Here is a 52,081-nt window from a genome sequence, read left to right as displayed (position 1 = left end):
CAAAGCAATTTCTAATTAAGTTGTCATAACTAAGAAAGACTAATGGAAATTGTTGCGTTGATTTTTTTTTTGTTGAGGCTAAACGTTTATTTTTTGAGTGTGTATGGAACGTGAGGAGGAGGAACAATCTGGCATCTTCCAGCCACAGCCTCCGTGTTCCAGAACAGATTTAATTAGAAAGCACCTACAGGTGTGTCTTACTGTTAAGTAAATGACTCTAAAGGTGAAAATACAAAAAAAAAAAACATTACTCGGGAAGAAATTACCCAATAAAAAGCAGGACGTGTGGAGTTATTTCCTTCAAATGGAGTTGAAAGTGTTTGCAGGGTTGTCACAGCTGTTGCTTGTGTGTGTTGGAGGGGATGATGATGGAAAAATGATGAAGAGTGACAGCTGACAGATTGCCGATGCTTCCACCTGAGGTCATATCTCCACCATCTTTAAAAGCACATCTGTGCAGAAAAAAGTCACATCATTACCGAGATCGTGTACACTTGAAATATTCTATATCTCAAGGATGTGTGTGTGTGTGTGTGTGTGTGTGCCCTTTGGCTTTAGATATGCTGTTGCTAAAAAGTGTCAGCTGCTACTGGCAAGAGATGAAACTAAACGAAGTCCAAGTCTGCACGAATACAGATATTTTCAAAAACACACATTTTCCCCTCTCTAGTGTCAAAATATGTTGAAAATAGGGGCGGCACGGTGGTCGAGTGGTTAGCGCGCAGACCTCACAGCTCGGAGACCAGGGTTCAATTCCACCCTCGGCAATCTCTGTGTGGAGTTTGTATGTTCTCCCCGTACTCCGGTTTCCTCCCACATTCCAAAAACATGCTAGGTTAATTAGCGACTCCAAATTGTCCATACGTATGAATGTGAGTGTGAATGGTTGTTTGTCTATATGTGCCCTGTGATTGGCTGGCGACCAGTCCACAGCTGGGATAGGCTCCAGCACCCCCCGCGACCCTCGTGAGGAAAAAGCGGTAGAAAAAGAATGAATGAATGTTGAAAATATTTAAAGTGTATCTATTGTGTTGAGTTGTGGACTTCTATAGAGCAGCTACACACAATAACCAGCACAGAAAGCTTTCTAGATTTTCCAGAATCTGCACCTATTTCAGCTGTATTTCTATGACTTTTGTGTTTCCTGTGAAAACGGTCTCTTTTAATTTATAAACAGTGATTTATCTTTTTAATGTCCACTTTAGGGGTGGCATGGCGGTCGAGTGGTTAGCACGCAGACCTCACAGCTCGGAGACCAGGGTTCAATTCCACCCTCGGCCATCTCTGTGTGGAGTTTCCGGTTTCCTCCCACATTCCAAAAACATGCTAGGTTAATTGGCGACTCCAAATTGTCCATAGGTATGAATGTGAGTGTGAATGGTTGTTTGTCAATATGTGCCCTGTGATTAGCTGGAAGTGATATCAGGCATAGAGTTGATCCATTTATCTGACTAACATGAGTAGAAAATATTTCCTTTACTGGAGTATTGCCAAGCAGTCATCCACTAAAATTGTTTTAGCCACAATAATGTCTAAACTTGTGAGGATTCTGTTAAAGGGCGGTACACAAAAATAAATAGATGCTTCTGCACGGTGGATGTGAGAAACTAAACCACAGGTCATCTAAAGACATTAATTCCATCCAGAGCCTTGGAGGCTTAATATAAATGTCCTGCAGATGCGATTGTCCTGAAAGAGTCCCTGACTGCTTATCAGCCACTCCCAGATAGCAGACTAATTGACTTCCATTGCAGATACTTCAGATAAACTCCTCTTCTGGGAACACAACAACCACCAGACGCACAGGCGGGAAGAAAACTGTATCGTATGTGCATGCAGTGCTACCTTGTATTGTATTTATCCTAGAAAGAATTATGTAAATATCCAATTATTATTCTAGTATGAACTCATTCATTCATTCATTTTCTACCGCTTTTCCTCACGAGGGTCGCCGGGGGTGCTGGAGCCTATCCCAGCTGTCTTCGGGCGAGAGACGGTGTACACCCTGGACTGGTCGCCAGCCAATCACAGGGCACATATAGACAAACAACCATTCACACTCACATTCATATCTATGGACAATTTGGAGTCGCTAATTAACCTAGCATGTTTTTGGAATGTGGGAGGAAACCGGAGTACCCGGAGAAAACCCACGCATGCACGGAGAGAACATGCAAACTCCACACAGAGATGGCCGAGGGTGGGGAAAGACAAAATAAGAAGCCAAAAAGTTACCACTTCCACACAAAATAGGAGGAGAACTCATTCATTCATTCATTTTCTTCCGCTTATCCTCACGAGAGTCGCAGGGGATGCTGTAGCCTATATCAGCTGTCTTCGGGCGAGAGGCAGGGTACACCCTGGACCGGTCGCCGTCCAATCACAGGGCACATATAGACAAACAACCATTCACACTCACATTCATACCTATGGACAATTTGGAGTCGCCAATTAACCTAGCATGTTTTTGGAATGTGGGAGGAAACCGGAGTACCCGGAGAAAACCCACGAGAACATGCAAACTCCACACAGAGATGGCCGAGGGTGGAATTGAACCCTGGTCTCCTAGCTGTGAGGTCTGCGCACTAACCACTCGACCGCCATGCCGCCCCTAAAGTGGACATTAAAAAGATAAATCACTGTTTATAAATTAAAAGAGACCGTTTTCACAGGAAGCACAAAAGTCATAGAAATACAGCTGAAATAGGTGCAGATTCTGGAAAATCTAGAAAGCTTTCTGTGCTGGTTATTGCGTGTAGTCGCTCTATAGAAGTCCACAACTCAACACAATTGATATACTTTAAATATTTTCAACATTCATTCATTCATTTTCTACCGCCTTTTCCTCACGAGGGACGCGGGGGGAGGAATTGAACCCTGGTCTCCTAGCTGTGAGGTCTGCGTGCTAACCACTAGACCACCGTGCCGCCCTAGTATGAACTCAAAACACATTTTATAGACATGAGTAAGGATGGAAGGGTCGACATCTTTGAACTTCGCTACTACCTATTTGAATACAATAATGTTATCAAACCACAATTTTCTTTGGCCCCATGGCAAGTTATTTTGCAGTCACACTTATTTGGGTACTCCATTATGCGGATTGATGCAGTACACACAGTATACAATACACAGCATACAATACAGGTGTATAAAGTGTGCTACTTTGAAGTCAGCAAGAAGAATAACAATAACAATAACAATAACAATAACAGGAATAATAATAATGTACTCCTGTATGTATGAATGATGATCATCTGCATTGAAAAAGACAAGAAAGTGTCAAAAAACTGACATTTCTTACAACACGTTCACGCTTTGATACCTTTTAAGATTGATGAATGTTCCCGCCGGCATTGTGGATCATTCCATCCATCCATCTATCCATCCATCTATCACTGCAGGGACCTCCGTCCTCGTAAAGTCATGTGTCTTTTATTTGTTGGAACAATGGTGTTCACCATCTGTCTCCTTAAAGACATTGCTGTCAGTAGCTGGCCAGCTTGTTGAACAACAGTCAGCATGTACTTTACTTGATGGAACAGTGTGTATACATTTGCACGCGTATATCCTCAGATACATGTGTATTTAATTATCTATTCATTTTCATTAAAAAAAAAACATTACCGGTATTATTATTGGTTTTAGTATTATGATAATTATATAGGCTAATGTAGAAATATGTACAAAAGTTTGTGGACTTATGTGCAAAAGTTGTGCCGGGATGTGAAAAATGAATATTTACAGCTGTTACGCCTAATAAAATAGTGTAAATAGCAAATACTGTGGTCCATGTAGCAAACATGCTAAACATATGCTAATAGATATGCTAGCTTTTATATACTTCAAAAAAAACTTTATGATTTTAAGCTTACAAAAATAAAATAGTGTAAATAGCAAATACTGTGGTCCATGTAACAAACATGCTAAACATATGCTAATAGATATGCTAGCTCTTATATACTTCAAAAAAACTTTATGATTTTAAGCTTACAAAAATAAAATAGTGTAAATAGCAAATACCGTGGTCCATGTAGCAAACATGCTAAACATATGCTAATAGATATGCTAGCTTTTATATACTTCAAAAAAAAAACTTTATGATTTTAAGATTACAAATATAAAATAGTGTAAATAGCAAATACTGTGGTCCATGTAGCAAACATGCTAAACATATGCTAATAGATATGCTAGCTTTTATATACTTCAAAAAAAAAACTTTATGATTTTAAGCTTACAAAAATAAAATAGTGTAAATAGCAAATACTGTGGTCCATGTAGCAAACATGCTAAACATATGCTAATAGATATGCTAGCTTTTATATACTTAAAAAAATCTTTATGATTTTAAGCTTACAAAAATAAAATAGTGTAAATAGCAAATACTGTGGTCCATGTAGCAAACATGCTAAACATATGCTAATAGATATGCTAGCTTTTATATACTTAAAAAAAATTATGATTTTAAGCTTACAAAAATTAAATAGTGTAAATAGCAAATACTATGGTCCATGTAGCAAACATGCTAAACATATGCTAATAGATATGCTAGCTTTTGTATACTTCAAAAAAAACTTTATGATTTTAAGCTTACAAAAATAAAATAGTGTAAATAGCAAATACTGTGGTCCATGTAGCAAACATGCTAAACATATGCTAATAGATATGCTAGCGTTTATATACTTATTACAAAAATGAAATAGTGTAAATAGCAAATACTGTGGTCCATGTAGCAAACATGCTAAACATATGCTAATAGATATGCTAGCTTTTATATACTTAAAAAAAACTTTATGATTTTAAGCTTACAAAAATAAAATAGTGTAAATAGCAAATACTGTGGTCCATGTAGCAAACATGCTTAACATATGCTAATAGATATGCTAGCTTTTATATACTTAAAAAAAACTTTATGATTTTAAGCTTACAAAAATAAAATAGTGTAAATAGCAAATACTGTGGTCCGTGTAGCAAACATGCTAAACATATGCTAATAGATATGCTAGCTTTTATATACTTCAAAAAAAACCTTTATGATTTTAAGCTTACAAAAATAAAATACTGTAAATAGCATATACTGTGGTCCATGTAGCAAACATGCTAAACATATGCTAATAGATATGCTAGCTTTTATATACTTAAAAAAAACGTTATAATTTTAAGCTTACAAAAATAAAATAGTGTAAATAGCAAATACTGTGGTCCATGTAGCAAACATGCTAAACATATGCTAATAGATATGCTAGCTTTTATATACTTAAAAAAAACTTTATGATTTTAAGCTTACAAAAATAAAATAGTGTAAATAGCAAATACCGTGGTCCATGTAGCAAACATACTAAACATATGCTAATAGATATGCTATTATACATAAAACTTTATGATTTTAAGCTTACAAATTTTTCACCTTACATGGTTACTTTTTTAACTTGTTTTTTATGATAATTATATAGGCTAATGTAGAAATATGTACAAAAGTTTGTGGACTTATGTGCAAAAGTTGTGCCGGGATGTGAAAAATGAATATTTACAGCTGTTACGCCTAATAAAATAGTGTAAATAGCAAATACTGTTGTCCATGTAGCAAACATGCTAAACATATGCTAATAGATATGCTAGCTTTTATATAGTTAAAAAAAAACTTTATGATATTAAGCTCACACATTTTTCACCTTACATGGTTACTTTTTAAACTTGTTTTTTTTAAGTTGGTGTTCTTGTGTAAAGATGAATGAAGAATTAAGAATAAAGAGTTTTTAAAGTATCGAAGGTGTGAAGAAGAGGGGGATGGCGTGATGATGATGATGATGATGATGATGAAGGGGACCTCGTGAGCAGACTGGTGAGGAAGATCATCAGGAGCAAGTCGTGTTTTTCACATCTTCAGCGGAACATTCTCACATCTTTTTTTCATCTTTTTAAATTTTTTTTTATCACGGATTCAGAGGTCGAACAGTTTGAAAGAAGACCAAGAAGACCAAGACCAGCTCGAACGGGGCGCACGTGAGTGCTACCCGACTAGCTAACAGCGCACCGAGTCCCAGTTGAAGTCCTCATCTCCAACACAACATGATGTTCTTTGGGACTCTGTTTGTTCTTTTCTCCTCCGGTAGGTTCCATAATTCTATTCCTTTATGCTCGTATTTTTGGCTTCCCCGAGTACTGTAGGTTTCATTTCCATGGAATAATTATCTTTCATTGTAACAAACATTATTAGTAACGATGACGTCATTCAGAGCGATTGAGGAATGAAGCAGTATAGGACCACAATGTTGATATCACACAATTAATTTACCTTGAATATGTTGAAAAGAAACTAAAACAAGATAGAAGGAAAACAAAATTTAAAAAAGTCTTCAACCCCCCCCCACAAAAAAAACCAAAAAAAAAAACAGTAATCCAGGTTGAGATAAAACACATTAAATTTTCAGCATGTTTAATGAGTGCTGACTTTTACATTTACTGCTTGGTAATGGCTGTGGTCAGACACAAATATGCCGACAAGGCATTCTATATAGTCTCTATTCTACACCACATGACTTCGCAACTCAACTTCCATGTCCATACAGTACTACAAATACTAAGTACTAATCATTATTAGTAGTATTATTATTCTTCATGCGGACCATTTATCGGCAGCAGCTTTTTGTTGTCGTTTCCAGCGTATTTTTTATTAATTTATATTAATATTAATAACATACAAAAAAAAACAACAAAAGTTGAGAAAAGTAAAAAGGTGTAATGTAAGGAGATACTACAGCTACTACTACTACTACTACTAATAATAATAATAATGCAGGATAGCTTTAATTTTTTTTAGCATGCGACCATTGATGGACACTTTCACTCCACTTGACTTGAATGCTGTGATGGAATCAGTAGTATAATATGTAGTATAGTTTTGTTCTTGCTTTGCATTGCTCAAATGTTGATAATTTTTTGTTTTGTATTTCAGACACTGATTTGGAAAAAAATTACATCTTTATTCAAATGCACGTGGAGGAAAAAGAATTAAATTACTAAAAAAAGCGAGATGAGGAACAGATACGGAAGGAAGTTAATATACAGAAAGTAGAAGAAGAAAGTATGGAAAAAATACACTCTTTGAAACAAACTGCAGCACCAAACCAAAAAACAACAAGGCACAGAGACAACATGTTATTTATTTATTATAATATTAGGACATTTTTTTTTTTTCAAAATTTTCATTTGTACATTTCATGAAGGAAATGTGTATTGAGGCAATTCTTTAATAACAATCCTTTCTGAATGTCCCTAAATAGGCTTTTTACTCACAAACATTTAACATTTAATTTAATTTAAAACCAGTATCATAAATAAACAAATCTTATTTTCAGATGACACAAATAAACAAAAATATGTTAGTGTGAGAGGTCTCACTTGCTCACATTTTGTATTTTCTGAACATATACGGGTGAGTTTTTAGAGCTAATATGCTAATAATAAAGAAAAAATATGCTTGCTGACTGTATTTTTTAAAATAATGGCCAATAGTTCCCAAATTGATATCCCTTTACATAAAATTGGATGTAATTATTGTTGTAGTTGCACATCGAATTGTTTACCACAAAGATATTTCCCCTACTTATTATAGATTAAAAAATTATTTCCATCTGTGATTAAATGCAATTAATTGTGAGTTAACTATAGACAAAATGTGATTAATCACAATCAAATATTTTAATTGATTGACAGCCCGAAAAAAAATTCCACTCTATGCTGCTAAAATGACATTTATTTTTTAGAGCTAACATTTATTTTTTAGAGCTAATATGCTAATAATAAAGAAAAATAGTAATACAAAAATATGCTTGCTGACTGTATTTTTTAAAATAATGGCCCATAGTTCCCAAATTGATATCCCTTTACATAAAATTGGATGTAATTATTGTTGTAGTTGCACATCGAATTGTTTACCACAAAGATATTTCCCCTACTTATTATAGATTAAAAAATTATTTCCATCTGTGATTAAATGCAATTAATTGTGAGTTAACTATAGACAAAATGTGATTAATCACAATCAAATATTTTAATTGATTGACAGCCCGAAAAAAAATTCCACTCTATGCTGCTAAAATGACATTTATTTTTTAGAGCTAACATTTATTTTTTAGAGCTAATATGCTAATAATAAAGAAAAATAGTAATACAAAAATATGCTTGCTGACTGTATTTTTTAAAATAATGGCCAATAGTTCCCAAATTCATATCCCTTTTCATAAAATTGGATGTAATTATAGTTGTAGTTGCACATTGAATTGTTTACCACAAAGATATTTCCCCTACTTATTATAGATAAAAAACTTATTTCCATCTGTGATTAAATGCAATTAATTGTGAGTTAACTATAGACAAAATGTGATTAATCGCAATCAAATATTTTAATCGATTGACAGCCCTATAAAAAATTCCACTCTATGCTGCTAAAATGACATTTATTTTTTAGAGCTAACATTTAGTTTTTAGAGCTAATATGCTAATAATAAAGAAAAATAGTAATACAAAAATATGCTTGCTGACTGTATTTTTTTTTAAATAATGGCCAATAGTTCCCAAATTGATATCCCTTTTCATAAAATTGGATGTAATTATTGTTGTAGTTGCACATCGAATTGTTTACCACAAAGATATTTCCCCTACTTATTATAGATAAAACTTCTGATTAAATGCAGTTAATTGTGAGTTAACTATAGACAAAATGTGATTAATCGCAATCAAATATTTTAATCGATTGACATCCCTAAAAAAAATTCCACTCTATGCTACTAAAATGACATTTATTCTTGTAAAATTGTAACTTTTTGTAGAAAACAGAAAAAGTAACACTTTTATTTCACAGCTATTCAACTTCCTGTACTTGACTTATTCTGTATAGTACACACAAATTTTCATGATCACATTCACAGCGTTACTTCATGATGGAGCTCACCGACCCCGCCAATATCTGTCTATCTGCGTCACATTGTTTATATATCGTTATGTCTTTTGTGGGGTCATACATATTTTCCCGATACAATCCTGTGCGGACAGCTTGTCCAAAATGGTCATAAACAAAAGCTTTTGGTGAACACGACCTAAAAGGAGCATCGACAGCAGGTGCGCAGGCTGAATAGAACTAATAAGTGAAATGGCTTGAGCTCACCCCATCCTGCTGTTCTTACTCACGCTGCCTTGACACCCTCTAAGTCTCCACAGCAACCCCCACTTCAACACCACTCCCTGATGACGACCCCCCCCCCCCGCAATCCTCCCCTCCTCCAGGGTAGCAATATCATCAATATCTTGCATGTTCTTCTCCTCATAGGTGTATTGCCTTTCCCAGTTCCCAACATCACTTTCGCTGCCTTTGCAACTAACTGCGTTGAAGCTCATGTGGAGTGTTCCATGGACCCCCAATGCAAAGACTTGTACCAGGGCTTGGAGCTGTGTACCGCCGATACGTCTGTGGCACCAATGGGGGAGCAGGCAGTGACTGAGTGCCTTCAACAACAGGATGCTCTGCTGGCCAAGCAGCCTTCTTTGTCAGCTTGCAAGTGTCATCGTGGCTTCCGCAAGGAGGAGCAGTGCTTGCAGATATATTGGAGAGTACATCTGCTGCAAGGTCAGTCAGGGACCGGCGGAGGTTAGTGAATGTCAAAGCAGGTTTGTAGTAAAAACATAAAATACCTTCAATTCTAACCCAGAGCTAAAATGACAAACAACCATTCACACTCACATTCATACCTATGGAACTATTATCATTGTTCATTCATTCATTTTCTACCGCTTATCCTCATGAGGGTCGCCGGGGGTGGACACCCTTTACTGGTTGCCAGCCAATCACAGGGCACATATAGACAAACAACCATTCACACTCACATTCATACCTATGGACAATTTGGAGTCGCTAATTAACCTAGCATGTTTTTTTTTTTGGAATGTGGGAGGAAACCGGAGTACCCGTAGAAAACCCACGCATGCATGGGGAGAACATGCAAACTCCACACAAAGATGGCCGAGGGTGGGGAAAGACAAGATAAGAAGACAAAAAGTTACCACTTCCACACAAAATAAGAGGAGAACTCATTCATTCATTCATTTTCTACCGCTTATCCTTACAAGGGTCGCAGGGGGTGCTGGAGCCTATCCCAGCTGTCTTCGGGTGAGAAGCAGGGTACACCCTGGACTGGTGGCCAGCCAATCACAGGGCACATATAGACAAACAACCATTCACACTCACATTCATACCTATGGACAGTTTGGAATGTGGGAGGAAACCAGAGTACCCGGAGAAAACCCACACATGCACGGGGAGAACATGCAACCTCCACACAGAGATAACTGAGGGTGGAATTGAACTCAGGTCTCTTACCTGTGAGGCCGCTGTGCAGCCCTAGATAATCAGATTATCCTACAGTAGTTACTTCAATCCAAGTCATGTGTTTGTATGGATTCACTGTAAAACTGTTTATTATAGTTTCTAGGGATTAACATGGGACTTATTTCCACAGTGGAGGATGACATGGAAATATCTCCGTATGACAACACACAAATGGATACTCGTATGGCCTCCTTAGTGGCAGGTAAAACACACTTTGACATGTTTTTGCAGTAAAGTGGTCCTAGTAATGGCACTTCTAGAGAAAGTATCATATATTGTCATATATTGTACTATATGTGTCATACATTTTGCCCAGCCTCAACATTGTTGCAAGTAGACGTGGAAAACCAATGCTTGAAAGCAGCTCAGGACTGCGGCCTGTATGAGAAGTGTGGTGCTTTGCGATCCGAGTACGTTCTCGCCTGCACCAAGAAGGTACCAGGAAGCGATCGATGTAACCAGCACAAGTGTCACCGGGCGCTGCGGCGATTCTTGGAGAGAGTACCAGAGGAGTACAGCTTTGGTGTCCTGTTCTGCCCGTGCACTAACACTCTGTGTGGCGAAAGGAGGAGGAAAACCATCGTACCTTCTTGCGCCTACGAGGAGATGGACGACTTGCAACCCAACTGTCTCCATCTACAAAGCTTTTGCCGCAAGGATGCTCTTTGCAGGTTGGTTTTTACATTTTAAACCAATCTAAATCCATGGTTCTCAGACATTGTGGAGGAGTTGAAGTATCTCGGGAGTGAGGGAAGCTCTCGATGGAGCCATCCATCTACGTTCATCCCCTCTTCTATGGTCAAAAGCTTTGGGTAGTAAATCAGTCAAGGTGGCTCCAGCATCTTCTTGCATCTCACTCAGACACAGAGATACTTGAACTCCTCCTGCATCCATCTTCTATGCTGGAGCCTATCCAAGCTGACTTTGGCGGGGGTGCACCCTGGACTGCTCGAAAGCCAATTGCACACTCACCTTCATAAGTATAGTCAATTTCGAGTCATGTTATTTTAAGTCTAGAAGGCTCTAGTAATGTTAAAAAAAACATATTTAGAAGAACATAAACAGGTTTTCTGTGCTCGAATCCATCAGAATACCCGTATAATATTCTTCCTATTGTGCAATTAATAATACAAAATTACAAAATTACTATGTTCATGCTCACAAACACACCTTCGTGTTTCCAGGTCAAGATTAGCCGATTTCCTTCAGAACTGCCAGCCATCAACAACAAGCAACGGTTGTCTCAGGGACTCAGCAGGTCTCTGCCTTCGAGCCTATGCAGGACTCATCGGTATGGATACCCTCTACATTTGTTTACATTACGTTTATAACAAATTGATTCATTTTTCTTAGAATTTGGAAAAAATTGCTGCATTTACACATGATATAGTACTCTGGCGTCCCCCAGGGAGAGACACCTCACACAAACCACATTCGACCTGGTTTGTTTTTTCCAAAACCGCTGTACCTGGATTTCTCAAATCTGAACTGGATTATGGAATACATGCTAAACATTCATTTGAAAATATTTTCAGATTCAGTTTAAAAACCACTTTAACTCGACATTTCAAAATCTGCACTGGATTACATTACAGACTTTGAAAGTTCATAAAAATTGCAATCAATTCAGATTTGATCTGATTAAAGATCTGATTTTTTGAGTTAAAAAAAAAACACTGTGCCTTCTCAGACCTGAACTGGATTATGACACAAGGATTCTGATTTGTGAAATCGTTTATCGTCTACCGTTTAGACCATATTAGAACACACGCAGTTAAAAAAAAGGCTGTATACAGACTTCTCAGATCTGGACTGGATAGATTAATGATTTACAAAAACACAGTTTCTGATTAGTGGAATATTTCTATTTGTGAAAATGCAATAAAACACTGAGACCACTTTAGAACTGGTCTAGTACGACAACAACTGTGCCTGGACTTTTCAAATCCGGACTGGATTACGCAACAGTGGCTCAACATTCATTATGGCACAGTACCTAGACTTCTCTTCTTCTGTGGTTTTCGAACTAGACCGGGTTTAAAACGTTGTCTTTAATGCATTTTTTTTCCAAATTAGAAACTGTTTTTATTACATTTTACGATCTGTAGATGACTCCAGTTCTAGATCTAAGAAGTCTAGTCATCCATGTACATACAGTAAACCTCGGATATATCGGATTCAATTGTTCCCACTGGTTTTGTCCGATATAAGCGAAATCCGTTATATGTGTATACCGGAAAATGTCCGTTTTACGCATATATCGGATTTACATCCGGTATATGCGTAAATCGGATTTTATGCGTTATAAAAAGGCACTTCCTTGACTATGTTTCCAATGTACCTGGACTGGGCAATGAAAAGAGACGTAAGGTAATGAGAATGTAACTTTATTGGACTCTGAGCATAACAAATTGTTAATTAAGCTAGGCCCTGTTACGCCCGTCAGGCCTATGTTGTTTCCAATAGTGAGGTTAAGATCTCATTCACTGCTGTGCTAGTATTATTGACGTCACTCACTTTTATATTTGTCCTAAATCTGGAGCCAGGAGAAAGACAATAGCCAGTGACATCAACAAGATTAGCATAACGATGCGGCCATCCGATATATGCGAGGGAAATTTAATGGAAATGCATTGGAACGGGACTGGAGATTTTGTCCGAAATAGGCAAAATCCGTTATAAAAAATCCGATATATGCAATGAATTTTTATTGGAAATGCATTACAGAAAAATCGGTTCTTTTTTATCTGTCGTTGTGAGCGAATTTCCGATATATCCGAGTCCGATATATCCGAGGTTTACTGTGTATTGCAGGTGCCCAGGGTGTTATCCAATGAAACAAACCCACAAATTAACTACTAATTAACCCCCCAAAAAATATGATAAACAAATAAATAACTAGAAAATATTATCAAGTAATCCAAACAAAACAACAACAACAAAAAATAAATCAACAGATATTAGAAATTTAGGAACACACTAATAAATAGCTCCTACAAATGCATTTTTCCAAATCAGAAACTGTTTTTATTACATTTTACGATCTGTAGATGACTCCAGTTCTAGATCTAAGAAGTCTAGTCATCCATGTACATACAGTAAACCTCGGATATATCGGATTCAATTGTTCCCACTGGTTTTGTCCGATATAAGCGAAATCCGTTATATGCGTATACCGGAAAATGTCCGTTTTACGCATATATCGGATTTATATCCGGTATATGCGTAAATCGGATTTTATCCGTTATAAAAAGGCACTTCCTTGACTATGTTTCCAATGTACCTGGACGCGCAGGCAACGCTGCAAACGCTGCAAATGACGTCGTATAGCGGCCTGTCACGATTCGGCGAATCGGAGCGCCACAATGCGGCCATCCGACATCTGCGAGGGAAATTTAATGGAAATGCATTGGAACGGGACTGGAGATTTTGTCCGAAATAGGCGAAATCCGTTATAAAAAATCCGATATATGCAATGAATTTTTATTGGAAATGCATTACAGAAAAATCGGTTCTTTTTTATCTGTCCGTTGTGAGCGAATTTCCGATATATCCGAGTCCGATATATCCGAGGTTTACTGTATTTTGCAGGTGCCCAGGGTGTTATCCAATGAAACAAACCCACGAATTAACTACTAATTAACCCCCCAAAAAATATGACAAAACAAAACAAATAACTAGAAAATATTATCAAGTAATCCAAACAAAACAACAACAACAAAAAATAAATCAACAGATATTAGAAATTTAGGAACACACTAATAAATAGCTCCTACAAATGCATTTTTCCAAATCAGAAACTGTTTTTATTACATTTTACGATCTGTAGATGACTCCAGTTCTAGATCTAAGAAGTCTAGTCATCCATGTACATACAGTAAACCTCGGATATATCGGATTCAATTGTTCCCACTGGTTTTGTCCGATATAAGCGAAATCCGTTATATGCGTATACCGGAAAATGTCCATTTTACGCATATATCGGATTTATATCCGGTATATGCGTGAATCGGATTTTATCCGTTATAAAAAGACACTTCCTTGACTATGTTTCCAATGTACCTGGACGCGCAGGCAACGCTGCAAACGCTGCGAATGACGTCGTATAGCGGCCTGTCACGATTCAGCGAATCGGAGCGCCACGATGCGGCCATCCGATATATGCGAGGGAAATTTAATGGAAATGCATTGGAACGGGACTGGAGATTTTGTCCGAAATAGGCGAAATCCGTTATAAAAAATCCGATATATGCAATGAATTTTTATTGGAAATGCATTACAGAAAAATTGCTTCTTTTTTATCTGTCCGTTGTGAGCGAATTTCCGATATATCCGAGTCCGATATATCCGAGGTTTACTGTACTTTTGAAGCAATGACTCTTTGACCTTTAGGTACCATCATGACTCCAAACTACATCGGGAACGACTCTGCAGATGTTTCACTGTCTTGCAACTGCAAAGGCAGCGGCAACCAGTGGCAGGAATGTCTGAGATTGCAACGCATGTTCACGCACAACACCTGCCTGCGTGAGTGTCCGAAATATACAACACACAAACCAAAGAACCCGTGGATGGTTGGTTTAGCATTTTTGTAAATGCCCCCTTTAAGGTCAGAGTAGAGTTTAATTTAACTGTGTATGTGTTACTGGAAAACAATAACAGGGTTAATAACTGTTATTTTTAACACCGTTGCTTATAAATAATGCTGTCAATGTACACAGATCTGCACGTCCAAACAAGCCCGTACGTGTACGCCTATGCACTTCCCATAAACCTTACTCATTTATCAAGCTGCCTCCAGCTGAAACAATAAAGCCGCCAAAGATATATGTAGCTTCACACCTACTCACAACATTGGCCAGTAAAGCGCACTCACACACCGAGAGAGGAAAAAAAAAATCATGATTTGTTTTTTGTCTCCGTGCAGGTAATTCCATCAATTGGATGGGGAACCCTGGCTCTCTGCCTGGAGATGTAACGCCCCCTCCTGCTCCTAGACCCTCCCCGCTGGTTCAGGAAGATGTCATGCTGAGCAAAAACCACGTACCCTCTGACCACCACATTGTGAGTATACACATGATCACATTTTAGCCTTGAATGTATCTCAGATAGCATGCCTGTTACCTCAAACGGTGAGCGTGCAGAGACGGACTATGGGTCTCAGAGGAGACTCCAGGGTGACCTAGGGATTAGATTTGATTAGATAGAACTTTATTGATCCCTTGAGTGTGATCCCACGGGGGAAATGAAGGGTCTAAGGTTGCTCCCGTTGGAGGTGGCTGGAGAGGGAGAAGTCACACACTGCTGCCATCAACCAGCCAGACGTCAATGAACTGAAACCATACTGAATTCTTTGACGATGTTCAAATATTTTGACTTGTGGGCCGCATTGAGTTAACAAAATTGCCCGGGCGGCCAGAACATACGTATATTTAACATATACATTATTTGTATAATTTCATTTGTCACATTTTTCAGGAGCACTTTAAACATCAGAACACATCAAACTCATTCATTCATTCATTTTCTACCGCTTTTCCCTCACGAGGGTTGCGGCATGTTTTTTTGGAATGTGGGAGGAAACCGGAGTACCCGGAAAAAAACCCACGCATGCACGGGGAGAACATGCAAACTCCACACAGAGATGGCCGAGGGTGGGGAAAGACAAAATAAGAAGCCAAAAAGTTACCACTTCCACACAAAATAGGAGGAGAACTCATTCATTCATTCATTTTCTACCGCTTATCCTCAAGAGGGTCGTGGGGGGGGGGGGGTGCTGGAGCCTATCCCAGCTGTCTTTGGGCGAGAGGCGGGGTACACCCTGGACTGGGCGCCAGCCAATCACAGGGCACATATAGACAAACAACCATTCACACTCACATTCATACCTATGGACAATTTGGAGTCGCCAATTAACCTAGCATGTTTTTGGAATGTGGGAGGAGACCGGAGTACCCGGAGAAAACCCACGCATGCACGGGGAGAACATGCAAACTCCACACAGAGATGGCCGAGGGTGGAATTGAACCCTGGTCTCCTAGCTGTGAGGTCTGCCAGTTTGTATGTTAAAAGTTGAAATACTTAGAAAGCAACTGGCGGGCCGGATTCAAACGCTTGGTGTGCCGAATGTGGCCCCCTTGGCTGTAGTTTGCCCACCCCTGTTCTAGACGGTTGCTCATATTAGGCCCATTTTCGGTGCTTTGTATTGGACTCCTCTAGAGCTGCTACACACAATAACATAAAAAGCTTTCAAGATCTTCCAGATTCTGCACCTCTTTCCGCAGTGTTTCCACTGACTTCCTACTTCCAACCCAAACAGTTTCATTTACTCAACAAATGCCCACTCTCAAGCGCTCCCGAGGACTTCTGGAGACTAAGTTCATATACTGAGTGCAGGCAACCTGTTTGGTTGTCTTTTTTTTAGTAAATAGGACATCCGACTTGCAAGTCATGTTGCCAGTTTGTATGTTAAAAGTTGAAATACTTAGAAAGCAACTGGCGGGCCGGATTCAAACGCTTGGTGTGCCGCATGTGGCCCCCTTGGCTGTAGTTTGCCCACCCCTGTTCTTTGTATTGGACTCCTCTAGAGCTGCTACACACAATAACATAAAAAGCTTTCAAGATCTTCCAGATTCTGCACCTCTGTTTCCACTGACTTCCTACTTTCAACCCAAACAGTTTCATTTACTCAACCCATGGCCCACTCTCAAGCGCTCCCGAGGACTTCTGGAGATTAGGTTCACATCTACTGAGTGCAGGCAACCTGCAGCCCATATAAGAATTGCATTGATGTCAGTAGAACAGAAAACTTCTTTCAGGACTCACAAATACCAAATACGCAAACCTCATTTCTAACAAGAGAATACAACATTTGATGGTCAGAAAAGCGGAAAAAGCATAAAAAAAAGCTCTTTAATATAGAAAAGGTGGTGAATGAAAATGTATAAAGGTTATGTATTTAAGATATGCCTTTATTCGTCCCTCAGTGGAGGAAATTAGTATATATTTGTATATTTGACAAACTGAACTCTTGTTTCTGCTCATCAGGTGGTGTACAACGAGGACAAATCCAAACAAAGAAAGGAGCAAGATGAAGGAGGTCAATTCGATGTCATCCCGCAGTACTTGGAGAGGGCCACCGTCACCCACCTGGGACCCTCTGTCGCTGGGGTGGCTGTCCCCGTTGTTGTTTCCTTGCAACTTTTCCTTCTGCTTGTTTGTGCTGCACTGACTTGGCAATAGAGCAAAAGATTGACGACATGTTGAGAGGACAGAGGTCTACACTGATATTCATAAGCCGGACAGGTGAAAATGCTGGATTGATGCGTGTAAAGTGTACAGAAACCCTTCACTCCAGGTGTGGAGCATCACATTGTCTTGTATTTTTACCCCCCCCGTGTTTATTCTCAAGCAGCATGATCCATTCATTCCGCACAAAACCGTCCCGACTGCCCTATTGTGCTCTCTGCTTGATAAATATGTACACACTATAAGGAACACTGAAAGCTTTTAAGAAACATTGTCAAGTGTTAGCGCGACATCTGTCATTGTTGGGGAAAACAATGCTATTTATATAATAGTTACCGTACAGAAATGTGGCGGTAAAAATCAATATACAAAAATATATATTAATCAATCAATCATTGCTGTTTTGTGCTTGAAAATCAAAACATATGCATATTTAAACAATTTTTTTCGATAAATTAAACATTTGAAGTATATGTAGGGGTGTTATTTCATGTCCAGAGGGCTCTAATAATGTTAAAAGCTATTTAGAAGGTTTCTATGCTCTATGAAAAGATTTTATTTACAAATAAAGAATCCTACTTTGTGGAAATTCACTTATAATGTTTGGGTCTGGAACAAATAAAAAATACAATCAACAAACAAGGGATTACTGTTCTTATTTTTATCAAGAAAGGGTGTGTGTATTGCCACCTGGGCTGTGAACCTCGGGCCCGGTGTGCCAACGGCTACCGTGCCAGCACCTAGCAAGAACGCCTCAAGTACCGAAAAGGTTGATGCAGTCCCATAGTGTCCCCACATCATGCCATGTGTCTATTTGCCTTTAGACATGAGTAAATTAGCTAAAATGCTAACATGCTAACAGTCATCACGCTAGCACTTAGCAAGACAGCCTCAAGGTTAGATAGTGCCAAGGTTGTCCTATAACACCCCTATATCATGGCATGTGTGTATATGCCTTTAGACATGAGTAAATTAGCTTAAATGCTAATATGCTAACGGCTACCATGCTAGCACCTAGCAAGAGAGCCTCAAGTTTAGAAAGTGCCAAGGTTGTTGTATAACCTCCCTACATCATGCCATGTGTGTATTTGCCTTTAGACATGAGTAAATTAGCTAAAATGCTAACATGCTAACAGGCATCATGCTAGCACCTAGCAAGAGAGCCTCAAGTTTAGAAAGTGCCAAGGTTGTTGTATAACCTCCCTACATCATGCCATGTGTGTATTTGCCTTTAGACACGAGTAAATTAGCTAAAATGCTAACATGCTAACAGTCATCATGCTAGCACCTAGCAAGAGAGCCTCAAGTTTAGAAAGTGCCAAGGTTGTTGTATAACCTCCCTACATCATGCCATGTGTGTATTTGCCTTTAGACATGAGTAAATTAGCTAAAATGCTAACATGCTAACAGTCATCATGCTAGCACAACATTTTTATGCATTTTATTGCAGTATTAGCAAGAGTAATGATGTCATTATTTCATTCAAGACCCGCCTCTTCTTAGGTTACTTTTCTGTGTTTATCAATAAATGTGCAAATTCATCCATTTTTACTTAAGAAAATGTTAAAAATGATTGGAATCATACATTTATAATACAGTTCACGGACAAACATGAATAATAGAAGCCAAAAAGTTACCACTTCCACACAAAATAGGAGGAGAACTCATTATTTCATTCATTTTCTACCGCTTATCCTCACAGGCATTGTGGGAGGTGCTGGAGCCTATCCCAGCTGTCTTCGGGTGAGAGGCAGGGTACACCCTGGACTGGTTGCCAGCCAATCACAGGGCACATATAGACAAACAACCATTCACACTCACATTCATACCTATGGACACTTTGGTCGTCACCAATCAAGCATTAGCATGTTTTGGAAACCGGAGTACCTGGAGAGAACATGCAAACTCCACACAGAGATAGCCAAGAGTGGGATTGAACTCATGTCTCCTAGCTGTGAGGTCTGGACGCTAACCACTCGTCCACCGTGCAGCCCTTCTGACGTGTTGTCATGTTTAATATGGTGTTAAGAATATTTCACCGGCCAATTAAGGAATTAATCGCAGGGCCTAAACGGCCCCTTGTGCCGCACTTTGGACACCAATGACTAAACATGTTTTTTAATTAATTCACATGAGATTCAAGGCGCTTTTTTTTTTGCACTGATGTTAAATAGAGCGAAATGATGCGTTCAGATGCGTCTTCTTTTCAAGTCACACACCTGGCGAAGGCGTGGAGACACGTGTCGTGTATAAATAGTTTATGTTTTGCGTGAATGACAGCTTGACCCCCCCGTCCCTCCCCCAGCACCTACCCTCCTCATCCATTATCCCTGCAGGTGATGAAAAGACAGGTGATGTTCAGGGGTGTATTTAGTCATTTGGGGGGTCTAAAGTAGTCATTCAGGCACTGCAAGGTGGGCAGCAGCTAGTTACATACTGTATAATATTCCTAAAAAAATTATATATTCACCCTCTCACACTGTTAAACATTAAGCACCTTTTGAATGTGTGATTATTGATCTTGAACGGTGATAAACACAGCCAGGAGGTTATATAGGAGAGGATGAGTAAGCGGAGAAAGCAAAGTAAAGCTTTTAATCTGCAAATGCAGAAGCATAATGTTCATTTAAGCATTAAGGGAAGGTATCTCGCTGGTTGGTATCTTCTTAATGCTCCTAAAACATTGATGAGGGCTGATAACAACAAGGGAACAAGCTAATCAAATTATGGAGGGAGGGGGACACAAGCTACATGTGAAGTATATGCAGTACAATACAGCTTTACAATATAACTTTATTGATTTAGAACGTTATGACAATTCCAAGGGCCCATGACAAACAAGGGCCCAAGTACATAAATAATAATAATAATGCTATAATTTTGTGATCTGGTTACGATTTTTTTATATAGTCAGAAAGCGATTAAAACAATCTCTTGTATTTGGTATTAAATGTCAAAGATCTACATTTCCCAAAAGTAAACTCCAACAGTCTATTGACTCAACACCCCCACAGGAATAAGAAATGGTTTGATCCACTACGGCCTTCAGGGTGCTTCTTACCTGTCAGTCGGTATTTTCAATTTCATTCATTCATTCATTTTCTACCGCTTTTGCCTACTAAAATAGTGTCTGGGAGTGAAAAAGGAAAGTATAAACGAAAAGGTTGTCAATATGTAATCCGTTTTTGGCTGTGTGTCGTGGAAATGAACCCGTTAGCTTAATCTCCACAATGAATTAAGCTAGCAGAATTTTAACATTTTGTGTTAGCCTACATCTCGCTCCTTTTTAACCAACATTTTGGTCATCGTCATTATATAGGTACAAACAAATGTACATTTAGTTGTACCAGGCATTAAAATTGATCTGTAAACTGAAGAAACAAGGGTGGTGTCAAAGGTTTTTCGATGATTGTATAGACAGACGGTGTGAATGTGAATGTGGACTTTGTCAGAAGAGAAACAGCGCCTCTTAGTGGCAAAGTGGTGGCATGTGCAGGTTGCGGTAAATAACAGTGAGGAATTTCCGCTTTTCGAATGAAAAGAAAGTCTGCCATCTAGTGGTCACGTTTAGTCATGACATTAAAAGCTGCAGTAAACACAACTTTAACGTCATGTTTGCAATAAAAGTTCGTTATTGTTATAAAATGTCACAGTTATCAAATAATTCAACTCGTATTGTGTTCATAAGTGCGACGATACAACATTTAGTCATTTGACAATACTTTAAATGTGTTAAAAAGTGGCCTAAACCAAGTGCCAAAGTCAAATTAGAAAACATTTAGGAGCAGTTGTCACGTGACAGTCATGTGACCACCCCAGGACATAGTTTTTCCAACTGGAAGTATGTAGCGTATTTTTTTTTTGTTTTTTTTGGTTGGGAAAAATGGATCTGAAAAAAGTAATAAACGTCCAAACTTCGGACATCTTTCTGGAAAAGAAGCCATGATGGATGTAAAAGACGAAAATAACTAATTTTGCGTCAATATCGTCGTACACACAATGGATGGTGAAAATACTGTTTTTTTTTAACCGATGGTTTTTCGTTCCGCTGCTCCACAGCGAGGAAGGAAGGAAGGAAGTGAGGACGTAAGAAAGTGAGGACGTCAGGAGTTATCGTAGAGTTTTTTTTTGTTTGTTTTCATTTTTTGAAAGTGTTTGTCTTCAGTCTGGAGCTTCTTCACGTTTTGGATGTGCGTGTTGGTTGGAGACCATCAACGAAGTAGCTAACCCTCAGGTAACAAAAACAAACCATCTTCTTATAAATATTATTATTATATTGTCATATTTTTATTTTCTCCATCAAAGCTACTACTACAAAACATTAGTACCAGCGAACACTACTACGAACAGCTACTAACATGACTGCAAACAGTCCAAGAAACTAAACTTACTGCAACCTAGCTAGCTAACAATACTGAGTGCAGACACTATTACAGGAAACTAGCACCAAATCACAATATTGCAATATAGCATGACTGCAAAGATAATATATTGATATCATGTACTTAGTGTGTATTTTACCAGGATAAGAAGTTCATTTCATAAAATAGATAGTTGCAGAAGTAAAAAAAAAAAAGGGAAGTCAGATTTTGTCTAGCATGATGAAATGATGACACAATACCAAGGAATTGGACACACAACTTCCATAAAGTCCAACTTTTCTCATTAAACCAATGAGTATTAGTATCAGTATTTTCCCAAAGGTCTATGGAAATGAGAACTGACATTAAATGAGTCAGGTGAGTCCTCACTGTGGCTCTCGCTGTGGTTTGCTGGAGTCTTAACTGATAGATTTCAATAGATTTCAGTTATGTTTTAACAGGGAGGTTTTTATTTAAATGCATACTGTGACAAACATTTTCATATCACTGTATTGCCGGTGAGCGGCACGGCGGTGTAGTGGTTAGCGCGCAGACCTCACAGCTAGGAGACCAGGGTTCAATTCCACCCTCGGTCATCTCTGTGTGGAGTTTGCATGTTCTCCCCGTGCATGCGTGGGTTTTCCGGTTTCCTCCCACATTCCAAAAACATGCTAGGTTAATTAGCGACTCCAAATTGTCCATAGGTATGAATGTGAGTGTGAATGGTTGTTTGTCTATATGTGCCCTGTGATTGGCTGGCCCCCGCCTCACGCCCGAAGACAGCTGGGATAGGCTCCAGCACCCCCGTGACCCTTTGAATTCATGATGTATAGACAATATGCCTGTTCACATGTTCTAGAAAGTATATATAAAATAGTAAACATGACAAAGTAACGTGTGTTTGTCCTCCAGAGTACTATCATGGCTCGGTATTTGAGGTATTTCACCACAGTGGGTGATGAGCAGCCCGGACAGTGGGAGGATGAAGAACTGCAGATCTTCTCAGAGGACCTGGAACCTGCAACAGAAACTTTAACCTTCAGAGATTCCCTGAAAAGACTCTACACGTCTGACCGCTTCCAGGTATTTATGTAGTACTCATAATGTATTTGTATCTACTTGTAAACTGCAATATTGAATAGTTACATCTTTGGTATTTGTATCACTTGGGGGGGGGGGGGGGATCACTTTCTAGAAGGCTTTCACTTCCTAGTAAGCGTAACTGAGGTCTCTAGAGTATCACAGTAGTACACCTGGTCGCCAGTTCAGTTCAGTACCGTGACTGACACGCTCACATCTGCCGCCATTGTGGTGGCATCACTTCTTCAGAGCAAGAAGTGTAAGTATATGCCCCTCCCACTCAGCTTCCATAGCAACACACACACAAGTCTTACTTATGTTGACAACATTGGGTAATAAGAGTCTAAATGTGACTATAGGGGTGTTATTTCATGTCTAGAGGGCTCTAATAATAATTACTGTTGAAAAAAAAACAAAAAAAACTTACATTTGTTCACTTCCTGCTTTCCTAATATAATGTAACAGTTACTGATTGTAAAAGTACCAGATGGAGGGGTAGGATTTAATAAGCTTTGCTTCTTCCTACTCCTTTTGGACATGTGGAACTGTGAACTGATTATGTGACAAAAATAAAATAAAAAAAAAAATAATCATAACAAAATAAAAAATAGATAAAAAAACTTAAACTATATTAGGAAAGCAGGAAGTGAACCAATGTAACAGTTACTGATTCTAAAAGTACCAGATGGAGGGGTAGGATTTAATAAGCTTTGCTTCTTCCTACTCCTTTCGGACATGTGGAACTGTGAACTGATTATGGGATGCATTCAGTAGTAATCTAATGCACGTTCAAATGAAATTAAACCATTAGCATTAGCATTACCGTTTGTCCTGGTGATTTCTTAGTTGTGCTGCTATAAGTCTAGACTGCCAGGGGATCTCCTGTTCCTTTAGTCTTCTCTGTTTGGGTTCTGGTGGAGTTTTTCCTTGCCTCTACCGCTAAGGGGATGGCTGTTGACTATGATGTAACTGCTGTTGTGTCCATTGCTTTGTCATTCCTACTCCGGCGATTTGTCCTTCAATCCAAGCCAACCAGTTGGAGGTTTCTTGCCCAGATTGAGGTTTTCCTTGCCTCCATCACCATGTGATATGTTTGAGTTCAACATGTATGAGATAATGGTCATTCAGGCTTCTCAGTGTCTGACAATGATCAGTGGACTGGTTTCAACCATCAGGTGTTGGTGGTGTGTTTGGTTGTCCTGGATGCCATTTTCGTCCTGGCAGAACTTCTCATAGATTTGGCGATTATCCAAGTGGAACACGGGCACATCGCACCCGAGGTGAGTCTTTGTGTTCTTCAGCCATCCAATACCTGATGTTTTGTATCATGCGTTCATGAGGGATTACCCTTTACTTCCACGGTAGGTTTTTCACTACCTGAGTTTGGGACTTCTCACATTCTTCATGGTGGAACTCGCCGGCAAGCTGTACGCGTATCGCTTGGAGTTCTTCCAACACAAGTTTGAGGTGTTTGACGCTTTAGTGGTGGTGCTGTCTTTTGTACTGGACATCGTCTTTCTCTTCCATGATGATGTTTTCGATGGAATGGGTCTACTCATCCTGCTGCGTCTATGGAGGGTGGCGAGAATCATTAACGGTGAGTAAATGGAGTCATGACATGCACGGTCACACACACGATGACTTGCTAAGAACCGAGGACAAGGAGTGGACTAACCTTTTAACTTGCGGGCGACAATGGGTTCTGAAATGGGTTGCAACTTGAGCTTATGCGTTTTTATGACGCCATTGCACATCTTAAGATGTCTCCTAAGATAAGAACGCTTTAACGTCTTGTGTTAATGATTGAATACATTGCAGGGATTCTTGTGTCGGTAAAAACCCGCGCGGATCAGAAGATGCACAAGTTGAAGGGGAGTTACGACCATCTCGTACAAAGAATCACTGAACTCCAACAGCAAGTTGATCAACTTGTAAGTTTTCACTACTCGCTTTTGTTGTTTATTTGGTCAGTAAGCCTTTTTTAAAATGGTTAAAAGTTTAGCTTTGGAGGCATATTCATACAAGGTGGCAGAAATGCATGTATAGTGTACCTTCTGACAGAAGCTAATTAGGATTTTTTTTATTGATAAATGTCATATACAATAGTTATGTATGGAGGACCAAAACTGCCAAAATAATAAATAAATAAATAAATAAATACATAAAAGTGGAAATAAAAACAAAAATGAAAAAAAAACATTAAATAGAAAAAAATTAATATAAATGGAAATAAAAACAAAAATAAAAAAATATATTCATGAATAAATAAAAGCAAAAATAAATACAAAAATAAAAAACAAGATTCAAAAATTAAAAATAAATACAAAAATAAATGTAGAAATAAATACAAAAATTAATATATAAATAGAATTACATATCAATAAATAAATAAAAGCACTCTGCTCTCATATGTATTTATTTCATGCAGCAGACAATGTCAGCTTGAAATGCAGAAGGAAAAACTATTCAAATGAGGGGGCGGTCCTAAGTGTGTCTTGGGTTGAACTGTTCGCCTATTGGTTGATTGACATGTGAGTGCGAAAATCGACTAGGTATGCCTGCAAACGGCCACAGCAAGAGGAAGTATACAGGGAGAAAAGTATACATTTACCGGGACAATAATGGCGGGGTCCACCAGGAAGTCGGTGTCCGAGCTGGAGATTTCAGCCATATTTACCGCCATTGAGAGTGGTGTGGTTGACTTCCTCTTGCTGTGGCCGTTTGCAGGCATACCTAGTCGATTTTCGCACTCACATGTCGATCAACCAATAGGCGAACAGTTCAACCCAAGACACACTTAGGACCGCCCCCTCATTTGAATAGTTTTTCCTTCTGCATTTCAAGCTGACATTGTCTGCTGCATGAAATAAATACATATGAGAGCAGAGTGCTTTTATTTATTTATTGATATGTAATTCTATTTATATATTTATTTTTGTATTTATTTCTACATTTATTTTTGTATTTATTTTTAATTTTTGAAATTCGTTTTTTATTTTTGTATTTAGTTTTGCTTTTATTTATTTATGTATATATATTTTTTATTTTTGTTTTTATTTCCATTTATATTAGTTTTTTTGTATTTAATTTTTTGATTTTTTTTCATTTTTGTTTTTATTTCCACTTTTATTTATTTATTTATTTATTTTATATTTATTTATGTATTATTTTGGCAGTTTTGGTCCTCCATAGTTATGCTCCCTAAAAGTCATACTGCAAAAGTCATTCATTTATAATGATGTTTTCCCAACACGCACTGATGCCTGATATCAATCAGACTTTCCCTGTTTTCATGTATCCTAGCAACAAGACAACCAGAAGCTTCAAGCCCTCCTCAAGACGCACGGCATCAACTTCTGACTGCCATTCTTCTCCAAGGCGATTCATATCTTTCAGCTTTCTCCATTATCAGATTCTATCATGCGCTATTTCTCAATCCTGTGTCCAAGTGTCCAATCATTTTCCCGTACTTGCTTTATGGTGTTTATTGTACAAAACTTTTCCACTGAGCATCGCATCCATAAAAATGAAAGGACTTTGCTACATTTTGCACATTAAAGAGGCTAAAGGGGGCGGCACGGCGGTCTAGTGGTTAGTGCGCAGACCTCACAGCTAGGAGACCAGGGTTCAATTCCACCCTCGGCCATCTCTGTGTGGAGTTTGCATGTTCTCCCCGTGCATGCGTGGGTTTTCTCCGGGTACTCCGGTTTCCTCCCACATTCCAAAAACATGCTAGGTTAATTGGCGACTCCAAATTGTCCATAGGTATGAATGTGAGTGTGAATGGTTGTTTGTCTATATGTGCCCTGTGATTGGCTGGCGACCGGTCCAGGGTGTAGCCCGCCTCTCGCCCGAAGACAGCTGGGATAGGCCTCATGAGGAAAAAGCGGTAGAAAATGAATGAATGAATGAGTTCTCCTCCTATTTTGTGTGGAAGTGGTACATTAAAGGCAATTTAATGTATGTGAATATATGATAAACTATCCACATCTTAGCTTTGTCTCTGATTGTGCTTCGAATCGCTGTGGGTTTTTATAAAATTGTATACCCCGCGCATAACTGTTGCTATAGCAACACAGACCGGAAAGCCAGTGCCGGGGCTCCAAGGGTTAAAAAAATGTGAAATAAACCTGGTAGTGATGGTTATCGATTCACACAAACGGGAAGAAGAAGTCGGCGGGCAGCTTGGCGTTGATGGTGGGCATGGCTCTGTAACCAGGAAGAGCAGCAGCAGAAACGTCTATGAAGCTCACCGAGCTCCTAATGGATACAGCGTTTGTGCCTGTGCTCAGCAGAACCTATGAGAAGCAATCGAGCACATGGTTACATGAACACGCACTTACATTTGGAACATGTGCTGACACAGCTTTTTTTCTCTCGGACCCCCGCACACAGCGTGTTTGGGGGGGGTCACTGGTATAGCAACCATCAATACCAATACATCCACACATGCATGCATTGTGTCTCACTGAAAGAGCCTACTTGTTAACTGAATGGCTACTCACCAGATCGCTGGTATTAGTTTGGATAATTTGCTTGACGCTCACAATTTGAGCTTGGGGATTCCTCAGGTGTCCGTATTTAGTCCACTCGATCTGTAAGTCAAGTGACAACGGGATGCTGCAAGCTTGTGATTCCTGCAAATGAAAACATGAAAAAATGTTATATATTATATATCATGTTTGTATGCGTTTGTGTGTGTCTTTTATATACCATTATATATACACACAGTACTGCTCAAAAGTTTGGGATCACTTGCAAATGTCTTTGTTTTCCAAAGAAAAACACATTTTCATGCATTTTACAAACAATCAGATGATTTTGAAAGAAGGATGTACATTTTTGCATAGAGGCCTACTATCAACAACTGTCAGTCCTCTGCATCAATCTCCTGGTATGGCTGCTAATCCAAGTTCATCATTTTATAAGGCTAATAGATGATTAGAAAAGCCATCTAAAAATCTAAACTAAAATCTCTTACCATGCTGTTAACTACTCCCTTCAGAGAGCAGCACAAACCGGGTCTAACAAGGACAGAAAAACGCTCCACATTATTAGAAAACCCATCTAAAAATTTAAACTAAAACTAAAAATCTCGTCAAGAAAAACAAATTGCAATTGCAAATTTCTTTGTTTTTCAAAGAAAAACATTTTCATGCATTTCATGAACCATTTTTATCCATTTCACAAACAATTAAAATTAATCAGATGATTTTCAAAGAAGGATGTACATTTTTGCATAGAGGCCTACTATCAACAACTGTCAGTCCTCTGCATCAATCTCCTGGTATGGCTGCTAATCCAAGTTCATCATTTTATAAGGCTAATAGATTATTAGAAAAGCCATCTAAAAATCTAAACTAAAATCTCTTACCATGCTGTTAACTACTCCCTTCAGAGAGCAGCACAAACTGGGTCTAACAAGGACAGAAAAACGCTGCACATTATTAGAAAACCCATCTAAAAATCTAAACTAAAACCTCGTCAAGAATAACAAATTGCACTTGCAAATTTCTTTGTTTTTCAAAGAAAAAATTTTTCACAAAAATTTTTATCCATTTGACAAACAATTAAAATGAATCAGATGATTTTGAAAGAAGGATGTACATTTTTGCATAGAGGCGTACTATCAACAACTGTCAGTCCTCTGCATCAATCTCCTGGTATGGCTGCTAATCCAAGTTCATCATTTTATAAGGCTAATAGATTATTAGAAAAGCCATCTAAAAAATCTAAACTAAAACTAAAATCTCTTACCATGCTGTTAACTACTCCCTTCAGAGAGCAGCACAAACTGGGTCTAACAAGGACAGAAAAACGCTGCACAACTGTGCAAGAAGACAAATATCTGAGAGTGTGTAGTTTAAGACAAAGACGCCTCACAGGTCGTCACCTGGCAGCTGCACTAAATAGTACCCGTCAATCACCAGTGTCAGTATCAACAGTGAAGCGGCGACTTCAGGATGCTGGACTTCATAGCAGGACCGCCAAGAAAAAGCCATATCGCAGTGATCCCAAACTTTTGAGCGGTAGTGTATACCAATATTGTAAAGCCCTTCATTACTAATACAGTGTTCCCTCATTTATCATGGGGGTAGGTTCCCAAAATAGCCTACAATAACTGAAGTAGCTTAAAAAGTCTGCGCTTACGGTGGGTTGGTAGGTGTGCTGAATGGACACCCAGTCGAGGGAATTGTTTACTGAAGAGTTTCCGAACGCAGCAACAAACTGGGGATAGTTGTGCCCTTGCAGAACATCAAGAACGATTTGTGAAACAAGGGAGCAGTTGGTCGAATCCTCCAGTCTGCAGAACAGCACACATCCAATCACATACAGAAGACGTGCTATATACACAGTATCTTCATGCCACAATATCCTGCCTCAATGTGCAGCCAGAAGTTGCTTCCACACCAAACAGGACAGGAGAACGCTTATGTGCACCGCTCATACAATTGTGGTTTGAAGAACTCTGATGAATGGACACCGTGTCTCCATGGTGTCTCACAAGTCCTGTAGGGACAGCTGTTAAGGACAACATGCACGTTTTAAAAACAATAATAGTAACATATTCCGTGCATGGGAAGGATATTCAGGAGTTGCTCGGGCAGATAAAAGAGGACGTCCCAACACATAACCGGGATTTCCACTGTTTTGCTCCGGCACATTCTCATTGTTCTCCTATTGGAAGACACAGGACATCAAGACCACATGAGACGTTCTGTATCATCTCACCTCTACAAGGGTCTGGATTTTGGATATACAGTAAACCTTGGATATATCGGACTCGGATATATCGGAAATTCGCTCACAACGGACAGATAAAAAAGAACCGATTTTTCCAATAAAAATTCATTGCAAATATCGGATTTTTTATAACGGATTTCGCCTATTTCGGACAAAATCTCCAGTCCCGTTCCAATGCATTTCCATTAAATTTCCCTCGCATATATCGGATGGCCGCATTGTGGCGCTCCGATTCGCCGAATCGTGACAGGCCGCTATACGACGTCATTTGCAGCGTTTGCAGCGTTGCCTGCGCGTCCAGGTACATTGGAAACATAGTCAAGGAAGTGCCTTTTTATAACGGATAAAATCCGATTTACGCATATACCGGATATAAATCCGATATATGCGTAAAACGGACATTTTCCGGTATACGCATATAACGGATTTCGCTTATATCGGACAAAACCAGTAGGAACAATTGAATCCGATATATCCGAGGTTTACTGTACTTTTTCTTGGTCCGACACCGGACATATAAAAATATAGAACCCCTCTAATCCAATCCAAAACTCCAAAGCTTGAATGCTCAGTTTAACATTGCACATTTGGTAGATCCTTACAACATGGATGTGATATTATGGTCAACATCCTTCCGCTTATATATATATATAAGTGAAAAAACACCTGTATGAATGTGATAGCAAAGTCCTGCTCCAGAGTCAGTGGTTTTGCATGAAGGTGCCCCAGCAGCAGACGCACGGCAGCACTCACTATTTGACCTGAAACCGAGTACGTCACCACATACAAAACCTGACAAAACAAAACAAAACAAAAAAAAAACACTAATAAATGACATTGTTTTTATTGTTTTTATTAAATACTTATGTGTTGGACTGACCTTGAGGACAACATTAGCACACACGTTAGTCGGTGTTGTGATGAGGTTTGGATTGATATCGTTCTGTTCGTCGAGGTTTAATTCCTGTTGAGTCCCATCTAAAGATTGCAAGACAACTGAAGTTGTCTGCACGGGTACGATCTGACAATCACATGCAAAAAACACCGTTTCCATCGGTGGACTGACTTTGTAAGACACAAAAGGAGGAGCACTTACTGGGGCGTCTTCGTTCTTGTGCTGCGATGACAAGACAGAGGAATATAACTCTCACATGTGACAAATCAAAATGATCACACACTCATTGTATATGATTATGCTTATTGTGATGTTTGCACTAAACAAACTATAGAGCAACTGTGTCAGTCAGTAGCTCAAAAACAGACAAGTGTGGAGTTATGCATAAATGGACATTTGGTAACACTGCATAATCACAACACATTTTATTTTGTTTTTCTAAGGGTGCACATCTTCCTAGCTATGTCATCTTTACAGTTTATTGTATGAACCGTTCATCAGGCGTAATTATTACTCATTACCTCCATTAAACTGATATAGGAAATAGAATGAAAGGAGAAGTCAAGCGTTGGGAAATGCAAGTTTTCAACATATGCCTGTGCTGCAACCAACCAGAGTCCAGAAATGCAATCTGTCAGGTGCTCAGTCAGCAATGAATGTAAGGCACAAAGACTACAATAACGTTGTTGGGTAGGGTAACAACAAATTGCAAAACATATAACTGCCTAGCTTTTGTGTAGAAAAAAGGTCAGTCAAATTATGAAAAAAAATTAATCATTTTTAAAATTAATTAATCATGATTAATCATCATGACATAATCATCATGTCCGAAATTGGCCAATGTTTACTGTATTTGATTAGCAGAAAGGTAATGTTATTATGAGCAATGAGAGGGTGCGTTCAAAAACATCACGTAAAAATACTAAATATTAAACACTAAAACTCCCAGCATACTTCAATGTGTCAAATTGTACATCCGAATGAAGAGTTACAAAAAAAATATGCATAACAAAGTCAAAACGCTAACATGCAACTTGGCTTGGCCAAGTGCCAAGGCAGTTCCATAGTGTCCATACATCATGCCATGTGTGTATTTTCATTTAGATATGCATAACAAAGTCACAATGCTAACATGCTAACAGTTAGCATGGTGGCACCTAGCAAGACAGTATTACATGTGCCAAGTGCCAAGGCAGTTCCATAGTGTCCATACATCATGCCATGTGTGTATTTTCATTTAGATATGCATAACAAAGTCAAAATGCTAACATGCTAACAGTTAGCATGGTGGCACCTAGCAAGACAGTATTCCATGGCCAAGTGTCAAGGCAGTTCCATAGTGTCCATACATCATGCCATGTGTGTATTTTCATTTAGATATGCATAACAAAGTCAAAACGCTAACATGCTAACAGTTAGCATGGTGGCACCTAGCAAGACAGTATTACATGTGCCAAGTGCCAAGGCAGTTCCATAGTGTCCATACATCATGCCATGTGTGTATTTTCATTTAGATATGCATAACAAAGTCAAAATGCTAACATGCTAACAGTTAGCATGGTGGCACCTAGCAAGACAGTATTCCATGGCCAAGTGCCAAGGCAGTTCCATAGTGTCCATACATCATGCCATGTGTGTATTTTCATTTAGATATGCATAACAAAGTCAAAATGCTAACATGCTAACAGCTAGCATGGTGGCACCTAGCAAGACAGTATTACATGTGCCAAGTGCCAAGGCAGTTCCATAGTGTCCATACATCATGCCATGTGTGTATTTTCATTTAGATATGCATAACAAAGTCAAAATGCTAACATGCTAACAGTTAGCATGGTGGCACCTAGAAGACAGTATTCCATGGCCAAGTGCCAAGGCAGTTCCATAGTGTCCATACATCATGCCATGTGTGTATTTTCATTTATATGCATAACAAAGTCAAAACGCTAACATGCTAACAGTTAGCATGGTGGCACCTAGCAAGACAATATTACATGGCCAAGTGCCAAGGCAGTTCCATAGTGTCTACACATCATGCCATGTGTGTATTTTCATTTAGATATGCATAACAAAGTCAAAATGCTAACATGCTAACAGTTAGCATGGTGGCACCTAGCAAGACAGTATTACATGTGCCAAGTGCCAAGGCAGTTCCATAGTGTCCATACATCATGCCATGTGTGTATTTTCATTTAGATATGCATAACAAAGTCAAAATGCTAACATGCTAACAGTTTGAATGGTGGCACCTAGCAAGACAGTATTCCATGGCCAAGTGCCAAGGCAGTTCCATAGTGTCCATACATCATGCCATGTGTGTATTTTCATTTAGATATGCATAACAAAGTCAAAATGCTAACATGCTAACAGTTAGCATGGTGGCACCTAGCAAGACAGTATTACATGTGCCAAGTGCCAAGGCAGTTCCATAGTGTCCATACATCATGCCATGTGTGTATTTTCATTTATATGCATAACAAAGTCAAAATGCTAACATGCTAACAGTTAGCATGGTGGCACCTAGCAAGACAGTATTACATGGCCAAGTGCCAAGGCAGTTCCATAGTGTCCATACATCATGCCATGTGTGTATTTTCATTTAGATATGCATAACAAAGTCAAAATGCTAACATGCTAACAGTTAGCATGGTAGCATCTAGTAAGAAAGCACCGAGTCCATTAAGTGCTAAGGCAGTCCCATAGTGAATGAATGAGGTTCATATACTTCAGGGGTCTCAAACTCAATTTACTTGGGGGCCACTGGAGCTAGGGTCTGGGTGAGACTGGGCCGCATCAGGTTTTCAAAAAAAAAAACAAACAAAAAAACACATTTTTTAAAAACAAAAATTTTTTAAAAACTTCGCCTTGGTTCCAATATCTTACTTTTAATTTTTCTACACAAAATAAGATGAAAAATAAATAAACAAATCAAGAATAAAGAAAAAAAAGAAAAAAAAGAGTTACAAATTGACCGATAAGATATCAACCTAATTTTCTTATTATTCTTCATGTTTATTTACAAACATATGCATTAGACCAATTTTGTGATGTTCAAAGTGTCCCTGAATGCATCTTGCGTTGTTGTAATGGGAATGAGGAAGTGCGGGTCCCAGGGTGAACGGAAGTTGGAGATAAATATGGTATAAGGTGTTGGAATTGTACTGCTGTTTATGTGTTCAATGTCAATGCATAAGTTGGACTTATGCATTGTTTTAATAACAAGACTTGGGCCAATATCGCATGACAACCTGGAAAATGTATGCAAAAGTGAAGAGACAACATTTTCAGTGTAAACCGGTTGTGTGCAGCACAAGAAATCAATACATATTTACATATATATTTGCTCAATACGCATAAACACACATTTATCTGTGCACTTCTTTCACAGCAAGCATAGCCACAGCAATAAATGACCACACAGCTGGGGATGTGTACTCACAGCAAAGACGTTGATCTTAGTATACGTGTCCGCTTTAAGGGGAGATAGAGAGGTGCACGCTTTCATCAGATCCACACGCCGAGAACAACGACCTTTCACGTCCACGAGAAATGCTGAGAAAAACCAGGAGAAGTAAGTCAGTCAATCTCCTTGCCAGCGACATTGTGTTGTAGTCGTTGTTGTCTCACAATTCCCTCACTAGGAGATTACTATCGGGGGAATTAATCCAAAGACAACTACATTACTCCCAATTGAAGCAGTGAAAAACAGAACCTTCTATTAAGTACATGACGTTCGAGAAGAAAAAAAGCAGGCAGTTAAGGCCCATTGTGTCAAAACTTGAAGACAAGCTATGGTGTGATCTCCTGGATCATAGCAGATGAATCCCAGGCAGTCATCACAATAGACAGGCTTTAAATGGTAAATGAATGGGCTTTCATATTTACCAACTGATGACACAGCATCAGGAGCAACTAGGGGTTCAGTTTCGGTAGAAGATCAACCAAGCAAGTTTTTTTTTCATCCATGTAGTCTTCCTTCATTCATTCATTTTCTACCGCTTTTCCTCACGAGGGTTGCGGGGGGTGCTGGAGCCTATCCCAGCTGTCTTCGGGCGAGAGGCGGGGTACACCCTGGACTGGTGGCCAGCCAATCACAGGGCACATATAGACAAACAACCATTCACACTCACATTCATACCTATGGACAATTTGGAGTCGCCAATTAACCTAGCATGTTTTTGGAATGTGGGAGGAAACCGGAGTACCCGGAGAAAACCCACGCATGCCCGGGGAGAACATGCAAACTCCACACAGAGATGACCGAGGGGGGCGAAAGACAAAAAAAAGAAGCCAAAAAGTTACCACTTCCACACAAAATAGGAGGAGAACTCATTCATTCATTCATTTTCTACCGCTTATCCTCACGAGGGTCACGGGCGGTGCTGGAGCCTATCCCAGCCATCTTCGGGCGAGAGGCAGGGTACACCCTGGACTGGTGGCCAGCCAATCACAGGGCACATATAGACAAACAACCATTCACACTCACATTCATACCTATGGACAATTTGGAGTAACCTAGCATGTTTTTGGAATGTGGGAGGAAACCGGAGTACCCGGAGAAAACCCACGCATGCACGGGGAGAACATGCAAACTCGACACTGAGATTCCCGAGGGTGGAATTGAGCCCTGGTCTCCTAGCTGTGAGGTCTGCGCGCTAACCACTAGACCGCCGTGCCGCCCAAATTCAACATATTTTTTCCCTAAATTAAGCTTTTTCAAGCATAAACAAAATATAATATATACCTGGTATGGTGTAAACTGAATGCAGGTAGTGAACAAATATATTAATAAAATTATGGAGAAGGGGTCAGGTGGAATAAGTTCTGCTTCTCCCTACTCCTTTTCAGACATGTTGAGTTGTGCAAGCCTAAACATGATCTTCGTGCTAACCACTAGACTAGTGCCGCACGTAGTCTTCCTATTTCAGCCTAACTTTATTTGAAACAACAAGCGCATGAGTTTAATTTATCTGAAGCAGACCCGTTTCTTACCTATGGGACTGACGTCAACGCAGTCAACTGTAACACCGGAAGCCGGGAGCCAAAGTGCGCCTCTTTGTCCATTTTCCTTTACAGACTCAATTACATCGCCATACTGAAACATTTAATAATAAGAAATCATTTAGTAATCAACAATATGGATCATCGTCGTTAATAGTCTGGAAAGAGGGCAAGAAAAAAAGCTCATAGTTACGTGATAAAATGTGTTTGGCATCTGAGTGCTTTCCTCCTGCCGGCTAAAAGCAAACTTTTTAAACTGTTTGAACAGCATGTCAAAGTTTGTGTCCACCGGAAGAGCAGGAGCAGGGAAAGAAAATGCATCAACACCTACAAAAAAAAAAACAAACAAACATGAATAACATCCTTAATGCACTTGGATAAGAAAACTGAATTTCATATCCAGTAGAACCTTGGTTTTCGTATGAAATTATTTTCGTAGGATTGTTTTTTTTTGACAAAAATATCTCACTTCTTAGTTCACCGTTTCAATTGTTGTCAATGTTTGTGTAACTTGACATATTTCCTGTGGTGGAATCAACAAAAATGTGTTGTAAACTAAATTTTTATGTCGATTTTCATGATCGGGAATTTTTTTTTATATCAATATCAATTGATATTGCATTTTTATGCTGATATGAAAGCTACCCAGAATGTATGGGTTTCTGACCTTTTGGAATACAGTAAACCTCGGATGTATCGGACTCGGATATATCGGAAATTCGCTCACAACGGACAGATAAAAAAGAACCAATTTTTCTGTAATGCATTTCCAATAAAAATTCATTGCATATATCGGATTTTTTATAACGGATTTCGCCTATTTCGGACAAAATCTCCAGTCCCGTTCCAATGCATTTCCATTAAATTTCCCTCGCATATATCGGATGGCCGCATCGTGGCGCTCCGATTCGCCGAATCGTGACAGGCCGCTATACGACGTCATTTGCAGCGTTTGCAGCGTTGCCTGCGCGTCCAGGTACATTGGAAACATAGTCAAGGAAGTGCCTTTTTATAACGGATAAAATCCGATTTACGCATATACCGGATATAAATCCGATATATGCGTAAAACGGACATTTTCCGGTATACGCATATAACGGATTTCGCTTATATCGGACAAAACCAGTGGGAACAATTGAATCCGATATATCCGAGGTTTACTGTACTACGGAAACCGGGGTTCTACTCGAGTTTAAGAACACCTTCTAATTCTTGTTTTATTTTATAAACAAGAAACACAAATTAATTAAATTGATTTTTGATAAAACAACAAATAAAAAGTCGTTAAGACTTACGATTCTGTGACTGGATACAGAAAGCGTGATAACATGTTTCCCTTTGGATAGACGACTGCAGTTCGGAGTAGCCCTCTACTGTATCCTTTAAATCATAGAATGCTGAATAATCACTGCAGAAATGCTTGTTGCCACTGAAAAAATGAAAACATGAGGGTTTCAGCATCCCAACACACATTTTTATTTTGCTAAATGGTCCAATAGAATTTGCTTTGTTATCAACAACCAGAAGGCCCACCCTAACCAAGTAATACACTACCACTACACTACCACCACTTGCCTGATTGTAGTAAGCGAGCAGTGGGTGAACAAGGCCAGTTCCTGGCCACAATCTCTGTCACAGCAGCAGTTGATGTCACAGATGCCTCTGTGTTCATCACAGGAACACACACTGCCAACTACAACAAGCATCAACATGAAATATACTAAAAACACAGAGACTGGGATTGCCTAAGCAAATATCACAACCATGTGTAAATGGTTGAAAACAGTTTATTTATTATTTACCATCAGTGACGAGGGTTGGTAGATGACCGTAGTCAGTCGGTGCAGCCGTCAGTCGTTCAGTCACCGGTTCAGAACTCGGACCTAGCGATGCATCAACTGTAGCTTCACTACCGGTGTTAGGAATGGTGGAGGATTCCAAGTCCGTGGCGGTAGGTGTAAAATTATCGAAAGTCTGGTTTTGTGCTACATCCCAGTAGAGAACTGTTGTGAAATTAGTTAAGTTAAAAGTTGTGTTTTCCTTCGAGGCGAACGAAGTAAACAATGAAAACAATCCTAACCAAACGACAGCTACACAGTCCGCCATGTTTGTTTGGTTGTTGCTATGGTTGTCGGCGGAACTTCCGGTTTAGACCTTTTATTTACTTCATTAAATCGTCAATTGTAATGAAATATAAACGAATAACAACCAGTATGATTTAAATAAGTTACAAGAGTAAACGCAATATAAATTGGGGGATTAAAAAAATATATTCGGTTTTGCCGGAGAAACTCTGCTTCCGGTCCGCTCGGCAACACTCGGCTAACATCGGAGGTAGTAAAATGAAAAAAGGAAAAGGAAGCGTTCGGGCTTTAATATCAACAACCACTGAACAGAATGTCATTTTTTAAATTTGACAATCACGTTGAGACCATTAAAACATCCATAAACCGAGCCAATAAAAGATAATAATAATTTTAGAGTTACATTCACAGCAGAAACCATCACAACGTTTTTACGTCATTTTCTACCACTAGATGGCAGCAGAAGATTTATTCTAATCGCAGCAGGGGCGGAGTTAAAGGGTGGCACAGGTGGGTTAAAATCCTGGAAGTTTACTGAAAAACTGAAGTCGGAATTTCACCTTTGAAGGAAAAAACGTCAACATAAAGAGTATGGAGTATGGTAGGGCATACTTTTATACGTTTTCCTGATGGAGGTAATCATTTAAAAGTTGTGCTGCCGCTGCGTTAAAAACATTTTGGCCTGCACATTAATAGAAATTGTGCTCCATAAATAAACTCTTCTGTTCAGTCTTACCATCTCCCTTTGGGAGTATTATCAATATTTTATCATAGTCTCTAAACCTCCATTGTTATGCACAAGACACTCAACTCTACCTACAGTAGCCATTTTCTTTCCCAGTCGAATTTTACTGCCGAAAGATTGATGCAACCTAGCAGCAAAAGTCATGGTGCTCCCAATGGAGGGTCTGGTCCTTGGCCCGACTGAGTCAACAGGTTATCACAAATATACCGCCTCATACAGTGTGTGTGTGTGTGTGTGTGTGTGACTGTGTGTGGCTTTTCCCTAAGCCAGTGAAAGGAAGGAATACTAATTAGAGCATTAATCAATTAGCAAATAGCTTATTTAATCAATCCTATGCTCATTAAATATACACCCTTATTTACTGTATCATTCCTCTACCAATGGAGATAATTATTATTTCATTATGAATTAATTAGTAGTGTTTCTTTTCATTTGATCACAACAGCAAAATAACCCACAATGGGGCCAAAGTCTTTAGTGAAGTTAAAAGTAACCTTAAATGTTAATTTAGCCCTTTTGTTCCTAATTTATATATCCCTTGCCACACATTCATAATCATAATCATGCTATTTCAGGGTTGAATATGGTCTATTAGTAGTAAAAAAAATATTTATATTTTTTCCCCTAAATTAAGCATTTTCAAGCATAAACATAGCTAAATAAGAACAAAATATAATATATACATTTTTTTTGTCCCTGGAAATTGGGTATGGTGTAAACTGAATGCAGGTAGTGAACAAATATATTAATAGAGTTATGGAGAAGGGGTCAGGTGGGATAAGTTCTGCTTCTCCCTACTCCTTTTCAGTCCTTTTCATTATTCTTCTACCAATGGAGATAATTATTATTTCATTATGAATTAATTAGTAGTGTTTCTTTTCATTTAATCACGGCAGCAAAATAACCCACAATGGGGCCAAAGTCTTTAGTGAAGATAAAAGTAACCTTAAATATTAATTCAGCCCTTTTGTTCCTAATTTATATATCGATTGATTATATATTGATTAATCATGCTATTTCAGGGTTGAATATGGTCTATTAAAAAAATGTATTTAAGCAAATTCAACATATTCATTCATTCATTTTCTACCTCTTTTTCCTCACGAGGGGGTCGCTGGAGCCTATCCCAGCTGTCTTCGGGCGAGAGGCGGGGTACACCCTGGACTGGTGGCCAGCCAATCACAGGGCACATATAGACAAACAACCATTCACACTCACATTCATACCTATGGACAATTTGGAGTCCCGGAAACCGGAGTACCCGGAGAAAACCCACACATGCAAACTCCACACAGAGATGCCCGAGGGTGGAATTGAACCCTGGTCTCCTAGCTGTGAGGTTTGCACGCTAACCACTAGTCTGCCGTGCCGCCCAAATTCAACATATTTTTTCCCTAAATTAAGCTTTTTCAAGCATAAACAAAATATAATATATACATGGTATCGTGTAAACTGAATACAGGTAGTGAACAAATATATTAATAAAGTTATGGAGAAGGGGTCAGGTGGAATAAGTTCTGCTTCTCCCTACTCCTTTTCAGACATGTTGAGTTGTGCAAGCCTAACCATGATATGTTACTGTACTATAATGTCACATTGTTAGACATTGTTCCACATGAAGTATTACCCACGACTGTACTACAGTAGAATACAAAGAATGCAGTGTATCATATCCCGGTGCTACAGAGCACCACCTTCGCTCCCGTAATCCTCTCAGCCGATGTCTCTCTCTGTCTCTTTGTCCACTTATCTGTCTGCTAATCGTTTGCATCTCTCATCAGGTCACAATCTCTGCTTTGAAAACATTATCGCCGCATCTCAGCTGATATCAGTGTCCTTCACAGAGGTGCATTCCCACTTTTGCAGAAAGCGGATGCTATTTTTTTTCCCAATCCCCTTTACTGTCTCTTTCAGGAATTTGTAAAGATCTTAAAACCTCAAAAAGCCAATCTGCAGACGACTTTTAAACATACTTTACATGAGGATACTATAGTATTAATATCATATGAGCATCTAGTGTGTGTCTTTCACCCCCCCCCCCACCTCCCCTCTATTTCCTGATGTCTTTGTCTGTCATTTCTGGCCTGATAAGATCTTGTTATCTGCTCTCCAAATTAACACAATCTTTGTGTCCTTCAAAAGTTACTCTGCGTGTGAGTGGAAGACACTTTCCCTTGTAAAAAGGTCACAGAGGCTTTTAAAACACATTTTAAACAACCGACGGCCATTTGTGTAGGAAAAGCATGGGAATGCTCGGGAACTCAACTCAAATGCTGCAAGGAAAATGTAGACGTACAATAATCCTTTGACACTTTGTGCTTAAAATTTTGTATGAAGCTACGAAATTTGTGTCATGTTTAAAAAAAAAAACATCATTGCTGTTTAGTTTTATTGAAGTGTTTTTCTTCTTAACAATGTGAGGTTAATGCTAGGTTATGCAATGCTAGGTTAATTCATTCATTCATTCAATTTCTACCGCTTTTCCTCACGAGGGTCGCGGGGGTGCTGGAGCCTATCCCAGGCGGGGTACACCCTGGACTGGTCGCCAGCCAATCACAGGGCACATATAGACAAACAACCATTCACACTCACATTCATACCTATGGACAATTTGGAGTCGCCAATTAACCTAGCATGTTTTTGGAATGTTGGAGGAAACCGGAGAAAACCCACGAACATGCAAACTCCACACAGAGATGGCTGAGGGTGGAATTGAACCCTGGTCTTCTAGCTGTGAGGTCTGCGCGCTAACCACTAGGCCGCCGTGCCGCCCTGCTAGGTTAATTGGCGACTCCAAATTGTCCATAGGTATGAATGTGAGTGTGAATGGTTGTTTGTCTATATGTGCCCTGTGATTGGCTGGCCACCAGTCCAGGGTGTACCCCGCCTCTCGCCCAGAGACAGCTGGGATAGGCTCCAGCACCCCCCGCGACCCTCGTGAGGAAAAAGCGGTAGAAAATGAATTAATGAATCGACAGTATATAGTGTAGCATCGCTGGGAGTACTTCCTGTTTCCAAGAGTCCTTTCCTGTACAGTTTTTGTAAATGGCCAGAAAGTAGATATTAATATTAATATTCTGCATTATACATTGGTAGTGTCTTTTTTGTTTTCATCCACCTATTGCGTTGCTGTGTGTTGCTTTTTTGACACCATGAGTTTGATTGGCGTTTGAAGTGGTGACGCCCTGCGATTCGTATGCTTTACACAGGTACACTGCACTTGAGCGCCATCTGGTGGTGCAAATATGACATGACACAGTGATATTCAAATGGTACTCTAATGGTATGATGACAGTGGTTGGCACTGGGAATCGAATCCCATTCAGTGTGAATGGCAACATATGTTATTCATTCATTCATTCATTTTCTACCGCTTATCCTCACGAGGGTCGCAGGGGGTGCTGGAGCCTATCCCAGCTGTCTTCGGGCGAGAGGCGGGGTACACCCTGGACTGGTGGCCAGCCAATCACAGGGCACATATAGACAAACAGAAAAGACTCAGGCACCAATTGCGCTGGCCGTCACAGAATGTTCTAGTGCTAAAAATGTAATGACATTTTTTAATTAGAATTTTAATGTTGGGCGGCACGGCGTCCGAGTGGTTAGCACTCAGACCTCACAGCTAGGAGACCAGGGTTCAATTCCACCCTCGGCTATCTCTGTGTGGAGTTTGCATGTTCTCCCCGTGCATGTGTGTTTTTTTTTTCCGGGTACTCCGGTTTCCTCCCACATTCCAAAAACATGCTAGGTTAATTGGCGACTCCAAATTGTCCATAGGTATGAATGTGAGTGTGAATGGTTGTTTGTCTATATGTGCCCTGTGATTGGCTGGCCACCAGTCCAGGGTGCACCCTGCCTCTCGCCTGGAGACAGCTGGGATAGGCTCCAGCACCCCCACAACTCCTGTGGTAGAAAATGAATGAATGAATGAATGAGTTCTCCTCCTATTTTGTGTGGAAGTGGTAACTTTTTGGCTTCTTATTTTGTCTTTCCCCACCCTCGGCCATCTCTGTGTGGTGTTTGCATGTTCTCCCCGTGCATGCGTGGGTTTTTTTTCCGGGTACTCCGGTTTCCTCCCACATTCCAAAAACATGCTAGGTTAATTAGCGACTCCAAATTGTCCATAGGTATGAATGTGAGTGTGAATGGTTGTTTGTCTATATGTGCCCTGTGATTGGTTGGCGATCAGTCCAGGGTGTACCCCGCCTCTCGCCCGAAGACAGCTGGGATAGGCTCCAGCACCCCTGCAACCCTCGTGAGGAAAGAAGCGGTAGAAAATGAATGAATGAATGAATGAATTTTAATGTTTTTTTTAAGACCTCCACATAAAAACTATTATTGTGTCAAAGTCCCTCCTTAACCTCTTTGACAACCTCGTCCACATGTTATGCAATCAAGCAAAATGCCGCAAAAATGCAATAAAAACAAAGCAAAGCATGAAAGCAAAGGGTAAAAAAAAAACAAAAAAAAAAACAAAAAATCTGCAGAACTTTGTCACAGTACGCTTAATTGCTTCAGTTTCTCTCTGTGGAAGCATACGCTCACTGCACGGACCTCCACTCGACTTTGTATCAAAGCCTCATCTTACTGGAGCTCCTGTGAGGCAGTCTCTGTGATTAACGCCATAGTCAGTATATCACAAGAAAGCATACGTTCAAGTCTCAAGTAGAGTATATACTGTATGTAAATTCAATACAAATGCATTGCAACAAAGGCAATACCGTTTTTTGTGTATACTATTCCACACACAAAAGGCAGAACGGTGATTTACAAGGAGCCCGATTAGCCTTGATCAAATTTAAAGTACCCCAATTCATCAACTCAAAATTCAATAGGTGTTCGTAGTCTCATAGAGTTGGTCACACACAAGGTTCTCAACATGATTTTTATGGGAGATTTCTCTATTGATCGTAGATGATTTGTGAAATACATTTGGGAGAAAATCAATAAGCGATCTGGCTCGTAGTTGTGAAGGATAAGTGGAGAGTGGGACCATGAAGGCCACACTTTCACAATGAGCACCTGCAGTGGTCACAGCGCTTGCCTTTACTATCAATGACTCATTTATGAGCGCATTTGCAGGAATGTTTTCATGAATCAGCAACTTCACACAGCTCATATATCAGAAATAATTATTATTTATATAAATCATGAAAGAATAAAGTCTCAAGGATCACTTACACACATACACATATAGCTAAATGATAAACAATACATATAGCAACTTCTGATCAATCTAAATCAATTTCAGCCCTGCTTTAAGCTCTGCCCATTTCCGATGAAACCACACCCACTTCCGGTTTATACCCCGCCCACTCCGAGTATGGCTACGAATACAGATACAGCACTTTCGATGTGTGAACTAAAATACAAATACAGTATAAGACAGTAAAACTGCGGGCTCTATTTTGGTGGCGCACACCATGCAGTGGTAATTTCATCCAGCGCACCAATGTGCGCTGCCAGTTTGGTAATCTGGTAGACTAGGTGAGGTGTCCACATCGTCAACTTGATGCAGTGGAAATTATGTGAGAAAACAGTGCGCCAAAAGGTGCGCCGAAAGCAGGCAAAGGACACCCGAATCACACCCGAAGCGCCCCCGAAGCGCACCCGAAGCGCACCGGTAAATTGCTCACAGGCAGGTTTTTCAGGGTGTCAGTTTGGTGGGCCCTTGATGCACTTGATGCAGAGGAAATTATGTGACAAAACAGTGCGCCAAAAGGTGCGCTGAAAGCAGGCAAAGCACACCCGAAGCACACCCAAAGCGCATCCAAAGCGCACCCGAAGCACACCCGAAGCGCACCCGAAGCGCACCGGTAAATTGCTCACAGGCAGGTTTTTCAGAGTGTCAGTTTGGTGGGCCCTTGATGCACTTGATGCAGTGGAAATTATGTGACAAAACAGTGAGCCAAAAGGTGCGCTGAAAGCAGGCAAAGCACACATGAAGCACACCCGAAGCACACCCAAAGCGCACCCGAAGTGCACCCGAAGCGCACCCGAAGCGCACCCGAAGCGCACCCGAAGCGCACCCGAAGCGCACCCGAAGCGCACCCGAAGCGCACCAGCCAGAAAGTCAAATTAAAAATATTGTTTATGTTGTGGGCGGCACGGTGGACGAGTGGTTAACGCGCAGACCTCACAGTTAGGAGACCAGGGTTCAATTCCACCCTCGGGCATCTCTGTGTGGAGTTTGCATGTTCTTCCCGTGCATGTGTGGGTTTTCTCCGGGTACTCCGGTTTCCTCCCACATTTCAAAAACATGCTAGGTTAATTAGCGACTCCAAATTGTCCATAGGTATGAATGTGAGTGTGAATGGTTGTTTGTCTATATGTGCCCTGTGATTGGCTGGCGACCAGTCCAGGGTGTACCCCGCCTCGTGCCCAAAGACAGCTGGGATAGGCTCCAGCACCCCCGTGACCCTCGTGAGGACAAGCGGTAGAAAATGAATGAATGTTTATGTTGTTCTTCTTCTGAATGAATCAAGATGGAGGATTATTTTATATATATCCAAGCTCAACATGAGATCAGACATTTACACCGAAATAAAAATGAAGTCAGTGCCTCACCAGCCATGAACCTCACCGCACATCACTGCAAGTCAGGCTGTGGAAAAACGTTACGAATATGCTACAGGTAACAAATGTTCTTGATGAGCTGTGAGCTGAGAAGTCTCCGTCTCCGCCAAGACAAGTCATCAAGACTCATGTGCTTAAGTGTAATCTACGTCTTTCAGCCTCGCGTAGCGTAGCGTCACACACACAGTGGGCGCAGTCACTTTTCGCCGAGATATCGTGTGCTCACCCAGAAAGCCAGCAAGATTTGCTCTGTTTGTTTTCAAATGGACCTGTGCAATACACATTCCTGGTGAATAACCTCTCACCTGTACACTTCATTTGCCATGTCTGTCCTATTTCTCTTTTGTGTTATCACACACACACAAGAGAACACACTTTGAGTGTGTTCTGTGAGAAAGAAAAATGGAGAGCAGCAGGGTGTATTGGCTGACCAGACTTGATTAAATCTGGGTGGCCAAACGGAGCAGTCACATGAATCACAATGGTCTCACAGCGCTGTCACAGGATAAACTGTTTCACCCACGGGCCATACTTGATTTCTGCTGTATAGCAGCTGACCAACAAATAAATACAAGCTTCCAACAATGCTTTGGGGATGCATTGTTTCATTGATTCATGACGCGGGGACACAGGTTTCTATGTGCGACGGCCCGGCTAGGTCTCGAACACGGACACGGGAGTCAAGAAACACTGTATTTTCATTTGAAAAAGGACATATAAGAAATGTATAAGATATGGTGCGCTGAAAGCAGGCAAAGCACACCCAAAGCGCACCCAAAGTGCACCCAAAGAGCACTGAAAGCGCACCCGAAGCGCACCCAAAGCGCATCCAAAGCACACTCGAAGTGCACCGGTAAATTGCTCACAGGCAGGTTTTTCACAGTGTCAGTTTGGTGGGCCCTGCGCATTTAAAGGTAATGGACAATATTCCGTTTATAAAGGAAGGAATCTGGGGTAGCTGGGGTAGGCTCCAGCATACCCGCAACCCTAGTGAGGCTAGTGGATAGTTGTGTTATTGAACTAGTATCAGTAGCCACATATACATGGACCCAAATATTCCAGTTGCATTCAGTTTATTTGCACAAACGGAAAGAATCTAATCTTTGTATACACCTCATTCCGAAAGAAAAGACGGCCCGGCTAGGTCTCGAACACGGACATTGTTTCATTGATTCATGACGCGGGGACACAGGTTTCTATGTGTGACGGCCCGGCTGGGTCTCGAACACGGACACGGTAGTCAAGAAACACTGTACTTTTATTTGAAAAAGGACATATAAGAAATGTATAAGATATGGTGTGCTGAAAGCAGGCAACGTACACCCGAAGCGCACCCAAAGTGCACCCAAAGAGCACCAAAAGCGCACCCGAAGCGCATCGGTAAATCACTCACAGACAGTGCGCCAAAAGGTGCGCCAAAAGCAGGCAAAGGACACCCGAAGCACACCCAAAGCACACCCGAAGTGCACCGGTAAATTGCTCACAGACAGTGTGCCAAAAGGTGCGCCAAAAGCAGGCAAAGGACACCCGAAGCACACCCGAAGCACACCCGAAGCGCACCCGAAGTGCACCCGAAGCGCACCGGTAAATTGCTCACAGGCAGTCTACCAAAATAAAACAGATACAACTTCAGCTTCAACTTCGGTCAAAGTCAGCTGGGGTAGGCTCCAGCATACCCGCAACCCTAGTGAGGCTAGTTGATAGTCGTGTTATTGAACTAGTATCAGTAGCCACATATACATGGACCCAAATATTTCAGTTGCATTCAGTTTATTTGCTCAAACGGAAAGAGTCTAATCTTTGTATACACCTCATTCCAAAAGAAAAGACGGCCCGGCTAGGTCTCGAACACGGACACGGGAGTCAAGAAACACTGTACTTTTATTTGAAAAAGGACATATAAGAAATGTATAAGATATGCGTCAGCGTGTCCAAAATAAAACAGATACAACTTCAGCTTCAACTTCGGTCAAAGTCAGCTGGGGTAGGCTCCAGCATACCTGCAACCCTAGTGAGGCTAGTGCAGGGGTGGGCAAACTTTTTTACTCGCGGGCCACTTTGATTTAACAAAATTGTCCCGGGGGGATATATATTTAATACACACTATTTTACGCTTATAATTCTGACAGTCCGCATTGAATTATTAGTCTAATTTTATCTGTAAATCATACTATCAGCTGTCACTATCAGACCACAGCAAATTAGGAAATTTAATTTTACAGTTTTGTTTTTTCTGAATCAAACATCCGACTTTACTTATGTTGCCAGCTGTTGTTAAAATTGTTAAAATTTGAAATATTTAGAAGCAGTTGATGTTTGCTAAATAATCACTAATAAATACAATAAATCACTATATTGACAGTTACTATGGTACCCATTATGCCATGGTATGGTCATGTCACCTCATACTTCGGTACGTGACAAACAAAAAAACAAACAAAAAAAAAACCCTTAAACCATATTAGGAAAGCAGGAAGTGATCAAATTATTATGTCATTGTAGGGTCACATCACCTTATACTTCGGTACGAGGTACATTATAAAAAAAAACAAAACCTTAAACTGTATTATGGAAAGCAGGAAGTGAACAAATGTAACAGTTACTGATTGTAAAAGTACCAGATGGAGGGGTAGGATTTAATAAGCTTTGCTTCTTCCTACTCCTTTTGGACATGTGGAACTGTGAACTGATTATGGGATGCATTCAATTGTAATCTGATGCATGGTCAAATGAAATAAAACCATGACCATAGAAAGCAACTGGCGGGCCGGATTCAAACGCTTAGTGGGCCACATGTGGCCCCCGGGCCGTAGTTTGCCCACCCCTGGGCTAGTGGATAGTCGTGTTATTGAACTAGTAGAGAAAAACTCCTCATGTAAACATGACTTGTAAATGTGTGTATATGTAACTGCATGACTTAGTACAATTAGTACAATTGTTCCGTTTGTTTGGGTTAATAAGCTATTAAAAATATTATAAATAGAAGTAGCTTGAGGCTATTTTTAGTTTGTGAAAGAAAAAAAGGTTGGAGAGACGCGGTGTGCTTTGTAGTACCGTGTACTGCGTTGTGTGCAGGTCAAAGTGATGATGTATCTAAAATGTATCTGCTGGCCTTCAACATCCCTGAACTTGAGCGCCCGGTGAGGCTGCAGGTCAATATGCTGGTTTACCAACAGGAAAGTCATTCTCCGCAGCTGTCAACATCCATCACCCTCAATCACGCAAGCACACACGTGCACATGCACACGCACACACACACACACATACACTCACACACACAGGGGGTCAGCTACTCATAAAGCCATAACAACACAAAACGATGTGGAGCTGCAAAAGTGTCAGGTCAATTGGATTCTACCAACATTGTTATGTTTTTTCTCTATCTCTTCTCTATCTATCTATCTATCTATCTATCTATCTATCTATCTATCTATCTATCTATCTATCTATCTATCTATCTATCTATCTATCTATCTATCTATCTATCTATCTATCTATCTATCTATCTATCTATCTATCTATCTATCTATCTATCTATCTTTTCTACCGCTATTCCTCACAAGGGTCGCGGGGGTGCTGGAGCCTATCCCAGCTGTCTTCGGGCGAGAGGCGGGGTACACCCTAGACTGGTCGCCTGCCAATCACAGGGCACATATAGACAAACAACCATTCACACTCACATTCATACCTATGGACAATTTGGAGTCGCCAATTAACCTAGCATGTTTTTGGAATGTGGGAGGAAACCGGAGTACCCGGAGAAAACCCACGCATGCACGGGGAGAACATGCAAACTCCACACAGAGATGGCCGACGGTGGGGAAAGGCAAAATAAGAAGCAAAAAAAGTGACCACTTCCACACAAAATAAGAGGAGAACTCATTCATTCATTGAAAAAAACCCACGCATGCACGGTGAGAACATGCAAACTCCACACAGAGATGGCCGACGGTGGGGAAAGACAAAATAAGAAGAAAAAAAAGTGACCACTTCCACACAAAATAAGAGGAGAACTCATTCATTCATTGAAAAAAAAATCATTGAGAAAACCCACGCATGCACGGGGAGAACATGCAAACTCCACACAGAGATAGCTCAGGGTGGAATTGAACCCTGGTCTCCTAGCTGTGAGGTCTCTGCGCGCTAACCACTCGACCGCCGTGCCGTTCTTGGTGAAATTGATTCACAAAATAGAAATTGAATTCAAGTAAAGTTACTGTGTCAAAAAACATAAGCCATATCCTAACATAGTCACATGACTGTCACATGTCAACCACTATGAAATGCTTCCTATACGTCACTTAGAGACTTGATGAGTTCAAGTCAAGCACGACGCTGAATAGGACGCCTTTAAACACATATAGTCTTTTTTATGTGTTATGTATGATTCCATCATCACCATTGACCTTACAGACAAAGGATGAGAGAGAGTTGTCATCTCTTAACTGTGCATTGTTATAAGATGATGTGATGTGTGTGTGTGTGTGTGTGTTGGAGGTAACTGCATATAGCATTGATTTAAACAGCACATATTACTGGGTCTGCTCCGTCAACATGAAAATGCAGAATGCATCAGCGTGCCGATGCATGAAGCCGCCATGCAGAACGCACTCTGATGGACACGTTATGAACGACACATTCACATTTGGCTCACTTCATCCAGAACCTTCTCTGATGGCTTTATCATTTTACACCCGGCCCATCACCATGTGTGTATGTGTGTGCATATATAGAATCATATTAATGGGGAATATTTAGATTTATGAGTGGCTTATTAATTGCGGCAATGCTTTAAATTATTCCTATTTTATGGTGTGGAAAGATAATAACCTAATAACTTTCCACTGTGTGTGTGTGTGTGTGGTGGGGAGAGTGGGGGGGGGGGGTAAGGGTAAGTGTAAAGCGGCCATTCTGAATCTTGTGTACCTGCACAGTAACTGTATTAGTCTAAAGCACATATAATACAAAATACTCACTTTTACCTCAAAAATGCTAACATCTTCAATCCTTAAAGGGGTATTTTGGTAAAAAATACACACTCCTAAAAGTACATGGGTACTTTTGTTTTTCAAAAAGATTCAAAGTAGTATTGGTGGCAAATATGTTTAAATTTGTCCTCCTTGACTTCCTGTCCTGGTTGTTATGATTATTGCACAGGTGTACCTTGGGCTGGCCACAATAAAAGGACATGCAATACACATTCTGACTGCACAAATGTGGTCCATGAATTAAAAGTTTGAGACCCCGTTCAGCTTTTTGCCCGTCTATGATGTCATCAGCGATGGACTCTCAAAAAACACGTTTTTTTTATATAGTTTTCCATGCTAAAAAAAATTGTAAATACATAAAAATTATGAATGAAACATATAAATTAACACTTTTGTTTTTGCTCCCAACTTCAAAGATTCAAAGAAGTATTAGTGGCAAATATGTTTAAATTTGTCCTCCTTGACGTCCTGTCCTGGCTGTTATGATTATTACACAGGTGTGCCTTGGGCTGGCCACAATAAAAGGACATGCAATACACATTCTGACTGCACGAATTTGGTCCATGAATTAAAAGTTTGAGACTGCGTTCAGCTTTTTGCCCGTCTATGATGTCATCAGCGGTGGACTCTCAAAAAACACGTTTTTTTAATATAGTTTTCCATGCTAAAAAAAATTGTAAATACATAAAAATTATGAATGAAACATATAAATTAACACTTTTGTTTTTGCCCCCAACTTCAAAGATTCAAAGAAGTATTGGTGGCAAATATGTTTAAATTTGTCCTCCTTGACGTCCTGTCCTGGCTGTTATGATTATTGCACAGTTGTGCCTTGGGCTGGCCACAATAAAAGGACATGCAATACACATTCTGAATGCACAAATGTGGTCCATGAATTGAAAGTTTTATACAAAAAGCTGTGCCCCAGTCGCAGGACCCCCACAGCTTGACCCCCAAGATGATTTTGAGAGCAGCCACCCGTTCAGCTTTTTGCCCGTCTATGATGTCATCAGCGGTTGACTCTCAAAAAGCAAATTTTTTTATATAGTTTTCCATGCTAAAAAAAACATTGTAAATACATAAAAATTATGAATGAAACATAAAAATTAACACACAAGATTACCTTCATTTACAGTTACTGTAATGTTTGGTGAGACACACAAGCACCAGACCCGATCACCAACTTTTATTGCAGCTGCAACACATACATTCCAAAAACAAACAGTCCACGGTGTACCCGGCCGGCCTCTTGCCAAAAGTTATCTGGGATAGGCTCCAGCATATAAAATAGATGACTGCATTGTTGTATGTTTTGCTGTATTTCATCCCTAACAGTATAGAGCAATAAAACACTTGTTAAATGTATTTAAAATAAAGTACAGTCATAAAATAAGAGCTTTTGTGGGCATGTCCGTCTCCTGTTAATGAACTCATCTCAGTCGCCCTCCATTGTGGCTCCTTCACAGCCAATTACCATAAATTCCTGTTAGCCATGGCAATTATCAGTAATGATGCAGACTGTTGTAATTAAGCCAATGTGTTGCTAATTACCATAATGCGAGTGGGAGGTTTTATGCTTGTTAGTGTGGTCATTTCATTCAATTAGCAACATCGTTAACAAGGTGTCTGTGTTGTAACAAAGTTCATGCAAGAGGAGGCAGTGACTGGGTGATTAGCCCACAAAAACATGACAACCAGCGTCGTGGCACTGAGCCCAGGAAAGGCGTGTGTGTGTGTGTGTGTGTGTGTGTGTGTGTGTGTAGCAATGCCATCGTATAGCGATGATTTTTTTAGCACACCCGTTCAAAATCCCAACAAACATTTTTGGATGTTTTCAACAAAAAAATATAGTCAATTTAGAGTCGCCAATTAACGTCACATGCTAACATGCTAACTCCACACAGAGATATGCAAGTGGAGAGTTGAACCCAGGGTATCCTGATCTCCTGACTGTGGGGCAAACATGCTAACCACTCGT

The 52,081-nt window shown here is 39.9% G+C and overlaps 3 protein-coding genes across 3 annotated transcripts; 2 read left to right on the top strand and 1 right to left on the bottom strand.

Annotated features, from left to right (window-relative positions):
• The first annotated feature begins 5,835 nt into the window (after positions 1-5,835).
• gfra3 (GDNF family receptor alpha 3) lies at positions 5,836-18,244 on the top strand. The gene is made up of 8 exons (XM_058063521.1): positions 5,836-6,109; positions 9,329-9,625; positions 10,515-10,586; positions 10,701-11,055; positions 11,569-11,675; positions 14,777-14,911; positions 15,312-15,448; positions 17,432-18,244. The coding sequence occupies exons 1-8, from the start codon at positions 6,070-6,072 to the stop codon at positions 17,624-17,626; spliced, it is 1,338 nt and encodes a 445-aa protein (XP_057919504.1). The 5' UTR covers positions 5,836-6,069; the 3' UTR covers positions 17,627-18,244.
• Positions 18,245-20,680: 2,436 nt separating this feature from the next.
• On the top strand, positions 20,681-27,781 carry hvcn1 (hydrogen voltage-gated channel 1). The gene is made up of 6 exons (XM_058063788.1): positions 20,681-21,866; positions 22,906-23,076; positions 24,249-24,353; positions 24,439-24,670; positions 24,892-25,004; positions 26,377-27,781. Exons 2-6 carry the CDS (start codon positions 22,915-22,917, stop codon positions 26,431-26,433), a joined length of 669 nt encoding a protein of 222 aa, XP_057919771.1. The 5' UTR covers positions 20,681-21,866; positions 22,906-22,914; the 3' UTR covers positions 26,434-27,781.
• Positions 22,906-37,822, bottom strand: LOC131110564 (tectonic-1-like). The gene is given in 15 exon segments (XM_058063789.1): positions 22,906-24,642; positions 27,204-27,371; positions 27,579-27,710; positions 29,224-29,377; positions 29,454-29,651; positions 29,654-29,751; positions 30,484-30,609; positions 30,698-30,838; positions 30,914-30,934; positions 34,149-34,261; positions 35,702-35,804; positions 35,904-36,037; positions 37,006-37,139; positions 37,286-37,403; positions 37,513-37,822. Coding segments are annotated over 14 exon segments (1,923 nt in total). The 5' UTR covers positions 37,817-37,822; the 3' UTR covers positions 22,906-24,642; positions 27,204-27,224.
• Between the last annotated feature and the right edge of the window lie 14,259 nt (positions 37,823-52,081).

The sequence above is a fragment of the Doryrhamphus excisus genome, chromosome 23 (assembly GCF_030265055.1).
Source record: "Doryrhamphus excisus isolate RoL2022-K1 chromosome 23, RoL_Dexc_1.0, whole genome shotgun sequence".
NCBI classification, from domain to species: Eukaryota; Metazoa; Chordata; class Actinopteri; order Syngnathiformes; family Syngnathidae; genus Doryrhamphus; species Doryrhamphus excisus.
This window is presented reverse-complemented; position numbering and strand designations above follow the sequence as displayed.

Bases quoted from the DNA above. Each gene is read 5' to 3' on its own strand.
- gfra3 (XM_058063521.1), top strand. From the start codon at position 6,070: ATGATGTTCTTTGGGACTCTGTTTGTTCTTTTCTCCTCCG. The intron at 10,587-10,700 runs GTAAAACACACT...CATTTTGCCCAG, and splicing joins TATGGCCTCCTTAGTGGCAG to CCTCAACATTGTTGCAAGTA. The intron at 11,676-14,776 runs GTATGGATACCC...TTTGACCTTTAG, and splicing joins AGCCTATGCAGGACTCATCG to GTACCATCATGACTCCAAAC.
- hvcn1 (XM_058063788.1), top strand. From the start codon at position 22,915: ATGGCTCGGTATTTGAGGTATTTCACCACAGTGGGTGATGAGCAGCCC. The intron at 24,354-24,438 runs GTGAGTCTTTGT...CTTCCACGGTAG, and splicing joins ACGGGCACATCGCACCCGAG to GTTTTTCACTACCTGAGTTT. The intron at 24,671-24,891 runs GTGAGTAAATGG...AATACATTGCAG, and splicing joins GGTGGCGAGAATCATTAACG to GGATTCTTGTGTCGGTAAAA.